The sequence below is a fragment of the Tachypleus tridentatus genome, chromosome 11 (assembly GCF_004210375.1).
Source record: "Tachypleus tridentatus isolate NWPU-2018 chromosome 11, ASM421037v1, whole genome shotgun sequence".
NCBI lineage: Eukaryota > Metazoa > Arthropoda > Merostomata > Xiphosura > Limulidae > Tachypleus > Tachypleus tridentatus.
Window position 1 is genome coordinate 95,873,429 of NC_134835.1, and position 72,089 is coordinate 95,945,517.

At 34.3% G+C, this 72,089-nt stretch overlaps 1 protein-coding gene across 1 annotated transcript; it reads left to right on the forward strand.

Annotated features, from left to right (window-relative positions):
• Nucleotides 1–20,521: 20,521 nt before the first annotated feature.
• On the forward strand, nucleotides 20,522–35,495 carry LOC143232834 (uncharacterized). Its single transcript, XM_076468754.1, has 3 exons — nucleotides 20,522–20,863; nucleotides 28,537–29,143; nucleotides 32,139–35,495. The coding sequence occupies exons 2-3, from the start codon at nucleotides 28,671–28,673 to the stop codon at nucleotides 32,230–32,232; spliced, it is 567 nt and encodes a 188-aa protein (XP_076324869.1). The 5' UTR covers nucleotides 20,522–20,863; nucleotides 28,537–28,670; the 3' UTR covers nucleotides 32,233–35,495.
• The last annotated feature ends 36,594 nt before the right edge of the window (nucleotides 35,496–72,089 follow it).

Genomic DNA, 72,089 nt, shown 5'->3' on the forward strand with positions numbered 1-72,089 from the left:
GTATCCCAAGAGTTGGCGGTAGCTGGTGATGACTAGCTGCCTTCCCTCTAGTCATACACTGGAAAATTAGGGACAGCTTGCGCAGATAGCCCTCGTGTCGCTTTGAGGGAATTTCAAAAACAAACAAACAATTATAAATGTAATAGGTTTAGCATTTATATCTGACAGCAAGTACATTAATTATATTCCCGTTTCGCCAGCTTTATCCGTAAATTAATTCACTCGTGTTTTATGATTGACGTTTATAGTCAACAAGAATATAATTAAACTATCATCACACCTAAAACCATCACTTACATTTTTATTATTTTCTCTAAATTTTTACTGTAGATTATCTTTTATACCAGACAATGCTTTATGTTAAAATTTATAGAGGACAATACAAAATTGCTTATTCGATCTTGTATGATGGAATTAATATTTTGGAAACATAACAAGATGATGATTCCATAATTGTGACTGTTAGCGGGAGAAAAGGTATTTGTGTTATAATTATCTGACTATATTAAAGGCAATATCCGGAAAAAAATCAACGTTATACCATCTTCACACACTCACACATTATACCTCAAGTCCTTCTTAGTCACTTTTCTGTGGTCTATAATTTGAGTTTATGTAAACACACAGATTAAAGAAAGAAAGAAAGAAAAAAGTAATGTAGATTACCGAGATACTAATCAACCAGTACTTGCTATTCCTGTTATTATGTGCTCATGTTTCTCTTATTGGTCAGAAGTGTACAGCTTAAAATGTACGGTTTTGATGTTAAGAGTTAAGGAGAAACTGTAATCAGTTCGTTATAACGAGAAACACACTTGAAGTAAAAATGTATCTCAGGACGGCTGGTATTAATTAGTGTTAACACTTTCACTGGGGTCATCTTCAGGTTAACAAAACTAAAAAGGTCGAAACGTTGTTCTCTGATTTATTGGTAAAAGTGCTAATACCCATATCAACTGTCCTGAGATACACTTTTGTAATCAATTCGAAAAAGGCTCAGGTATTTTGATTCTATTGGCCTGGAATACACCAGAAAGTCGCGAAAGTTTGTGTTAAAAACAGAATTCAGGAAACTAAATGTTTTGTCTTAATCGCCACACGATTACAGACACATTTTATAATTGTAAACGCAGTATAGCTATAACATTAAATAAATGACAAAAATCACACGTATAATTTATTTTTAATTCGTACGTTGCAATGTATGCTTTCTATACGATGTACCTGATGGACGGATGTCCACTAACACACTTTTCGGTATCAGTACGTCTGTGCATTTATACGCTTCTAACGGTAAACTAGCAGGTCACATGATTAGTCTTGTGTTTTTTATAAAGACAAAACTTTTGAATAGTCTGTCTATGCTTTGCCCACCATGTGCTTTAAAACAGGCTTTTAGTGCTATCAGCCTTCAGATTTTCGACTTAACCATTTCGACTGATACATGGTTTGTCTCATTCTAGAGAGTCATTTTAACTGTAAATTCGCCCCGGCATGGCCAAGCGTATTATGACGTTCGACTCGTAATCAGAGGGTCGCGGGTTCAAATCCCGGTCGCACCAAACATGCTCGCCCTTTCAGCCGTCGGGGCGTTATAAAGTTTGGTCAATCCCACTATTCGTTGGTAAAATAGTAGCCCAAGAGTTGGCGGTGGGTGGTGATGACTAGCTGCCTTACCTCTAGTCTTACACTGCTAAATTAGGGACGGCTAGCGCAGATAGCCCTCGAGTAGCTTTGCGCGAAATTTAAAATAACTAAAAAAAATAAATAACGAGATCCCATTGTTTAAGTTTCAATGCTCTTACCAAACAATTGTACAGTTTTTGTTTATTAAACACTCGAAACATTTTAGATTTCTTTGTCCTATATTTAATGTTTTACCGTCAAATAACCTTTGGATCAAAGCTGAGAAAGTAACAAGAACGATTTATCTCTGTCATCAAACAACCATCGTATGTTTTAACCAGCCCTCCTCTTCTCATCTGCAAAATGAACCGACACAACGGACGTAACGAGATACGTTGTGTATAAAAAGTAATAAGATACGTTTCTCAGAACTTACATGTTAATAATGATATTTCAAAAGAAATCGCTTATCACAGGAATAAATAAGATGATTTGATGATCATCTGCGTTTTAATTTCATCAATTATAACTGAAATAAGTTATGTTTCAAAGTAAGGACACTGCAATCAAAACACTTTACAAATACTTCTGTATAAAAAGTGTAATCTAGAAAACTCTTGGCAAATGCATCTATTTTTAACTCTACTATTACAGAATTTAAAGAGCCGTGCGCAAATTTCTACAGTGGCCTGGCATGGCCAGATGGTTAAGGCACTCGACTCATAATTCGAGGGTCGCGGGTTCGAATTCCCGTCTCACCAAACATGCTCGTCCTTTCAGCCATGGAGGCGTTATATGTAACGGTCAATCTTACTGTTCGGCGATGCGTGGTGATGACTAGTTGTTTTCTCTGTTGTCTTACGCTGCGAATTTAGGAACGAATAGCGCAGATAGCCTTCGGGTAGTTGTGCGCGAAATTCAAAACAAACAAATATTTTATATTGTAGTCAATCATGAATAAACGCAATGATATACCACCATTTGTTTTTGGTTCGACAAAATTATTTTTTTAAAATTAAAAAACACGTTCGCAAACTCTATGAACACCATTACACAGGAAATCTAAAACTAATTATCGTTTAAGATTGATTTAATGAAAACAGATTAGTAAAGGTACCTGTATGAAAGTTATCATTAGCTATGTCTGTTCTTAATCGATTTACGGTAATTCTCTACGGATATTAAATTTGAATTAAAAGAAACATTGATCGAAGGGTTAGTTCGATAATTTCAGAAAAAGACAAGGGTAAAATGTATCATCTCACTTCGTTTCTCCTATTGGATAGCAAACCTGGAGCTCTGCAGGTCGAGATTCGTCATCAAGAACCATCAAACTTCTGAGAGGAATACCTGAAAACAAAGACGTAATTTTTAAGTCAGTTATGAGAAATACATATATAGGTCTAGTAATAGTTCTAAAAGACTGAAGTAGATGTTGCCTTGACAACACTAGTACTCGGTTGATTCTAGCCCAAGTGGACCAGCCGATTAACCCTGGTCGCCGCCCCTGGGTCACCAATCTACAGGAATTCAATGTCAAAGTGGTGTGTTAGGGTCAGTTGTCATCGACCATGGCCAGCCTCCCTCCCCTTGATGAATCTCACAAACGACAAACAGTTGAGTGGATATTCAGATCCCGGAAGGGGTAAACTGAAAATACAGAACGTTTTCTGGAAGGTCCCCTCATCATGTACAGGAATCCATCTTTAGAGTTTTATCATTACAGGGTGCCACATCTGTCCGTCATCATCGTAGATGACGAGGCAATAGTACCAAGTTTAGCACAGGGAGCATGTTGTTAGAGGTGAGTTGCTATGCCGCCATGTCAGGTGACCATGTTGTCATAGTATCGAATTTTGTCACCACAGTGTGCTTTGCTAAGTTGCCAAGACAGGCTGCCATAATGAAGGTTACATAATGATACCACAAAGAAACAAATCTGTCTCTAGAAAGCCAAGCATCATACAATACATGTATCATCATGTCTATAATTAAGCACTAATAATTAAATACATTGTTCTATACAAGATGCTTAGTTCTAATTAATTAAATAACTTATTATTAATTTTTTGAATTAATGATTGTTAAATCATCATAAAAGGATGCTTATCATTAAATTAATTACATTTCCTTACCATATAAATTGACCTGAAAGGATAATATATTAGTTTAAATTTACTCATTCGAGCTGTTAAAATATTCAATACTAAATTATAGCATTTCCATTCCTAAGAGGATTTAATCTTACTTAGTGCGATGTGTACAATAAATAACATATATTCAATTACTATTATTTTAACGACTTACTATAATATCGTACACAAGTCATCAACATCTATATTTTTATGTTAATATACATTACCTGCAATCAATAGGTTTTCTTCTATTTATATTTAATAGGTTTGTTTTATTTACATCACCATATAAGTAAAAATTTAAATAGCAATTTACGTGATATTGTTATTAGAAGGTGTATTGTCTTCAAGTCCTGCTAGAGGACTAAGCACAATGACGCTGTCCATAAAACATCACATTCCACAAATAGCAACATTCGTTCTTATACTTCTGTTGTTCGTTCATTTTTACCCACAAACCCTTCCATTCCCTTATCTCCAAGACTATACCAAACCACTATTAATGTAAACGCCATATGTTCCACACTACAATCTTCACCATTCAATCAGTCTCTTGTAGAATTACCTTCATTAGAACAAAAACAAAACAAAACAAATTGACATTTACCTCAATCTCTCGCATTAAGAGCACTGATAACAGTAGGAACACATGATCAGAATTTCTGCAACAAATTCTTCAAAACACCTTCTTAGAACTCATGAATATCACTAAAATATTCTGTCGATATTCTGGATAAAGAAATTTCTCACTATCATTACCTGTACAATCCTGCATTGGAAGAAAAAGAACTACACAATTTATAAAAAAAACTTTTCTTTTCAAAATGAATAACAAACATCAGCAATTCAAAAGCGCTTCTAACAACACTTTTTTTCTGTCATGAAAAAACTACCATAACATTAAGAGGTGGTAGACCTTTATCTCACTATGAACAGTCTTTTAAAAAAAAAAGTTTGTGTGTGTTTTCCTTATAGCAAAGCCATATCGGACTATCTGCTCAGCCCACCGAGAGGAATCGAACCGCTGATTGGTGAGTTGTAAATCCGGAGACATACCGCTGTACTAGCGTGGGGCAAAAAAAAAAAGTTTAAAAACACTTTATACTCAAACTAACAAATCTGTTGAAGATAACAGAGACCTATAAAATGTAGAGATAATAATGACATATCTCTAACACTGTTAATCTGTCAGACAAAACTCTCTGAAGCAGAACTCAGTCTCCTGAGTAAAGGTCTCAACTTCTGTTCAAATAACAGCTATATTAATAACCCTGAATTTTTTCTGACTTTCATGAATTCTCTAGAAAACTAAGACTTCGCGATTTTTTCACAACAAACCACACCCAACTGAAAATCAACATATCATATTTAGAGAGTTTTATTAACACCGTAGAAAATGACATAATACAGACCTTGAAATCTTCCGATCAACGTCCTAATAATATTAACCAAAATAAAATAAACGTTTTAAACAATCTTAATTCGAACAACAATACCAAGCCAGCAGACAAGGGTAGCGCTATTGTTATTTTTTAACAAAGATAACTATATTATTGAAGCTAATCGGCAACTACAGAACATTAATTTCAATAAAAACTCAAATGATCTTATAACTCAGTTTATTAAGAACATAGCTGATAAGCGTAAAGAACTCCTCCAAAACAATAAAATTAATATTCTTTGATGATGGATGTTTCTTCTCTTTACACTAATATTCCACGTGATGAAGGACTAGAAACTTCCCAACCCATCAGAATCTCAAACAATGTCTGGTCTTGCCAGTCCGAGCATTACATTCAGGTTAACGGTATTGCAATGGCTATTATACCAACATTTTCATGGGTGATATTGAAAACCAGCTTTTACAACTAAGCCATGTGAAACCTCAAACATGGACAACATATTTTTCATTTGGACAGCCGGTCTTAATTCACTGAAAATAATTTATCTCACGCCCACATTCTCTTCACAAAACAATCAAGTTCACTTATGCTTGTTTGTTTGTTTTTGGAATTTCGCACAAAGCTACTCGAGGGCTATCTGTGCTAGCCGTCCCTAATTTAGCAGTGTAAGACTAGAGGGAAGGCAGCTAGTCATCACCACCCACCGCCAACTCTTGAGCTACTCTTTTACCAACGAAAAGTGGGATTGACCGTCACATTATACCGCCCCCACGGCTGAGAGGGCGAGCATGTTTGGCGCGACTCAGGCGCGAACCCGCGACCCTCAGATTATGAAGCACACGCCTTAACGCGCTAGGCCATGCCAGGCCCTGTTTACTTATGATTACTCGCCAATCCAAACATCGCAGTTTTTCTAAATGACGGAATTTTACACATTGACTTGTACAAAACCTAGTGACAGACTACAATACCTTCACCACACTTTATAATAATATTTTGAAAATTTGTTAAAAAAGAAATTTTTTATTTACTTTATAAAGAGACAAGTGTAATGGTTATTGAAATTATGTTTGTCAAGATACGATTAGATACGTGGTATATAGGTAGTTTTTATTAAAATTTTCAAAAGTTGTTAAAAGAGAATCTTTGATTTTCTTTCTTAAAGGTGAATTTTACAGAAAAAAAAGAAAACTTTGCAGTCAAAAGAACTACTCATACTGATTGATTTTGCAAGTTCATATTTTTATAAAAAATATATGCTAACAAATGAAACATAGAACTTGGTGCAGAAAGAGCCCTTTCCGAGGGGCAATCCCAACGTTTTAGTTTTTACGTTTGCCGCTAGGAAAAGTACTGTGACGTAATAGTTGCCAAACAAACTGCCAACGCCAGCGCGTTGAATGTAAATAAACATGACCAGTGCATACGGAGACACAGAGGCGGAGTCTGTTTTGACTTTGTGTTCTGAACAGTGTTGAGTAGCGCCATATCAATTCGAACCTACTCTGAACGAACCTAGAACAGTTACTTTTGACACAGATCTGACAAGTTTTAGTGCTGAGGACAGTTCCACGAGCGATAGTAGCGAAACTGTGAGTGATACTGATAGCGCCCAGGCCGGTTGCGAGTCGGTCATAACACCAATGGAAGAATGGTAAGCCTAAGTCATGACAACAAATATGGTCTGTATTATTTCACGTGCAATTTTAAGCATCTCGAAACTTGTCTGGTGTTTATAAATTATTGGTATCACAGACTGGGTTTTATTTGTTTATACATTGCCGACTATGGTAACAATCATTGTACCGGGTATTTATGACTCGTAACACAATGAATTTCAATTATACGTCATAATTCTTTCTATAAAATCAAACTAGATGTAGCAGTCTGAATAGTTAATTTATCTTGAAATGTTAAATTTGAAAAATGGAATTCTTCAAACTTTTCCATATTTAAAAAATGATACAAAATCATCTACAGAATGATCTACCAGCTTTTAAACTTAGAATATACTCTATTTGAGATAGATTTGCCCACTGTCTAGACTAGGAAATCAAGGTTTTACTGACTTTTAGGTGCCACAAATGCAAAACTCGCTCATGAATGTGAAATGTGTATGTCTAGTTACATTCTTCAAAAACTCGTACTTTTTAAATTATTATATTATACTAGTTACTGTTTATTGCTTTATACTGCACGCATACCTTTAAGTTTGTTCGTTTTGTGATGGCAAGGGATGGCTTCAGAGGAGTGGAACCTGTACGCTGCAGGCTGAGATCAATCTTCAGCTCTACACGAGGAAAGATGGTGGGGACGATCCTGTCTACTGCCGATGGTTTTTTCAGTCTCAACCTGCCTGGCTTTAATCCCACGGAATCCAAAACAGTGGGATCCGACACAAAACATGAGTGTTCAAAGTGATCTTGACTAAGCTTTGCATGGTGTGAAGGGGTTCAGTTCTTCCTATTTACCATCCGCACCCACTGTCGCCACCTTGCCGGTTCCTTCTCCTTGCACGGGAACGAAAAGAAGATTTTGCCTGATGCCGAACCGTTTTTACAACCATAAGCAACACAGTAAACCATGTTATCATAAAACAAACATAAAGTAGCAATATCAAGACAAAAAATAGTTTCACAAAGTATGTAATCTGAAAAAGCACATAAAATACCAGCACGAAAGGAACAAGTTGGTCGGCGCGCAACGAAGCGTTTTTGGCAACTATTGCGTCATAGTTGTAAAACGTAACGGAAACAGTCGAACGACCGAGAGGAACTTGATTTCGAGGACCCGCATATTTTGTTTCATTTTTTACTCAAAAACTAAAGTGTTTAAAAATATGGCGACCACACAGGAATTATACCTAACCAAAGTACAGTTTCTAAGGCAATTATTAAATTTGTTGAAAATTCACCTTTAAGAGAGAGGTGTAATTGTGGTTTTAATTGTACTTGTAAAGTTTTTATAAGAAACAGTGTTACGAGGGTATATCATAAAGAGAAAGCGATATGGTGGTATGTTATATTCTCATCAAGTTTTCTTTACAAAACTTGTCTTAGGTTATGTTTATCAAGTTTCATTAAGAGACAGGGATGTACCAAAGTATTTTAGTATCTTTGTTAAGTTTTCTTAAAAGACTGTGGTGTACTCAAGTTTTATATTTGTGTTAGAAGTATTGTAAAGAAATTCGCATAATGGTGTATTCAATTAACTTTGTAAGGTTTTGTTAATAAACACTTGTATATTTGCGTTTTAGAATTTGTAAAGAGGCAGTTAGTTTTAGATTTTCTTCCTTAAGATTTGTTAAAACACGTGGTGTATTGGTATTTTATATTAATATTTTCAAAATTTGTCAAAAGAGACGTGGTATATACACAACTGTTTCTTAAAAACACTTTAGAAAGTAAAATCAATACATTTGTATATTTGTTTGTTTTACAAAATATAAGGAACATAATCTAAACGATCAATACTCCACTGTTACTTAAAATAATTTGACAAAGATAATATAAAACCCCAGTATACCACTGTCTCTTAAAAAACAAAGATAATATAAAACACAAGTCTCTTACTAAAACCTGACAACGATGATCTAAAATAACAGCATAACATTGTTTCTTAACGAAACCTGACAAAGATAATTTCAAACACCAGTATACACTGCCTCTTTGCAATACTTGTAAAATATAATCTGAAACTTTACTATGACACTGTCAGTTAATAAAACTTAAGAAAAATAATAAAAAACATTAATACACCACTCTTTCATAACAAAACCTGAGGAACATAATCTAAAACATGAGAATATCACTGTCTTAATTTGACAAATGTAATCTAAAAGACCAGTGTACCACTGTTTTTAGCACACTTTGATAAAGAGAATTTAAAGCAAAGTTTTAACACTGTTTCTGTATTATACTTATAAAAAATACTTTAACACTCCAGTACACCACCATATTTTAATAAAACTAGTAAAAGATAATATGAAATTGCAGTATACCAATTTCTTTTAACAAACATGCAAAAGGTTATACAAAACACTGTACACCACTGTCTGTAAACATGTGTTTGAGGTTTCTTCTGCTGACTCCACCGAGGAAAATTGAACCCCTGATTTTATCGTGGTAAATCCATAGATTTACCAGTGGGGGATGGTCTCTAAACACACCTGAAAAAATATTCTAAACCACTATTTCTTCACAAAACCTGAAGAGCATAATCTAAACAAACTGTATACCAATGTTTCTTAAGAGAACCTGATAAAGATTGTCTTAAACAACAGTACACAATAGACTCTTAACAACACTATAGAAAGAAAAATCATTACACCTGTATTTCACTCTTTCTTTACAAAATCTGAGGAACATAATCTAAAAAATCAAAACCAGGGAAGATAATTTAAAACACCATTGTAACTGTTTCTTTACAAAGGAAATCTAAAACTTCAGTACACCACTGTTTTTTTAGCAAAACCTGAAAAGGTATACTGAAGCTCCAGTATATTACTGATTTTTCACAAGACCTGACAATGAATATCTCAAACATCAGTACACCACTGTTTCCCAACAAAACCTGACAAAGATAATTTAAAACACCAGTATACATGTTTTTTTACAATACTTGTACAATATAATCTAAAACTTCACCACACTACTGTTACTTAACAACACTTAAGAAAATAAATAAAAAACACCAATATACCACTGTTTCATAAAAAAACCTCACAAAGGTAATCTAAAACACCAATATACCACTGTTTTTTAACAAACCTTGATAAAGAGAATTTAAAACACTGTTTTAACACTGTTTCTGTATTATACTTGTAAAAAATATTTGAATAAACAAACTGTATACCAATGTTTCTTAAGATAACCTGATAAAGATAGTCTTAAACAACAGTACACAACTGTCTTTTAACAACACTATAGAAAGAAAAATCATTACACCAGTCTGTAAACAAAATCTGAAAACTTTGTCTTAAACTACCATCTCTTCACAAAATCTCAAAAGAATAATCTAAACAAATAATATACCACTGTTTCCTAAGACAACCTGACAAAAATAGTCTTGATAAAGACAACTTGGTAAAAATAGTCTTAAATAACAGTACACAACTGTCTTTAAACAACATTTTAGAAAGGAAAATCAATACACCAGTTTATCACTTTGTTTTACAAAATATGATGAACATAGTCTAAAAGATCAATACTCCACTGTTACTTAAAATAATTTGACAAAGATAATATAAAACATAAGTATAGCACCGTTTTTTACTAAAACCTGACAACGATAATCTAAAATAACAGCATAACATTGTTTCTTAACGAAACCTGTCAAAGATAACTTAAAACACTAGTATACGCTGTTTCTGTACAATACGTGTGGAAAATACTTTAACACTCCAGTATACTACTGTATTTTACTAGAACTAGTAAAAGATAATATAAAATTCCAGGATACCAGTTTCTTTTAAAAAACCTGGACAATGGTAATCCAAAACACCTTACACCGCTGTCTGCAAACAAGTGTATGTAGGTTTTTCTTATAGCAAAGCCACTTCATGCTATCTGTTGAGTCAACCGAGGAACTGAACCACTGAATTTATCATTGTAAATTTATAGACTTACCGCTGTACTGTCTGTAAACAAAACCATAAAAATAGTCTTAAGCCACTATCTCTTCACAAAACCTGATTCTTTACAAGATTTGACAATTATTATCTCAAAAATCAGTACACTACTGTTTCTGAACAAAACCTAACAAAGATAATTTAAAACACCAGTTAATAAAACTCAAGAAAAATAATAAAAAACACCAATATACCACTCTTTCATAACAAAACCTGAGGAACATAATCTAAAACGTCAAAATATCACTGTCTTACCTTAAGAAAGGTAATCTAAAACAGCAGCACACCACAGTTCCTTTATCAAACCTGTGAAAGTTAATATAAAATACCAGAATACAACTGTTTCTCAACAAAACCTGACAAAGGTAATCCAAAACACCACTATTATACTATTTCTTTACAAAACTTGATAATCTAAAATACAAGTTTACCACTTTTTTTACCAAAGCTGTGAAACGTAATATAAAATACCAGAATACAACTGTCTCTTAACGAAACTTGACAAAGGTAATTTAAAACACCACTATGTTTTAACAAAACTTGATAAAAAAAATTTAGAGCACAGGTTTAAAATTGTTTCTTAATATACAATACTTAAAAAACTAAGACACTAGTAATACCACTGTATTTTAATAAAACTAGTAAAAGACGATGTAAAACTTTAGTCTACTGCTGTCTGTTAACAAACCTTGACATACTTTGGATTACCTCACTCAAAACACCACTACACCATTGTCTGTAAACAAAACCTCAAAAATTAGTCTTAAACTCTACTATACCACTATCTCTCCACAAAACCTGACAAGGATACTCTAAACCAACCCTATTCTACTGTTTCTTAAGACAACCTGATGAAGATATTCTAAAAAGTATGCAACTGTCTTTTTACAACACTTTAGAAAGAAAGATCGATACACCTGTATACCACAGTTTCTTTACAAAATCTGAGGAACATAAACCAAGAAATCAGTACACCACTCTCTCTTCACAAAACGAGACAAAGACAATATAAAACACAATTATACACCACTGTCTCTTACTAAAACCTGATAAAGATACTATAAAATACCAGTATACCACTGGTTAGATTATTAACAATGAATTCTTCGTGTCGTATGTTGAAAATCTCATCAATATATACAAGATGTTCAAAGTTATTTCTCCTTAGAATATGTGTGTGTTCTTTTCTTTTATTTTACTGTTAATGTTGGAAAGATGACTCGAAAAAAAGGGACTTATTGTATTAAATTTCTAAGTTTTTTGGTCCAGTCTTTTAGAAGCTTGTGAATTGGTTCGAGAAAAATCTGATGTCATCACAAGCTAAAATGAAAACATGTTTATGACTGTAAGGCTGAAAACTATAAGTTCCTCCTGACGACATATTGTTACCCATTATAGACATTCACTCAAAATCAGGTATCATAGTCTCTATGAGACTGTTTGAAAAGTTAATGATAAGACCATGTTGTAAAAAACACCTAGTCGTCGAAAGGATTAGAAATATGAGCTTTTTTTTCTTTTCCTGAGTGTATTCCGTATGAAAAATCTTGTTTATTATAGAAATTAGACAACCTATGGCTCCTGTCTATCTGTTGATGTAATTCTTATAAACTTTTTCTTTAGCTGGTATATGTTAATACGATTTATGTGTAATGATCATTAATTGTGCCACAGTATACTTAAAACCTGTGTGATGTTAATATTCTATTTTCCTGCACAAAGAACAATTACTGAATTAAAAATACTTACGGAATTTTAATAATATTTTAAGCGAGGAAATATTTTCAGTTATTTTCATTATTTTAACAATTATTATCAAAATGAGAGTTATAATAATTTCCACTTAAATGTCCCAAAACATATTTTCAGTAAGAAGAGTATTTAATTCCACATACATTTAAAATGGAGTTTTCTTTAATAGCAGGGTTATCATTTTGACTATGTTACACTATTCATATTGTTTTTTTTCTTGAAATGTGCTAAACTTTATTTCGCTAGAAATGTATATTTTTCCTAAGATATCTAAAGGCTTAGCTTTGTGCAACATCGAAAGAACCACCTGCGATTTTGTTCTATTTTATCTGTTTTATTGCATTCATTTTCTTTTTTCTACGTTAGCATATATTTGTTCAAGTATAGTTGTTTTTTTTCATGTGACGTATATTGTTGGCTGATTACGCAAGTTTCACCTGATCTCTAAATTTGTATAAGATTCTTGAGAGTAAGAATCAACAATATTTTTCACGAAAACGTTAACTCGCGTAACTCGTATAAAAGCTGTTAGCCGAGAAACAGTAGAAGCATATTATTGAACAGCTTCAGTCAAATTGCTATCAGCTGACGAAACTATAATTGTTATTAACACCTATTAATCGGAAAACAACATAATTTCACCAGAAATGTTTATAGATTTCGAACATTACAAACCTTTGAGCTTCAGACGTTATTATTTCTACAAAGGTATTAAAATTTTTCACCGAAAATGTCAGCTTGTAACCGGTGTGAGACAAACCAAACTAGTCATCTTAAGCCTTGGATCGTCTATAAAATATCCAATTCTAGACCAGATATATAAGAATCAGTATTATCGGTAATTTTGTAAAACTCTTGTACATAAACCATCATTTCTAGCAACCATTAGTAATAACCGTTATTATAATGTTTAATTTTTGTTTGTATATTAAAATATATTTGTGTTAAAAAGAAAACTTTGTGTGTTAATCTTGCTAGCCAATATTCCAAATTTGATACATTAAATTCTAAATTAAATTTAAAATTTCCGATTATTTGAAATCTTAATACTTAACCATTTACGTGACATAATAAATCAGAGACTCTTCCAAGATATCATATTCCGTAACACATTAGACAGCCATATTTTTTGAAGGAGAAATTCATGAGATTTTGGTATAATCTGTTATGACATGATGGTTAGAGCGTTCGAGTTTTATACCTATGTATGTGAATGTTATTGTGTGAGGCCATTCCCACTTTTCGTTGGTGTTAGATGTTATTAACTAGATGTCTTCCTTCTAGTCTATTACTGCTAGAGCTTGATGCCCTTGTATAACGTTGTGTGAAATTATAAAAAGTTGTCTTATTATTCTGACAAAAAAAATTTCTCCAAAGGGTGGTCACCGAAGACTGCTTGTAGGGGTCATCTGTTTTGTCCATTCACACCATTACACAGTAATTTGTTGTCTGTCAGATAGTCAACAGACACATAATGAACGCTTAGCGTTGCAATTTTTACTTTCTTGACGTTAGTGAGATGTGTGCATGTCATGAATCACGAGTAGAATTGTTTACTCTCTAGTCTACAGCACAGCACATATAAAAATCGAAAGTAAGTAATAAAATATCTACTACTCTTAATTTTGGTTTTGTTTAATCTTGAAACACAACACTTTCGCTGACCATCCTATACACTTTTCCTTTAAGGTAGCTCCTGTAGTTATGCATGTTTGTATTTTATTGTGAAACTGATAAAACTTACGAAACGAAAGTATTTAAAACCGTATGATCACATTACCAAGTTTGTATGTAACAAGTCGATCCTCTTTCTACTCACTAATGCCTTTTAAGTTTATGTTATTTTGGAGTTCACGCTACACAATACATTTCTTAAGGAAGACTTCTGTGTGTCTAATGAAGGAGCAAGGAAGAGAAATGTAACTTCTCGAAGTGTAAAATTTTTCTCAAGTAGAATAAGTAGTATTATACTAACTCTGCTTACCTAAAGCTTGTATATTTTATCTTTAATGTTGTGGAGTAATAAGAAAACTAGTACACTCAATGTCCATAATTGTACAATGCCAGTTTGTTGTTTTCATTTTCTATTGGCTATATTGGCCAGATGAAGTCAAATTTTCACTTTTACCAGTTTATCATAAACTTTAGCTAAGCTTCTTCGTTTTTAACCTATGCTTAATGATAATTTTTAATGAATGTTAGATATATTATATGGACTCTCTTGGTCTGGTTTCCTGCCAACCTATTTTAGAAAGGGCGACGTGGTGCCAAATAAGGAAATTCGAACAATGCCACTTATGATTTAAATGTTTAGCAGTCTTATTGCAGTGTCTCATCACATTTTTCACTGAAAACAGTCCTGCTTCTTTCTTTCTTCAGGTTACACCCCAAATAACAACTGTTATTAAAGTTAAACCTTAAATTGATATTGTGACTGTAGACAACAGGTCCTACACTATAGTCTCTTTCTGCTTCGCTGGCTAAGATTAAACATTTTATTCGCTGTTTCATCGATTACCTAACTAGAATCAATAAAATCGTAATTTTCTTTTTATTAAACTACAAAATGTTATGAGATTTTCATCATAAGAACATTTTTACATATAATTTATCATCTGGTGCAACTTCTCATTGGATATTAAGTTCACTTTTACACGTTAAACTTTCGGTTTTAATCAACTGATGTGTTTGCAAGATACTGACAATCAAATCATATGCAGCTTTTGTCATTTACTCAAATTTAGCTTCATCTGTGGTTCTAGACGAAAAACTAAAATTAAAATGACTTTTAATTAGAATTTTACTCCAAAGTTTTTTGTTTTGTTTTTTTCAAACAAAATACATTCTTAACAATTGTTATGGTCTGAACACCTTTTACTGGGGAAACATGATTATGACCAAACCGGCATTATTTGACTTAAGACAGGTTTGATGTATTCTTAAACATTGAATTATTTGTTTGGTCCCTGTGAGTTGTTCTAAAAACATGCTTTATATTAGCATCTTACGACAAGTGTAATTGCTCCAATTACGTTTCGATAAGAAAAGGCGTTCACGCCATAACAATTATCATCCTAACATGTGGTTTATTTAAATTGCTATTCGGCTAATACTAACTTTGTTATATCTTACCGTCACACCAAACATGTTCGCCCTTTCAGCTGTGGGGGCATTATGATGTGATGGCCACTCCCACTATTCGTTGATAAAAGAGTAGCCCAAGAGTTGGCGGTGGGTGGTGATGACTAGCTGCCTTTCCTCTAGTTTTACATTGCAAAATTCGGAACGGCTATCGCAAATAGCCCTCGTGTAGCTTTGCGCGAAATTCAAAAAACAAACACAAACGTAGAGCTAGAGCTTGAAAAACCTAAGCGAGGATAAAAGAAATACTGTATAATTTGAATGAACTTTCAAATTCATTTGAAATAAAATATTATTATTATTTCGTAATACTTGTAAAATGAACGCCGAAGCCGGCCAGTTGGGATCAAAGTATCAAGAGTAAGAAAGGTTACCGACCTTTATAAAAGAATACTTAATGGATGAAGCAAGACATTTCTAGTCGACTTCTGATGTCCAAACTATTGTGGTTATTGTGATAAAAGCATTGATCCAACCAACCACTTCTAAAACCACGAAAATGTTGACTCTTTTTTTTTTTTTTTTTTGTAAAATAAGACCATACGGATAAATTTAACTCCACCTCCCAGGACTTTACAATACTCGAAGACTGCATAGTAAGTAATACATAGTCGCTTGCCATAATTGTGAATAAGAGGTATTGAATTCCATAGTGGTCTAATAATTAAATTAGAGTAGAGGACAACAGGAAAACACCACTTGGAGAGATGAATAGATGAATAACCTACTCATTGCGTACTTCAAATAAATAGTTCTGGAGTTGGAGGCAACATGAAGAATATTATAAAAATGACTATATCTTTTCACTGATAAAGAGTTATTGAAGTAACGTAATAATGTTGGTCTTTTAATAGGTAAAAAAAGATATAATTGCCTTTTTGTATTGTAATTTGATGAAATTATATATAGATAAGTTTATTTTTCATTTTAGTATGACGCATCATGTCTTAACGTACACATGTCCAACTGTAACATGAAACAAGTAATGTCGAGACTACCGATCTTTTTTAAATGCCACACGAGGAATAGAAAAGATAGTCATTTAAATCTCAAACAATCGAAGTTACTTTAAATGAGGAGGTACAGGTTTTTTTATTCTCTTCCGAACTTCCTCTAGTAAAAATGATGGATTAGACATAGCATAATCTTTGTTGTTCCGGGATGTGAATCAAAAGCTCTGTGGATCGAGCCACTGCTCTATAGTTTTAATAGAGCAGTGCCATAACTGTGACACATTCAACTTCATATTTGAGTAAAAACAGTCACGTAGCTGTGAGTTGTTACTGACTAATGTGTCTCTCTCTATTTAATAGTTTTAAATTTTAGACATCTATGCAAAAAACTAAGGCCTCTCTGACTAGGCCGTTTAAGCTGTGTGTTGCAGAATATATCATTCAGGCTAAGAATGCCAGCACCAAAGCAACGTAAGATAATATAACAAATTACTTTACTACAATCATTCTTTTATAAATACTATACTTGCTGTGAACATTTGGCCTGGCAAGGTCAAGTGACTCGCAAACGTAATTTGAGCCTCTGTACCATCAAACATATTCGCCCCTTTCAGCCGTATGTTATAATAGTAAATCCCACTATTCGTTTGTCCCTTTTAGCTCAAGAGTTGGCTGATGATGTTTATCCTGGGTGGTAGTGGGCATCCGTCAAAATTGACGTTATCATTACCTGATCGTAGTGGTTTTTCACCTGATCTTTATTGAGGCTACATCGGAGAGCATCCCGGCCATCCAATATCTCCTCAGCTAGGCGTTTACGTTCGAAATCGAACATTTTCTGGAACCTTTTAAAACATTCCACTGGCAGATTTGGAGTTTTAACCGTCTACTTCGAAGTTCTTTTATTGTTCCAAGACGCTTGTGAATGGGAAAACTCATTAATCTATTGTTTAGTCACAATTTCAACCTCCTGTCATTTTGCTTCATCGAGTCCCTTCTGATCTCAGTTGATTGAGGTATAGAATTTAGAACTTTGTTCAGAGAGAAGTATCCCTTTGTTCAGGGAGAAGTATCTCTTCCCAATTTAGTTCCACAAGCTGTAAGATATCAACAGGATCTCCACGATTCGTGGTATTATTTGAATCAACCTGGACAGGTGGTTGTACCTTATTGAGGTCGCGGCGCTTATCCGAGACTTGCTTAGGAGTCTTTCGAGGTAGATGTCCTGCACAGAGAACATTGATGTTCTTACGGCCCGAGTATACTACTTTCACATACCGGAGGGTTTTCTTCCTTGAATCCATGAGATAGTATTCGTACAGCATTTCTGATGGTAGGATGCCAATGTCTCTTATGTTGAGATAAGCCCGACCTAGTCTTAAATTTCATTTTGCAGATCTCGCAACCGAAGTTGTTAGAATCTGCTACGAACGTGAAAGTTCGCCAATAGGGACATTTTAGAACATGTCAAGCGATAGCGTGATGGTTGCTATCATCTTTTCCTCAGAACTTATATGTGCCAACAAGTTGCGTTTGTTTGCCAGCTGGGCTGCAAGTTGAGAAAAAATCCTAAACTCGTGTGGACACAAGTCACATGTCATTTTTCTTACGGGTAGGTTTATAAACACTGTTGTCCCTACCCGTCCTGTGATAATACCTGTTCCTTTTCTTAATTCATAATTGCCATCCATCGTAATGATATGACTGTCATTTTTCTCGAGATTATATAACTTGAGCCGTCCACCTGTATGGTTCGGCGACTGTCACTAGTTGGGTAGGTACTATCTGCCGTAGTGGTGTGGTCGACACTCTTCTTTCTAGGCGAGGTAATATAACTTATGTTGTCCACCTGAGTAGTTCGGCGACTGTCACTAGTTGGGTAGGTACTATCTGCCGTAGTGGTGTGTTCGACACTCTTCTTTCTAGGCGAGGTAATATAACTTATGTTGTCCACCTGAGTAGTTCGGCTAGTATCTCCAGTGGTAGCAATGTCAGTTGCACCGGTTTCACTTTAGGTATGTGAACTGGTGTCGGAATAGGTGTCTGTCAATGTCTGTATTCCTGATGTTACGCTATTCATTCCCTCGTCGGAAGCTACAATTCAGTTTCCGGTTGGTGCCAAGTAGCTCGGGTTTGGCTGCCGTCCTGGCACACATCGAACGCCAAACCATAGTTTTTATCTATTAAACAACTTTCCATATTTCTAAAATGACCTGCTCTAATATAGGGTCGGCCAGGTCCCTATAAAATGCTAATACAGAGTAGGGCTGCAACCCCCTACCGGGTACCCGAATAGCTGATGAGTTCGGTAAGTCCTCATCACGGTTTGAAAGGTTACCATTCCTCGTCTGGGGTTTACTTCCCCTGCCTTTGGACGAATTCACCATGTGGGTGTTGGTGTTCTCCTTCTCGTGAGGAGGTATCTTCTGAGGAGAGTACTTTGCAATGTTCTGTGAGCTTAAAAGAGTTTTAATACCCCCTTAAGAGAGTCATAGTTACTCCAGCCGTTTACCCGAGCGTGGTTGAAATTTTTTACTTTGACTTTCGAACGGATTTTTCATTTTCATTTTTCTAACTGCACAATGTGACTTAAAAATCAAAGTGCATATCTTTGCTAAACTTCCTTCTGTAGGGCGCTTGAAGTAGTCATTTCCTGCTATTGATACTTTAGTGGACGTCACGTGCCATAACAAAAGAGGCACAGGGTGGCAAATTGCATATTGAAATTTGTGGTGGCAAGTTAATGTCTTAAAAATAACGACGTTTCTCATCTATGTTGTATAGACTTGCTAACGTTTTCAAATATAACTTCGGGAGATAAATGTGTACATACATACACACACACGCATAAATGTTTAAATTTTCATAATTCATATACAGTATTTAAATATTGATGCCATGCAATAATATGAAAGAATAGGTTGATAACGAATTATGTATTTAGAGAAATCTACTTCCAAAATATTGACAAAAGTTTATTTTAAAATGTATAACAATTAAACACTAATTTCTTGTAAAAATATTTATTTAAATTTACATTTGTTTCGGCTGTATGTACTCGGATTAAAAATATATAAAGCTTATCTATTTAATACTTCACTTTTGCGATTGATTATCTATTTATTTCATGGGACATGAAATTGCTTATATATATATATAAATATAAAGAGAATCTGGTATATTTGACAAGTCTTCAGGGAACTGAGAGAATATATGTGATTCAGAGATACTACTGTTACATATGAATTATGGAAACGTCGCAACAAGTTTTAAATTATTTAAATGGTAGAAATACAAATTTCTGTTCTTTTAAGAAAGTTTGGTTTGTTTTGAATTTTGCACAAAGTTACACGAGAGCTATCTGCGCTAGCCGTCCCTAATTTTGCAGGGAAGGCAGTTAATCATCACCATCCACCGCCAACTCTTGGGCTAGGCTTTCACCAATGAATAGTGGGATTGACCGTAACATTATAACGCAACCAAGGCTGAAAGGGCGAGCATGTTTGGTGTGACGGGGATTCGAACCTGTGACCCTAAGATTACGAGACGAGTGCCTTAACCATCCGGCCATGCTGGGCCTCAGGAGTGAAAGGGTTAAGGTATAGTGATAGGAACTCCGTTTAGGCGAAATATTTTATTTGTTTGTTTGTTTGTAATTAAGTATAAAGCTACACAGTGGGTAATCTGTGCACTGCTCGCCACGAGTATTGAAACCAGGTTTATAGCGTTGTAACTCCACAGATATGCTGCTGTGCCACTGGCGAAAGCGAACTCACATAATTGCTTTTTGTGTAATAAATGAAACATAAACAATAATAAAATCATATATTTTATATACATATTTTACATTTTGTCAAATATGCATATGAACATTTTTAATTTAAGAGTTTGAATCCGAGGCCTTTGGCGCACGCTTTTTGCTCTAGTTATAAACGCGCTGTTGTGTCTGTCAGTAGAGAAATTCTGTTATTTTTTATATAGTCATAACGAGTCACAAATACACGAACTGAAACAGCTTAAGAATCTGTGAAATTCCGTTTGTAGTACATTTTCACGTCACTAGAGTATAGCACTTTCACGTGCAGTATCAACAGTGTACACGTCAAGCTTGTTCCGAATACTCCTATCAACTCCAGGTTTATTACATCGAGAAACACATAGCTAATACCTTCAGTGGTCCACGTAGCTTTCACCAAATGAAGTTCTTCAGCCTGGACTGATCTTGTAAGTCCTTTCCTTAGTCGTGTACTGTTTTAAATGCTTTCAAAGTGAGAGGTACAAGCGTTACTTTCCTATACATGATATACGAACAGTAGTGTTACGGTAAAGCACAGATAAAGCATCCAACAGACAGAAACAAAGATTTAATCAACGCAACAATATAAAGCTAATCAAATCTGTGTGCATGTGTTGTTGCTATGGGAGACGAGCGAAATGAGCAAAACATTTGTAGATAAACTCGTAGTTCACGTGAGATGTATTTATATATATTTAGGTATCCATAAATAGGAATTATTTATGTTTGTGACATAAAGACTCTATAGAGTCATAGTGAAAATCATTTTCACGTTCATATATATTTAAATGTGGCTCAATATATATGTATAGTACTAATAACTAGCATAAATTATTTATATTGAAATTACATAACATAAAACAGTTGTTACGATTCACTTAAACAGTGCTTTCTTTTAACAACAGAAATAAAATGGAAAGTGCAAGGAATGAAACTTATGTTAAAATTAAGTTAACTAATCGTCATATTCAATGATTAAACAAATCTTCTATTGGAGACCCCTTGTTATTGATTTAATGTCATATCTTTAATCTTCATTTTCCATCTGCTTAAGTTATATTTGTTATTAGTTGGTACTTAGCTAATACCATATGTATACGTAATGTTTGCATATAACTTCAAAGCGTTATTGTAGTTGCGCTTTCAGACTTGTCATCTTTGTGAACCGCATTAGCTGGACGTCGGAACATGATACATAAGATGGTGATTTGTCATATAGCCTGTACAATTTTGTTGCTGTTGTTTGTCTTATAATAAAATTTGGCTGAAACTAGACAGAAATAAGATCAACACTTTCATTACTGCTTCTGAAGATACTAAATTGCAGTTACTGTTAGACATTATATAGGTGTCGCTAGAATTTTATAAGAAGACACTTCTGAGATAAATGGCAAGTGTAGGCCTAAGTAAGTATAAGCCGTGAATCAATAGCAATCCAGCACATTATACATTGAAGAAACGTGTTAATAATCGAAAGAGGTTTTGAGTATGAAATTGTAACCCGACGTATGATAGTTTTTACAGTTATAAACTTAACTTTCCTGACCGTCACAATTAAGTTAAGGATCATAACTGGTACCGTTTACACTTGACAACTGCTTGGCGTCCATTTGTTTTATCAACCAGTTGCCATGGAAACGTGAGTTTTTGGCTCAGTGTAAGAAGCCATGTTCAATAAAGTATTATACCTATTATATACACTCTACCGCAGTGGAGTTAAATTAAGGAACCATTGTAAAACAACTAAAATATTATTTGAGAGGGAAACGAAATTAACCTGTAATAGTCATTAATGATTCTTTTTGAACGCTTGAGTTAACCACAAGATTACATTACGTCAGCGGTGAATTTACTGACTTCCAACTCAAAAATCTGAGGTTCGATTTCACGTGGGATACAGACTGCAGATAACCTATTGTGTAGCTTTGTGAAGCCAAAACAAACAACAAAATTGCACAAATAAGTTACGTTTTACACGTAACAACAATGTTATAATATGGAAGTACCATAATTTGATATAATATCGTGATTTTTTTTATCTTATTGTAAAATGTTCTTCTGCATTATTTTAGTTCAAACCTATATGGTTTTACCTTGGATCATATCTCATTAAACATACTATAAGAAATGAAATAAGAAACTAAAATGTTATAGCTTTTGAAGATAAAATTTAATGTTTTGTTTGATAAAATATAAAACCGCTAAGTTAATATTGTGAGATAAGGGTCAGTAAAAAATGCATTATATATTCTCTTCTACAACAGTTGTAGGAATCAAACTATAGCGTTCCTAATATTAAATTATAAATGTTAAAAAAATGTTTGTACTAAATACAAAATTTTACTTACAACTGTTTTAATGTTTTGTTAATCTAACTGAACTTCTAATTTGTATTAAATTAATAACATTTTTTTACAGATTTGTGTTTAGATAACCCTGTAAGCCCGGCATGGCCAAGTGTGTTAAGGCGTGCGACTCGTAATCTGAGGGTCGCGGGTTCGCATCCCCGTCGCGCCAAACATGCTCGCCTTTTCAGCCGTGGGGGCGTTATAATGTGACGGTCAATCCCACTATTCGTGTGTAAAAGAGTAGCCCAAGAGTTGGCTGTGGGTGGTCATGACTAGCTGCATTTCCTCTAGTCTTACACTGCTAAATTAGGGACGACTAGCACAGACAGCCCTCGAGTAGCTTTGTGCGAAATTCATAAACAAACAAAACACCTGTTTAACACTGTCTTACACCTATATCAAATCTTACTTTAGTTGTAAGGTATGACACTATCTTATCCTTATTGTATTACTTATAAATTTGTTTGAAATATAATTTTCATGATATTTAATATATATTTTTGTCCCGTATTTTCGTCTAGATAATAAAAATTATTTTCGTATCATTCGATCAGTTACTTTTATAGTCTCGTTCATTATCTAACTTCTTACTTTAGGTTAACTGAAATTTCAACGTTTGTTCTTGGGTCACTCTTGGCCATTATTCTCTTTTTACCTGTGTGTGTAGAATATGATTACATGTTGTCTTAGTCCCTCCCCCGATATTTTTGGCACTTAAATATTCTGTAAGCCTAACCCAGATTTACGATTTTGTATATGCTTGTTTAAATAGAGTACCATTTATCATAACTTGTTATTTCAATAAGACATTAAAGTGATTTGGCTACTCATTCATTTCCATAGTTTTAGATTCTTGTTTCTTTTGGAATTTAACATCTTGGTCAATATACCTACTAGCCTTGCATTTTCGTTGGAATTTTATTTGTCTGAAAGGCCTTCTTTCACTGTATAGAATAGTGTGCCACTTACTATTATGATACTGATATCCCCCAAGTGGCACAGTGGTATGTCTGCTGACTTAGAATGCAAGAAACAGAGTTTCGATATCTGTGATGGGCAGTTCACAGATAGCTTTGTGCTTAACTTCAAACAAACAAACAAAAAATGTTGCTAGTATAATACCCCTTCCTTAAAATAATGTTCCACCTATTTAATATCTTGTTACTAGTATTATATCACTTACTTAACAATAGTGTGCCAACTATTTTATGTCTTAATACTAGTGTTATATCACTTGCTTAACAATAGTTTGCCATCTATTTTGTCTTGTTACTGGTATTACACCACTTGAACACATTCGTGGCATTTGTTCTTTGAATAACGTAGCGTCATCTGCAATGGATTAACTGAAGTCTGATACGTTTGATGTTTTAATCACATAACTTCATCTACAGTAGATTAACTGGAGTTTGGTACATTTGGTTTTTAAATCACCAGTAGATTAGCTGTTTTTTTATTTTTGGTATGATTCCTCTCTGCGTCTTTAGCGTCAGTTGGAATTCACGAGAAGTGTTTAGAAACAAAAAATAGAGTATGAGTAAACGATTCTTTCGATTCATAATTGTCCATTTGTTGTTAAATTTTTCTGTAATATGATGATGATGACGACCTCTGGTCAAGTAATTACTGCGATTGATAAATTCGAATGGACACTCTTTTCCCAAAGAGTATAACTTAGCACCTTTTGACTCATAAGATCTGCTTGAACGATGATTACAATTATGCTCTTAATTTCTTGAAGCAGCTGTACGCAGTCGGTTTCGTTAAAATACACTTACATTTTACTGAAGTGCTGTGACAAAGTTTATAAAATTATGAAAGAAGTACATGATACCTAATGGCAAACAACATCTGATTTAACATATCTTCAACATTACTGTTGTACCTGTATTTAGTTCTAAGCATATAAAATTATTTTTTATATAAATATTGGTCATTTTTATATCATTTCATTATGTCATGTTCATCGTATGAAAGTAAATCAGTGGCATTAGTCACTCTCATCTATCAGATAGCTAAGAAATTATTTATGATATTTCACGTTTTTTTTAATACAAAGCTTTTTATATATAGAAAAACTGATATTTATTTTAGTGGCTCAGGAAAGTATTAAGAAATAAAGTTTAAAGCTTTATTGGATTTTACATTGTTGGAACAGTTCATAAATCGAAAAAACTAGAAGGCTTTCTACGTATAAAAAATAATAAAACAATATTTCAAAACAAGTATTAGTCCAGCCATGTCCATTTCAGCTTGACTGTCTAACGTGAATATGTGAAGCTAATGTGATATTTTACAATTGTAGCTCAGTAAATTAACTGACTAAATTGTTACCTATTCACGAGATTTACAAAAACTATTTAACAAATTAACTTTCTAACGAGTTATCCAACATTTCATTCCAATTATATTCAGTCGAAGCACCAAATTTTAAACCTTCTTGATAAACTTACTTATAACGTCTTAATGATAATATAAAATTCTTACTTTGAAAACTACAACATTTACACTTCGAATATTCTAGAAGCCTAGTCTTAACTAAGGTTTACACCATTCTTCAGACAGTGCTTACTATGAAACTCTTCACACGTTATTGCAATAATAAATTGGAAAACACTTATACTACATAGCAAGAAAATGCATTAAAAGTTGTCAGAGGAAACGATTTATCAAACAATATATAACATGCTTAACTATAAACCTACAGATGGAATATTATTCTGCAAATGCTATCACGTGGCTTAAGTTTAAAATGTGGTTCACTAGAACAAGGAGTATTAATCGTTGTTCCTGTCTTAAGCCTATATTCCAATAGACTTTTGCACAATAAGTTCTATTTTTAAACTTTATTGTCAAATTATTAAAGATGATTTCTTAATACCACTTTTACACGGTGTGTATACGTTTAGTCATAACAGAATGAATAAATCATTTGAATGAAAAAAATGTGACTCTCCAAACATAGTATAAGTTGAAACTATACATTGTTTACTTGTTTGAAAGTATTTGTTGTTTTTACGTAATTCATAAGTCATAAGACTTATTAGAAAGTTTAAATAATTTTGATACTTAATAATTAGCTCTAGTTAAGACGCTTGAAAACACAGGCACTAGTTTATGAATTTCCGGAACTTCAGGAAAGGTCGTGGTTTATTTGAAGAAAAAGAGAGATGTTGGCTTACAGAAATCAGACTTCAGGCAAATAGAACAATACGATAGTATGCGGATCGATTTGTAAATATCTAAAAGGCACAACATTTAGGGTTTGTTTCCCAGGGTCGATTTACGAATGAAAAATATGAACATGAGCTTTGATTGAACCTTGAGTTGGTAAACAAAGCAAGTCCGTTACACATACTGAGTTAGTTTGGTTTATTTTGAATTTTGCGCAAAGCTACATGAGGGCTATTTGCGCTAGCCGTCCCTAATTTAGCAGTGTAAGACTAGAGGGAAGGCAGCTAGTCATCACCACCCACTGCCAACTCTTGGGCTACTCTTTTACCAACGAATAGTGGGGTTGGCTGCAACTTTATGACGCCCTCACGTTTTATATCAGGTTTTATATTCAGTATCATATACTAAGCGAGTACTTAGAATGGACATTGTTTCTGGTATGAGTTAGTTCTGAACCAGTTTGATTTTATTATCTACAGCTTTCTGTTCTTTTTCTTCCCCATTCAGACTGCTACGTGTCTGTGAGTACCTTAGAAAGTACTGAATTTAAAGGCGTGATTTGAGGACAGACTCATATAAAGAATCAATTTTCGCATACGTTCTCTTAATACTCTTAGAACATAGACATGCAACAATTGCATCTCCAAAATCGTGCGCACATGATTAGATTACTCAAGATTATAAATTATTTTGTTGTACAAGATCAACTTTTTAATGTATTATAAAAGCTTCAAGAACACGTACCTGAATGTAACTTTAAAAGAGAAAAATGCAACTGAGTGGGAAGATGAAATTTAAAAGTATATATGCTATATATCCTATGGATACTTATCTAATTCTTTATAAAGTTTAGTCAACGTGTTACACCTTTGCTGATGTTAGTTAGACTCTAGAAGATTAACAGACTGTTCAGTCACATTCGAGTATAACGTTCTTATAAGACAAGATATTTCAATACATTGAAACATTATATTCCATAATTTTAACTAGAGAACCAAAATCCGTGAATAAACTGTCCCTCGATATCTCATGGGTAATCTTAAGAGATTTATAACGCTAAAATCCGAGGACGCAGCGCAGATGCCAATTATGCACTTCTGTATTAGCTGAGTTTTTAAGATGTATTGAAAGATAAGTTTTAACATTGTATTATTACACCTTCAAACGTGCCGCATACATTATGCCGTAGATTTATTCACCATAATAATAAAGTATTCGTAACTACTTGATTAAATATCAGTGCATTTAACAGTGTTCTTAATTATCACTAAACTTGGGGTATTGTTATAACTTAGCATATATATTTGTTTAGATATAGGGCTCGATTAACGTCAACGTATACTGGATCCAAATTTCTCAATTCTAAGAGTAAAGTATGAAAAATTACACACCATAATGTTTTCTGTCATCATTAAACGTAACAGTGCAAGTACTGTTTCCTAGTGTTATCAACAGAAGACTGAGGAAATCGCGATAGTGTGAAAGCATTGGCTACTTGTAAGTTAGTACGAAATACCTGGGTAACAACACACACTTTTGGCGTTCTTGCACATATACTGAATATTACGCGTTATGGGAAAATAAGTCAAAGGCTCATTTATTAAAGCTTTGTTGACGCACGTGCTCTGTTTGCAGTAAAATGTTGGAGAAGAGAGAGGACGAAAAGTATAGCCATACTCTGAGTGAAAGGACCAAGTGCACGTATATAGCGTTCAGGTTATTTAAAACAAAAATATTATGTCATAGATACCTAGAGCGTGATCGTCAGCCAACAACATATTTGCTGCGAAAGTTACGTTTACAAGATTAGATCAAAAGATAAATACAAAACTGACGTAAAACGGCACAATACATGGTTTTCTTGTCTTGATATTTTTACATGTCCTGATGGTCTGGTGTCAACCTATAAACCACGAAGATGACTCACGTAACAAAATAAAAATGAAAGTTCCTATTGAAACCTTCAAACTGTTATAAAACCTATTTTTTATGTACCTATACCTGCATCAGTTTCATCTGGTTTTGAATCTGATGTCAATTGAAAAGTCTCTTGAACTATAGTTTCTCACACAAAATACTCTACTCTGTAGAGCTCTGAAATAGTCACTTATACGTCTCTCTATAAAACACTACTTTATGTGTATTTCTCCATAACGCTGCTGTGGACACGCATGTGTTTCCTTCTAAAGTCTAGAGCACTGTCATGGACACACACGTCTTTCTCGAGAGTCTGAGAGCACTGCCGTGGACACATATATGTCTCCCTCTAGAGGCTAGAGTACTGCCACTGACATGTATATTGGACACGCAAAAATCTCGTTTTAACTCTTGAAAATTTTGATATTTCGAAAGTTTACAACTTTCACGTTGTAATAAAATATCAACGTATACTGCTTTTTGCGTCTTGTTATATATCTACCAATAAACCTGGCACTCGGAGAATTATCTATTTATAAACAAGAAAGAGTACAAAGTGTAGTCAAGACCTGTGTAATAATCAAATATGTTTTTTTTTATGTTAAGATATACATGTGTCAGGGAAATACTAACTGCCACTTTTTTGTTTGTTTGTTTTTTAGGAATATATAAATATACAGAAGAAAGATTAACAACATCATTAAAAAAATGAGCGAGACGTGATGAGTAAAGGATGAAAACACAACTGTCAAGCTACTTTGCATATTGATGCTATCACGATTTCCCAATAGTAGCTATGAAGGTCCATTCACCACGATCAACCCAACCCCAAAGATCACCACCTGTATATCAGGTTTCCAAAGAAAAACTCTCTAGAGCTGTAATATTAAAGATTTGGTTTGGACTTTTTACTTTTTTGTTTGTTGCAGGAGCTATCTTGGTCGTCTTGGGAGTTGTTTTCTGGCAAACAGGTTTAGGAATTTTTCTTGGAGGCGTTTTTTCTCTGATTCTGGCTGTGCCCACGCTAGTTTTATACTTGTACATTCGCTGGCGGAAAGTTGTGACAAACAATAAGGGCAGAAAAAACCACAACACTATATCTACTATTGGCAATCCAGATTTCTATACTCCAACACTCCTTCAACTCAAATCTGACTACCCCATGGGACCTCTTCTCATCCTGACACTTCCCAAAAACAAGCGCACTTCGCTGTCTCAGTCGCTAAGTGACAACATTGTGGAATCAACTCCTGAAATTAGTGGAAAGAAGTAAGTATGATCAAAAGTTGTATAATGTTACGAAAATTCTGTCAGATTCCTCGGCTTCATAAAAACCCACTCTGTTTTTTGTTTTTTTTCAATTCCAAATGTTTCATTATCTGTGGTTGGCACAGCCCTAATAGCCTATTTGTGTAGGTTTGAGCTGAACGACAAACAAATAAAACAAAGTACCTATATTTGCTTGGTTCAGTATAAATGCTTGTCACGTTTTATGTATGGGTGTCTGTGACTTGGCGATAAATTTCAACAATAAACAAACGTCATCAGTCCATTTGTTTTAAAATAATACGAGTTAAACAGACAAATGTTTGTTGCACTGTTGGTCACGAATTAAATAATCGTTTTTTTTTTCGTCATAGTCTGACGCAGAAGCTAAGTTACCTTAGAACACAATTTGACAAGACGAACTATTATTACCTACTCTGTTCTTACAATAAAATCTATTATAACACTATGTAACAAAATTTTTACTTTTTCTTGTTCTGAGGCAGAAAGTGTTATTTCCCAAATGTTTATGCCTAAAGTAAATGGAAAAGACCTATTTTTCTCTTCAAACCTTGCTTTTGAGACCTTGGTTATGAAATTTTCAAATTTACCCATTTTTCCAGAACATTCCAGGTAGATTCAGTGCTGAGCAGCTGATATAGAATTTTCAAGAACTTTCTAGAATATTGTAGAACTTACGAGAATTTTCAAGAACCTTTCAGAATTGTCTAGAACTTTCGATAGTAATGTATATATATACTGGGACTCACCACTCACCACTTCAGTTTAGTTCTAGCTGCCTAAATGAACACATAGACCTATCTGATTTTATCAGAGATGGCATCAAGAAGCTGCAAGCATTCTACAGATGCATTCTGCTATGTGTGTGGCCAGTTTGTCAAGATAAGAGTGAAAAAGTACTCTGTGGCAGTATCTGCTAAAATGTGTGAAGCCTACAAGCCTGGGGACCACATTGTACCTGCGAGCACTGCAAGAAAACTCTAGAAGGTAAGACTCACAATTTTTGTTTGCTTGAACAGTAAGATTTTACATTATACAAATTTTAGACCTTTTAAAATTCGGTGCACCTCAAAAAAGAATACAGCAACGTCAAGACCTTGCTAGAAGCCTTAATGTATGATAAATATGGCTGGTAGGTTATAGGAGACTTCGAAATGGTGGCATTCCTGATGGGTCTCCAAGGAGGCTTTATCGAGTTTTCCTGATATCTTTGCCTTTGGGACAGCAGGGACACCGCAGCGCACTACAACAAGAAGTACTGGCCACAACGGACCGAATTCTCTGTGGAGAGGCACAATGTCAAGTGTGAGCCACTAGTGGACCTCCAGAAGGTGTTGTTCCCACCATTGCCATAAAATTGGATCTTATGAAACAATTTGTCACAGCTCTTGATAAGGAGTCTGCAACCTTTGAGACTTCTTCCCTGAGCTGTCTGGAGTGCACATAATTCTTCAAAAAGCTTAGTAGGAAGGAAAAAAGTTTGAGGCAGCTTTGTCGCAGTGGTTCGGGGCTTCTTAGGCTTCACAAGGCCGAAGATTATGTGGAACTGGTTGATACTCTGGAGATAAATTAGGTAAAATGGGCTGCAGGATGTCCCTGAAAGTCCATATCCTTGACGCTCATCTTGATAAATTCAAGGAGAACATGGGAGTATACTCAGAAGAGCAAGGCGAGCTCTTCCACCAAGATATACCTGACTTTGAATGCCGCTCCTTGGGGAGCGTATAACAAAAACATGATTGCGAACTATATTTGGGGGCTGATACGTGAAAGTGATTTACATTACAGTTGCAAATCTCACAAACTACTCACTTCTAAACATTTTTGTATAACTTTAGCATAAATACATGTAAATCTTGATTCATATGTTGTTTTATTCAGACCTTATGTAAATGAAAATGTGCAAATTTGCCCATTTTTACATAGAGAATAGGTTAATTTCTAAATTTCATTATCCATGTCACAAAAGCAATGTTTGAAGGGAATAATGGTCATTTTCTGTACTTTTACAACATAAGCAATTAAGAAATAACACATGCTATCCAGGAACAAAATTTGTATAATATGGTGTAATTTCTCTTTAAAATTCGCCGCTATACACGTTATAGATAAACTGAATCGCTCAGTCTACGTTTATCTTACTATCGCGAACTACATTTTTGACGCGTATTTGTAGTGCGACTGAGACCTAAAACGATATTAAGATTCAATAACACTCAACTTAAACGAGAAAATTTTGAAGGTTTTTGTAACATGAAGCAATAATACAACAATAATACTATAGTGTGCTTGAAAATATTTTATTCAAGTTATATATAAGTCACAACGCTCGTATCAACAACATGCATGGTGAACGTTAAAATAAAGTAAAACATAGGGTAAAACAAGAACTTTAGAATATAAATTGCACACATACATAAATATAATAATAATAATATTTATTTCATGCTTATATCACAATAATGTCTCATTTTGTTGCTCCTTCCAATCCTGAACATATGCTGATACTGCTAACCAACAGAAACTTTGTATATTTATTTTTATTAAAATTGCATATAGACAATTTTTGTACTAGATGCTATTATTTCCCACGATTCCTAATGTTTTTAAGCTAAGTAGCTTTTGTTTTTACTCAGTGAAATAAATTAAAATAGTGCATTAATGAAAGCTGTACAAGCAATAGGTAAATGTGTGTTATTTCCTATGATCAGATAGACATTCGTATCAATTATTCATACAAGAAGCTCATGATCTGTCCACTGGGTAGAATTTAACTTGGATTTTAGTGTCATAAGTCGTCCGTAAATTCTCCTCTGACCTACCAGAGGACACAGACAGATGTACTAATCATTATTTATAGTATCTTAATGTTTCTTATTCATTTCTTACTTCGAATAAATATTCATTATATATATTGACACTACACAGACATTATATTTCTGATGCTAAATGAATAGTTTCTTTCTAACTTCTTCAGAAGTTCAATAAACCCACGCAAGAGTAACCTTCCACCGCTTGCAAGTACAGAAACTTTATCACCATCGGTTGTGAGCCTCAGTACTACCATCTAGAGGTTTGGTAAAAATTTTGTCTCTACACAACTTAAAGAAACCTCGGGAAAAAATGTAATGACTAGTTTGCATTCAAATAAAAATAACTATGAGAAGTTAATAAGTAATAACTTTTTTGTAGTAACTAATATGACTTATAAAAAATTAACATAAACTTTTGTTACATGATGTTATAACATGTCTGGTGACACACTGTAAAATACGCTGCATAATTCCAGATGTGTTAATTATTATATAATCTAACGATATGGCATATTAAATATTGTCGCTAAATTGTGTTACGTGTATACCGTTTTTTGTGTTTTACTTCTTATCAACAAATGTGTAACCAAACATAAATCACATGTATTTGTTTCTAAGTCATTCTAAGATATAAGTTCTTATTATAGAAATCGAACTACAGATTCTTTTTGTACTCCAGTGGTCGCGAAAAGGGTCGCTTGGCCAAACAATGACCACTTACGTTTAGACCTGGCCCGGAATGGTCAGGTGGTTAAGGCACTCGATTCGTAATCTGAGGGTCGTGGGTTCGAATCTCCGTTACACCAAACACGCTCACCCTATTGACGGTGGGTGGTAATGACTAGCTGCCTTCCCTCTAGTTTTACACTGCAAAATTAGGGACGACTAGTGCAGATAGCCCTAAAGTATTTTTGCGCGAAATTCAAAACAAATCAAACGTTTAGACTTATTCTGTGATATTTCAGTAATTATATCATGTTGTTGTTGTGTTGGTGTAGTAATGTTCATGTTAAAATGAATTTAAAAATTGGGTATTTGCAAGCCATATAAATAGTTCTGAATGTACAGTGGAAAAAGATAAACCAATAAGCTGTGTGAGGAGTGAAGATATTAAAACTTAGCGGAATCTGTAAAAGGAATGCTGCAAACAATGCAGTTCAATAAATGTTGGTAGTGTACTGCACAATGAAGAGAAATAGTCAGTGACCAATGAATATTCTTCAAGTCCTCAGTTTCACCTCAAGGCTTTATTAAAAAATAGACAATACTGAACATAAGCCCAGTCCAAACGGAACAAAACAGATGACATAATTCGAAATGATAACAATCGGGTCTTATGTACTGTTTGGCATTGTGAACAGTAAAGAGGGTAACAACAATAAATGCGTAACAATATAAACTAGATGAAGAAAATATCAATTTAAAAGCGAAAACAAAGGGGTGCAAAAGTAAAGATTCACGTTTAATAACTATATAGAAGTATATTCTGTTTATAAAAAACAAATAAAAGAAATGGTATTAAAACACCCATTTCCACGTTCAGAAATCTATAACATTTAAAGTAGCAACTCTCTATCCCTGCTATCTGAAGACGTCTTAAGTTTCATGATAAAGGATTTTACTTTTTTCCAAGAAATAATTGCATATTCTTTATACCCTAATACCAGAAAATTGATCGGAGTTAGACAATCCATGCACATCAATAAAACACAACACGCTGCAACCACGGAAGTGTTCTATGAAGGCTCTCTTATATCTCAGTTTCATTACAATTTACATAAAAGATTCTCTAAACTGCAGCTTTTTTCAACATTCTTAGATTCCATGCGATACAGTTATTTTTCTGGCAATGATTGTTTCTTATTGTTGCTTTTTTTATATCAAGTGTAATGTATGCGCTTTTAGCAAACATTCTATGTTTTATTAGACATATATGGAAACCAACATTCTTAATGATATAATCAAGTCTAGGACTAACAAAAAGTGTTTGTAACGCAACATTTTCTTCTTTAATCCCGTTTGTTTTTGTTTTTGGTGTGTGTGTTTTTTTTGTTATGAATGGGACCATTTTCGGAATAACCATTGAATTTCAAAATCTATAGATCTACTCTTGAATCCCCTAAATAACCGGTTCTGGTATATAGCTAATAATCATAAGTCACGGTTTATGAGATAGGTAATTTCAAAACAACAGCTTTTTTGATGGTATTTTATGCGCGTTACGAACTGCTTTACTACCCCATACAACCACAGAAACGTCTAAAAGTGTAAGCACTCACCAGAAAGAGTATATTTGGAAGAAATCTAGATATCATCGTGAATCTGCTTCAGGAAATGATGAAAGCGAATCAAGCTGTTTAAATCATCGTTCTAAGTCATAAATACAATCAGTAAAATGCAACCAGAGGATAAAAGGTTGTTCAACCCAAAATTCCCAGACTTTGGTTGCCTTAATTTCAATGGCCTGTATGAACACTATAATAAAGGTTACAACTATACGAAATTATCTTTAGTTACTCCTGTATGACGGTAAATTTGGTTGCTGAACCTGAAAATATTCCTCGAAACGTATTTCAGAAATCTGCACGTATCAGACAGAGATACCACATTAGTCTTATGTTCCAATTCCCTCCTCGAAAGCATGTATATCCAACGAAACAACAATGAATATAAGAGAAGCAAATATGTACAAGGCTGAGACTTTTGTATACATATAACTAGTTTGGAGTAAATATTTGAACAACAAAGCAGACAGGTAAGAATTTCAAATGTGAAGTTCCTTTTCATCATCTTATGAGGGTATTAATTAACACTAGCAATGTGTTAAGACATTGCAAGTTAACTCCATAAATAAAATTAAAATGCTTTGATAAGCCTGTACATAATCTACTTCATGTATTCCATGTATGATAAACAGACCACTTTATATACTGTCTAAACTTGTAAAAGATGTGAACTGGGACTGTCTTGGTTATAGCAAAGCCACATTGAACTATCTGCTGAGTCCACCTAAGGGAATCAAACTCCTGATTTTAGCATTGTAAATCCGTAAACTTACCGCTGTATCAGCAGGGGTCAGCTCTATACAAACTGGTTTGATTTGTTTTGAATTTTGCACAAAGTCACACAAGGGTTATCTGCACTAGCCATCCCTAATTTAGCAGTGTTAGACTAGACGGAAGGCAGCTAGTCATCACCATCCATCGCTAACTCTTTTACCAATGAATAGCAGGATTGACCGTCACATTATAACGCTGCCACAGCTGAAAGGGCAAACATGTTTGGTGTGATGAGGATTCTAATCCGTGACCCTTGGATTATGAGTTGAGTGCCTTAACCACCTGGCCATGCCGGGCCCTATACAAACTGTACCACAAGTTCAAGCACTTGTCATTCAGATATTAGACTTAAGATATATATAAAAAATATATACAAAAACAAAATTATAGAAAAGATGTATCAGTTTATATAATATGTATAAAAATATGCAGGTACAGAAAACATTTATGTAAAAGTAACAAAATACACACATTAGATGTAATAAGTAAAACGCTAATGAGAAGTGTATTACATTTAAAAAGAAATATACTGTAAATGCTAATAATATAAAAACATTTACAACTACTTCAAGGAAATATTAGTTTCCTGGGTTTTAAACAAGCAATTATGAAACTAACAAAATTAAACAATTTAGGTTGTTGTTTATCTTGGATATTGGAAATAGTTAAAATTGTTTTTATGTAATGTTTTGGAGGAATTGGGACATGCATATACCCAACCAATTAAAGATAAAAACATTTATGTATAATATAGCCAAAGTTATAATTATATTCATGCACTTTTGTAAACAAAAACATTACATCGCATGATGGAACCTAACAAGACATCATAATCCTACATACAGAAAGAATTAGGAACTTCTTCTGAAAAAGGATAGAACCAGATCATTTAAGAAAATTAAAGTAATCTTTCATTCAATATACATGAGACAAAACAAATAAATTAATTAATGCAATAGCTTTTATTTTATCAAAATGAAAATACAAGGGGAAAGTCATACAAATGAGCAAGAGAAATGCTATGTAATACAAACTGGATCAAAATTGACAACTTAAAGATGAGTCAACTCACAATTTGTCATATCAGTGTCAAAGGTTTATTTAATATATTGTAGAAATAACAGTTATTCAGTAATATATAAAACCATAAACATAATTTACTTTAAAATTCTAATGAGTTTCACCACAGATAAAATAATTTGCCACTACTCAATTTGAATCAAAATTTATCATTTATAATATTTTCTGACCCCTGAATAAGTAACATAAATGTTCTTGGAAACTAAGCACACTGTAAAATCCATTTTTTTGTTTACGATTTCTCACAAAATCTAAGAAAAGTCAGTTCTAATTTTTTGTTACTGTTTACAGTTGTGTGTGTGTTTTCGTATAACAAAACCACATCGGGCTATCTGTTGAGCCTACTGAGGGAAATTGAACCCCTGATTTTAGCGCTGTAGATCCATAGACTTACTGCTGTACTAGTGGGAGGAAATTACAATTGTATTGAGTTCTCAGGTATTCCAGTGGGAAGGTTTAATTAGTAAGTTAGCCACATTCATGACTTTTAATGTGAAAAAACAAACACCAAATTATTTTTATTTTACTATGATTTAAATCCAGCACATAACTTCATTCTATTTGCATCCTATTTCATGAAACATTTTATCTTCTTCAAAACGGAACAACTAAAAAGCCATTTATTATTTTACAGAGTTTAATAAATGATGAAAAAAATAATCGTCATAAATAAGATTTAAAAAAAAACAGATTATCAAACCAATAAAACAGTTTATTCATTTTCCACAACTTAAAATATTAGATTGTTATAAATAAATAAAAAGCCACTTCTAAATTGTGAATTATATTCAGTAACTCATGAATATACTGACACAACTATCTTTGCTGTAGTAAACCAGAAATATGTATATATTTTCTCATATCTTTTATTGGTAAATTACAGTTACCAATGATTAAAAGTGTAAAATTACATTTTAATTATTTCTTACAAAGGTCAAAAATTAGTTGTGAAGCTGACATAAAATGCATTGTGGTTACTAGTTTTCTATATTTACTTTTTTTACAGTTTTTTTTGTGATAAAAATAATTAGAATTGTTCCTTTTTTCTACTAAGGAATCCTTCCTCATCTACAAAATTTGTTTACTTGTCTGACAAAAAGATACCATTATTGCAAAATATACACACTCACATCTGCAGCAGCAGAAGAATGAGAATATCATCCACAAATCTCAACAGAGATTCATTTTTAGTTTCAAGACAAATGTCCACTTGCACTATTAATTAACAAATTTAACTTAAAATGTCACTCAATTATGCATCAGAGGTGTGTTCAAAGTTTGTGCCATGATACTGTATTTAAAATGTTTAAAACCAATAAAGTATTGAAAATTCAGTATGTTACCATGTTTTTAAGTAAGTTGCAGTGCAAAGGTGTAGTTACTGTGTATTATAGTCGTCTTTGCTATCAAAGTAAGGATAACTGGAGCATTTAAAGTATATTACAACCTCAAAGTAAGAAGTAAAATAAGTTGTGTATTTTATTTATAATAAGGTGTAATAACAGTGGTGTGTTTAATGTATATTTTAACGCTATTGTTGCTTTTAAAGTAAGGTTCAATATTGTTGTTCACTGAATAACTCCAAAGTAAGTTTTAATGTCATTGGTATGTTGAAGTAAAGATTCACAATCAATATGTCAAGATAAAGATTCATTATCACTATTGAGTTGAAAATGTTCAAAAGTATACATGTGGTTGAATAAACTGCAACATAAGGAAGGTGACCATAGATAGTTGCATGTCACTGGTGTGTTTTGTTAACATGTACAATAACTTTAACACCTCCTTGCTGCAACTCACTTTTTAAACTTTTAATTGTCAAAAACTGTAATATTTATTATCACAAGATCAGTTTTTGTCACCCTGTACAACTGAATATCAACAAATTAAACTAAGGAGATAGTTTTCAAAAATATTTTATTATAAACAAGAAACAACAAACTTAAACACACAGACAAACTTATATCATCATTCAGTTTAATTACATTAATTTTAAATTATTTTTTGCACTAAAATTGAGGAATAAAACATATGGTTTACATGTCAACAGATAATTCATCTAAGCTGTTGCTTCAAAAAGGAGCATTAATGAAATTAATGAAATATTTATGAACATGGATGCATTGTTTTTCAAAAACAGGATTCTTCAGATTATATAAAGTATGCATTTTTTTAATTATAAGAATTATTGTATACTTTGTATTTTTATGCACAGACACAAAATGTAAAAAGAGGTTATACGTTTATAAAATAGTTACTGTATTACAATGTAAGGTATAACATTTTCTGACAATACAGTTACGAAAAGTACTTTCCAACAATATATGTAGTCACATAAAAGCCAGTAACAGCATCCCAATTTACAGGTTGCCCAAAACTATATGAAAAAAACAACACACACACATTACAAGAGCAACTGCACTAGATTACACATACACTGTATGTGATTATTTTTTATAATTACTGAAAAAAATACGTGATTTATAGATTTTCACAAAAATATATATACTCTTCCTGAGATACAAAAATTATATACTAGACTCATATAATATGAACTGTGGTACCATCTGGTGGCAGTCTTCTTGAGGATAGAAGATCATTATAAGTTGGAAGACCAGATGAAGTACAAGAAACAGGCATATATTCACTTCTGAAAAAAAAAGAAAAATGCTGAACATGAAAGTTTCAAGTTCAATTAGCTAAGTTGAGAGTAAAGCTCTTTCCTGACTGCTTAATCTATGCTTCATTTGAAGGATTAGAAACAATTTTGCCTATAACATAGTCTCATTTCAAACTTTTCCAGTTATTTTGAAAATACTGGAGGTATGAATAATGTTGGTCCAAGGGTAAAAGCGCTTAAGTCGGATTCGCAATTAACAGATTATAAAATTGCTTAAAGGGATTCTCTAAACCTAAGTTTAAGATTAGCTATTCCCATTTGGTGCTGCCCTTAATATGCAAATTTTATTTACGCATGATACAAGCCTTCCACCCTCTCTATTGGAACTGCAAACTTTGACACCAGATGTTAGCACTGGAAAAAAGTGGCGATGAAGGGTGGGAAGTTTGAAAAGAGGTAGGTATTTATCAGAAATATATTAGTATATGAAAATTATAACTTCTGATACATACTTACCATCTCTCATAAGATTAGCTAGAATTCCATACTGAGAAGGAGGAGGGACTGATGTGTGGGAAAAACAGAAGTATTTCTGAAAGCATCCAAATTATACCCCTGAAAATGAGAGATTCAGATCCATAGATCAGAAGAGGAGAACAGCACCAAACCTGAGACAGCTACACTTTCCCCTTTGGTGAAATATATAGGATATAAGGGTGGAAAATGAGAGGAGTGCATCTTAATTGGAGAGAATGTAGCAAGAAGGTTATCATAACCAGCAAAAAATACTGTAACTCAATTCCACAGTAAGAAAGGTGGGTAAACAGGGATGCACTCCTTGGACAGGATGAGGTTCCTACCATCTTCACCTCAAATCCAAGAACTGGGGATTACAAACCCCTCGGATTCCTTGTGCAACAGATTAACTTATATACATTTATTTTAATACCTATTTTTGTTTTAATATAACATGTATTTAGAAATGCATGTAACGTATATTGTTAAATGTGTATTGTAAAAGTCCTGTCTGTTCTTTAAATTTGTAAGAGATTTTCAAGCATAAGAATCAACAGTGTGTGTATGTAAAATACTAGTGATTGCCAGTAATACTGCCAGCTAAATTTTTGAAAATAACATTTATGAATCAGAAAACTACAGATATTTGACCAGGAATGTTTACAGATTTTTAACATCATAAATCATTTGACTTCAGTGAATTATCTTTGAAAATTAGAATCTCTATCTAGACATTGTATAACTTTGGCAGTGTGAAACTTGTGTGTGGATGAGAAGCAGCTAGCTAGCTTCTCTGTTAAGTGAATTGTACGTGTGTATCAACATAGGATTAATTAGCTCTCCATGAAGAGTTGATAAAAGATTAGTTCCAGACCAGATAGAAGACTGAATAGTTTGTTAATTTGTAAAACTCTTGTATATAATATTTGTAATAACAGTTACTATAACTTGTTTTGCTATTTGTATATTAAATATATTTATGTTAAGAAAGAAAACTGTTTGAATCAATCTTGTCAGATATTATCATAAACTTAATACATAATGACATTTAATTAATTTTTAAATTCAAATTTCTGGCTATTTGAAACCGTATGACAAAACTATGTAACATAATAAATCGAGACTCATCTGAGATAAATTATAATACATAACATAATAAACTGGGGGCTCATCCTGGATCTGAATCTGACACAAAATCAGATCTAAATTAAAATTCAAAACATAACTCAAATTTATATTTATCAGTACCCATAAGATTTGATCATGTCTCATTATGAAGATTTTTTTGAATTACCATATCTTGAGCAACTAGAAAGTTATAAAAAAGTAAATTGCTAGACTGCAAACATTTTAGAATAAGAGGTTAAAAATCAATGAAAAAATTATCTAAAAACTTATTGTTAAAATATAAGTCGATGATTATTTGTTGTTTGAAAAATAGGGAAATACTCTAGCGTCTCAACCACTCTACCAGAATGTTGCACAGCCTGGGACCATCAAAATGGCAATAACATCTCCATGAGAGATAAGGAATAGTCAAACACAAAAAAGTGGAACAATCTCACATACCACTGTTGTGAAATTCATGAAGGAAAATGCATAACCTGAAACCATGTGCAGACTTATGCACTCTAGTCCAAAACTTCCTTTCAGGGTACTAATATCCACAGGAGAATATTACATCACCTACATCCATAGAACACCAACACTCTACTCTGCAACTGAGTGGTTACTGTGTAGAAGACATTGAGCACAGTGCCTCTATGGTCAACCATACGAAAGTGACAAGGACTTCTATACTCCACTCAAAGAAAGTAATGTGACAATGGAGTGGATAGTCCATAGGAACATCGTCACTGGAGACAGTGCAATGGGTAATCACAAAATCTTACTTTGAAAATCAGCAATCTCCTTCTACCTTACCCATTCATTCTGGGATGGGCAGGTTTATGAAGCAAAATATCCTGAGGTTGGGCATCATTAAGCAATCTGAAATACCACATCTCCATGGTAAGCATGCTGGACAGTGTGGATTTAGAGTGGGATCCACATGATAAAAAGTAAATAAAGACCCCCAATTGAAAGAAAGTATGAATAAACATTTACCAGTAAGAGTTGCATCAAAGTCTGAGGGAGACAGTGGGGGATGTACATACTAGGAATAGTCCACAAGTCAGATTGCAGAATCTCCTCCACTGAATGCAAAGATGGATAGCAAAGGAAAAGTGAGATGTTGGTTTTGATGGAATGACACTTCAAACAAGTCCAGATGGAACAGGTAGGGAAGAATAAGCCAATTAAACCAAAAGGTGAACCCAACTGGTAGGATTAGAAGGTGAAAGATCATGAAGGGAAAAGAATTGCTAGATGATAAAGAGTCAAAAAAGCAGCAGTATGGGCTACAGGACAATGATGAGCCCTGACTGAGCACAGGAGCCTATTTGGATCTGGTCAAGTGTAAACATGCAAAACAGAATGAAGGGAAATAAGGAAAAGGAAGAATCACTTTCACAAGCTGCTGAGGTCTTCAGGTGAAATAAACAATTTGGATAAAGGATACATGAAACATCAATGGCAAACAAATCCAACCATTGACATCCACAGGCTAAACGAAGAAGAAAATATGTTTTGAGAGAAGGATGAAACAGGGAATATGAGAAAAGTGTTTCAAACAAAGGTAAAAGAAGGGAATGTAGACAGTAGTAATGTTCCAATCTCGAAGGGCAATATGCCTAGAAGAGCAAACTGTTTCTGACAAATGCTGGCTGGTTGTGGAATCTTGAAAAAGAGGGAAGGAAATTGGGAAAGGAGAAACTGAAGGGGAGGAAAGAAATTTGATAACAAACTTTACTGGCAGCACCCAAAGCACACAGTGACTGTAAAAAAAATTCAATGAAAAAAACTCAAAGAACTGAGCCCCTATCAGACCCAAACCCACTGGATAGTAATCAGTACTGTTGGTGATAGGGAAGTGGGATGAGAAAAAGTATTCCAAATAGAAGGAACAGGTAAGGGCTGGGATGAAGATTGTTAACAATAATGAGATAAGTGTGGCCACCTGTAGTTAGGAATAACTCAAGGAGAACATTATTCATGACAGGAACAGGAAGTATTGTGATGTCACACTTTGTATTTTTTTTTGTACATGTGTATTCAGAGAATAAACACATATCAACAGGTTATGGGCCCAGGAATGCTCTAATAGTGCTTAAACAGATAAAACTGCTTTAAAATTGTTAGTACAAGTAATCCAGGAGATTCTGAGCATTACTGTAGAACAGTTTTGGATGACAATTTTTGTTGGATGGCACAGGATTTACATGGATAATTTATCACAAGTGCTGGGTGATTTGTTTCCTTTGTCTGGAAGCCATTGTGAATTACCAAGATAAACTGTAAGTAAAATATTGATTGACACTCTATTTTCTCAAGTCATATAAAGGGAGAAATAGATCTAAATCAAAGAAAGGAATATTACAATTGTGGTTAAAATAGTTTGACAATGGAAGATAAAATATCAATTGATAAGTTGGAAGAAAATAATTGGGCCACATGGAAATTTCAAATGGAACATTTATTGAGAGAAAAAGGCCTATTGGACCATGTGACTGAAACAGAGGTATTGGCAGAGACAGTCAATGATCAAACAAGGGCAGATTTCAACAGAAAAAGGGAAAGAACATTTTCAACAATTGTTCTGAATATTCAAGGTGCACAACTCTATCTTGTCACCTCATGCACAACTCCTAAGGAAGCATGGAATGTACTGCACACTCACTTTGATAGGAACACACTAGCCAATAAACTATTCCTGAAAAAGAAGTATTTTCGATGTGAAATGAAAGAAAGCATGACAGTCCAGGAACATATGAAACAAATGGAATTAACAGATCAGCTTGCTACAGTTGGGGCAGAAATAGCAGAAGAAGATCAGATTGTTACCTTACTTGGTAGTCTGTCAACTAGCTATGATACAATTGTAACAGCCCTAGAAACCAAAATTGGTGATATCTCATTAGAATTTGTGCAACAGACACTGATTAATGAAGAACAAAAGAAGAAAATGACCACATCGAATGAAACATTATCAACTGCATTAGCCACTTGCAGCAACTTCAAACCTCATGGAACACAAGAAACAAAGAAAAGGGGTAACAGCTTTTCGTCATCATCGTCATGATGATATGGATTAAAACTGTATGGATTAAAACAGTCACCACGCTGTTGGAACAAATCATTTCATGAACAGATGATGGAACTAAAATTTGTTCAGAGTTCAGCAGATCCATGTGTTTACATACGGAAGGGTGAAAATCTAGCAATAATTGCAGTATATGTGGATGATATTATTTTGGTTGCTAATAGTGATGATGAAATAATCACTATAAAGGAGGCACTGAAGGAAAAATTCCACATGAAAGACCTTGGAAAGCTCCATTACATCCTTGGACTCAGTGTTGTTCAGGATGAAAAGAATGGCTGTGTATGGTTAAATCAAAGACAGTATATCCAAACTATGCTGGTGAAATTTAGAATGACAGTAAGGCAGTTGCAACTCCATCAGATGTAAACGTGAAACTGCAAAAGGATGATGGTGTTAGCACTCACGTTGACTGGAGTTTGTACCAGTCATTGGTAGGCAGCCTTCTGTATGTTGCAATGGGAACAAGATCAGATATTGTATATGCAGTGGGAGCAATATCGAAATATTGTGCTCAGCCCAACACAGCACATTTGACAGCAGCAAAGAGAATCCTACGTTACTTGAAAGGAGCAGCTGATCTTAGTCTTACGTTTGAAAAAGTACCAGGAGACGTCATTACTGGTTACTCAGATGCAGATTTTGCTGGAGACCTGGAAGATAGAAAGTCCACATCAGGAAGTATCTTCATTCAAGCAGGAGCAGCTTAAGTTGGATTAGCAAAAAGCAATCCACGGTGGCCCTGTCCACCTCAGAGGCAGAGTATATAGCCTTGAGTCTTGCAGCACAGGAAACAGTATGGTTGAGAAGACTACTGCAAGAAATAGGTTCCGAAGTTGATGACCCTGTTTGTATCATGGAAGATAACCAAGGAATAATCGCAATGGCACATAATCCAGTGGGTCATGCAAAAACAAAACACATTGATATTCATTACCACTTCATTCGCCAATGTGTGCAGAACGGATCAGTAAAACTGGAATATTGTCCCACAAACAGTATGATTGCTGACATTCCTACAAAGCCACTTGCTAGAAGTGCATTTGAAAGGTTCAGAGATAATGTTGGACTGGTACCAATGGATAAATGAACCAGATAAAGTGACGATTATCATAACAGATTGAAAGTAATTGTAAAACATTTAGATTATTGTCAGTAATTGCAAGTTTGTGTAAAACTTAAAATTAAGTGGGAGTGTTAAAAATATTGAGATAAGTGCTGCCACCTGTAGTTAGGAATAACTCAAAGAGAACATTATTCATGACAGGAACAGGAAGTATTGTGATGTCGCACTTTGTATTTTTCTTTTGTACATGTGTACTCAATGAATAAACACATATCAACAACGATGACTGTCAATTGAGAACTGGAGGCATAAGAGATTCTGGCTATGATATTTGTAAGAGTGGATAGTTTCCAGGACTACATGAAAGATATAATGTCTCAGAAATGAGGCCATATGTCAATCCCTGAGATATGTTGAGGATAAATGAAGTCAAGCCAATATGACGTCATCAACAATAAAGAAACCAGATATGTAACAACAGAGCTGAAGATATGCAAGTTAAAGTGGAGGAGAGAAGAGTAAGTGTATAGAAAGATACCATACGAGGTTTTTAAGAATAAGAGGCTGGCAACAATATTGGGCAGAGGTAAGATTGAAATTTGATTTAAGAACCACCCCTCAAATGGATAACAAAGAACCTAACAACTGCTGATCTAAAAAACAGATAGTCTGCATGATGGTGAGAAAGGACAAATTGATCAGAAGTTCTTGGAGGCATAGCATGCTAATCTCTTTACTTGTGGCAAACTGATCAGCATAAACCTGAATGTCAGGATAGAGGAGGAAAACAAAAATGGTTGGGAAGATTGTTCATGCAGTAAAGAAGGATGAGATAAATAAGAAATATATGAAAGGGATAAAACCTCACAAACCTGAGAAACAAAATCCAAAAAGGCTTAATTAGGTCTAGGAGACTCCTCAGGCTGGATAGGAAAAGGAACAGCATATTGTGGAGGTGGAAAGAGAAGAACAGTCTTTGTCAGTCAGAACAGACTCATCAAGCTCAGGAGGAACCTGGATGATGATGTTCCATGTAATATTCGATCTCTAGATATATACAAGAAGATAAATCCACCATCAGGTTGCCCACACCTAAGGCTTGATAAAAGTCACTAGTTGCCGATGTAACCCTCAAAGTGATAAAATTAACTTTGAAATTCACTGTGCAAAAAAGGTTCATGAAAATCAAGTACAGAAGTAAAGTGACAAGAATTAACTAATAAATAATAATATAGGAATTGGATTGAATGAAACCAAATGAAATTGATAAATAACCAGAGTTGAACATGATGCATCAAGCATGAAAAAGAGCACATCTATACTCAAACATTACCAAAAAAGAAGTAGAAGGAGTCACAAGCATCATGTAAGCATGTATAAACATATAGGTAAGGATGTAACAAATGATGATTTACATAAGAGACATGTTGGAATCTTACAATTCCAAGAGTGAAAGGCTTGTAGCATGCATAAAGAAAACGTATGCAAATAGGGAACAGCACTGAATAGAAATAGCTAATCTCTTGAGGGGGGGGTAAGTACTTTATCTGAATAAACAAATCTGACATGACTTAAATTAATTCTGAAAATCTGTTGTTTATAAATATCAAATTTGACTGAAATAGCTCTCATTCTGACATTAACAGAAAAAAAGACAGTCAATGATAATGCTGATCTGTTATGCATTTAAAAGGCAAAAATATTAAAGAATATCTTAATATTGACCAATATTTCTTGAGTTTCTCTTTATGTTAACAAGTTATAGTTAATCTAGATAAAGTTTAAGAACATAAACCTCTCAAACATGTCAATATTAATCTTACACACACAAAAAAAAGAAAAGAAAAGAGATCTATCAATGTACAATTTTCAAGAAGGCTTTTGATACCAAAACAATTCCTCAATTTTTATGAGGAGACAACTATCAATATTATCTTTGTTCTACAAAACTGTAGGCTCAATAATCTGGTTTTTGTTATATGTAAAGTTCTGGAAATAATAACAGCATGTAAAAAGAATGCCAGTAGTATTGCAAAGTGGGAAAAATAACACAATCAAATTGATACCATTTCATACCCATAAGAAATATGCATTGCATTTAACATTATTACTGTTGGAATCTGATGGTACACATACTTAAAAAATAATTTTTTCAAAGGATACTTAAAAGTACATTACAACATTTAGAAACGTTATTTTGAGCAAGGCTTTTAAGCATGATTTTCTTGCCTTATAAAATTTTAGGATTGTTTTGATAGTGCTTCTTTATATCCTGACTTTTATAAAACCTTGGGTAATGCTCTACATAAGAAACAAAAATATTTGATGTTTAAGGAATTAACATGAAAGTTTAGAAATAGGTAGAAAACATATTAATAAAAAGGAATTGGGAGTCATTGTTGATAAAATCCTTAAGAATTAACTATTACAGATATACTCATTATGCTGAAAAGAGTACAGAGATAGATTAATAGAATGATACAATGTACAAGTCATTAACTATATATATCAAAAAAGGCTTATTTTGTTCAGTGATTTTTCCCTAGAGAATAAAAGCATTGAAGCAGTCTTTACTTGGATGTTAGAAATGGTTAAAGGGTGGACAATTTTTTAATGAATAGTACAATGAGTAGCGCATGGGAAAGACAAAATGTTCAAATTTGAACATGGAAAAATTCCTGTAGATTTCAGATTTGAAAAACTACCTACCAAAAATTTTACACAATCATCTATTAGTTAGTTTTACATAACTTTTTCTTTTATTGTGATATGTGCAGTTAGTATGAATTCTCCTGAACTACTGTTACTGCTATGTACTTATATCAACTTGAGGCTATATTTAATTTGGTTTAGATGTTCAGGTTGGTTGTTTTGGTAGAATATGGGTAAACACAATACAATAAATGATCTTCTTTCATGTTGTTTCTTATATTTTTAAAAACATCATCAATCATAACTTTCATCAAATTTCAAGTAGTTAAAATTTTCCAAAGCATCTTCTCATGGATATAAGCCTAACACCAAAAATGACTAATATTGGATACCCTCCAACACAAGATTCTTTACTAGCCCTAAAAATATTTGAGTGCAAACATTAGAACTTTCCACACACAAAAAAAAAACCAACATATCTTGCATTTTCTTAATCAATTTTCACTTTAAGTTTAAATTCTAGATCATGAAATAACTTACCATGGTGTTGCAAGTTGAGAATTCTGTGGTGTTACTGTTGGTTGATGAGAAGGATGCAGATTCGAAGGTGAAGAATTAGTGTAATTCTCCTTTGGATAACGTGTAGCTACACGAGGACTATCTGCGCTAGCCGCCCCTAATTTAGCAGTGTAAGACTAGAGGGAAGGCAGCTAGTCATCACCACCCACCGCCAAATCTTGGGCTACTCTTTTACCAACGAATAGTGGGAGTGAGCGTCACATTATAACGCCCTCACGGCTGAAAGGGTGAGCATGTTTGGTGAGACCGGGATTCGAACCCGCGACCCTCGGATTACGAGTCGAGTGCCTTAACCACGTAATCATGCCAGGCCAGATAGGAGTGACATTTTAGTATTAGAGATAAAACGTTAAGGTTTTAAGATAAGTCACTATCAGAATCAATATTTAGAGACGAGCGAACACTTGAACGTGTTGTGATGAATGAAACTGTTGCAATGCATAAGATTATACAAACTAAATTTAGAGCAGCTTGTACAGTATAAAATGCAACAAGTGGCACATGGATGGGCATGCTTTTGTTAGGGGTTGATGTCAAGATATACACAACTCTCGCATGTAACGTTTAGCATTTAACAGCAATTCAAGATGATGTATAATAAGCTCCACGAAGAATAAGAAGGGAGGAAGAGATCTCACCCCATATTCTGATCCAGACATTCAGATAGGCCATCTGAAGTTTTGGTGTATTACTACATAACATGCCTGAATCAGAAAATTATCAATTAAAATTTGTATTTACAACTGTCTCAAATAATGTTTAGGAACCTAAATAAGATGTACTTATTATATTATAATGATGTAATATCATGGAAATGTTTAAAGTTGAGAAATATGTGTTTGATGATCTGTATTGGTTTTAACATTGTTAAATATTATGATTTATCTCGGACGAGTCTCTGAGTTATTATGTTACGTACGTTAGGTATTGCGTTTTCAAATAGCTGGAAATTTTAGTTTTAATTTAGAAGTTAACTGAATGTTGATGTGTATCAAATTTATGACATTTGCCAATAAAATAGATACACACAACTTTCTTTCGTTACACAAATATATTCTAATAGATAAACAACAATTCAATATAAAATAATGGCTATTACAAGTAATTGGTTATATACAAGACTTTTATAAACTTACAAAGAATACTGAGTGTTCTATCTGGTCTGGAACTGAATCTTTTATCCACGTTAACGGAGAGCGAATTAATTCTGTGTTGATACCAGATACACTTCACTTGATGGAAATGCTAGCTAGTTCTATTCTTAACACGTGGGTTTTTTTTTCGTGACAAAAGTGTCTAATATCCTCGTAGAAGTACTAACGTCTGAAGTTAATTCATTGAAGTTTGTAATGTTCGAAAGCTATAAACGTTCATAGTCAAATACATGTAGTGTTCCGATTAATAAGCGTTTATCACATTTATAGCTTCCGATGTTTGTAATATACTGACTGTAGCATTGTTTGTTTGTTTGTTTTGGAATTTCGCACAAAGCTACTCGAGGGCTATCTGTGCTAGCCGTCCCTAATTTTGCAGTGTAAGACTAGAGGGAAGGCAGCTAGTCATCACCACCCACCGCCAACTCTTGGGCTACTCTTTTAACAACGAATAGTGGGATTGACCGTCACATTATAACGCCCCCACGGCTGGGAGGGCGAGCATGTTTGGCGCGACCCTCAGATTACGAGTCGCACGCCTTAACGCGCTTGGCCATGCCGGGCTCTGACTGTAGCAACCAACAACAATAATAAACTGTCTATCCATGTGTTGATTTATAAACTTTTAGGCGATATTCTCGAAAGTTCACTTAATAATACTGGCAATCATTAGTATTACACACACACTTATTAAACTGGTGATTTCTAGGCTTGAAAATGTTCTGCCGATTTAGGTAAAAGGCGGGACTTTTGAAATGCACATATGCATTTCTAAATATATATATTATTGTTTAGTGCATTATGAACAAACCACAAACAAAAAAATCCAAGAACTATCAAAACCAACTACTACTCAAATACCACAAAACACAAACACACAAACAAACTCATATGCTGCAGTAGTTAAGAAAACATCAATCATGCAGGAAAAACCATCAACAAGTAATGAAGATTTACTTAAAACAACTGAAAACACACACAAAACCACACCTACGAACATTGAAAACATACGAACCAATGCCATTACTTCCACCTTCTCTGAAATATTGACAGAATACACAAATCCAAATAATGAAAACAGTCTAACAGACATAATCATTAAAATAATTATGAAAAACATCCAAAAATACCTACCACAAATGTTAACATACATCATGAACTCTGTTAAACATGGATGAATTCACAGTATTACACATCAATATCCAGAGTGCTATTGCTTCCAACACCTCTCCCCGTTAAACTTGTACATCTGATCTTTAAGATAAAATCAAATTTAAAATAATAATAATAAAATAGTGCTAAAATAAAACAGCCACCTACGTTCTAGACTTTAAAAAAATGAAAGAAAAATATAAATGGGCATTGGCCTGAAAAGGACCAAGTTTAAGTTATGTTATTACTTCAGTATTAATCAGTCCATTCCAACCAAGTAATGGAAGGAGGAAGAGGTCTAGTGTACCTGACCCTCCTGGGTATCAGGGGCGTAGATTTTTTACACCCGATGGGGGGGGGTGATTTTTGCAACCACTTATGTGGACTGTTCAATTTGCAAATTGGTAATCTCTGATTACGTGAACCTGAAAGCTGTAAACATACAGTCACAGAGTAATCTTGTTGCCACGATACTTCAAGGTTTCCATGTAGATTTGTATAAGTGAGGTGTTGTGAACAGTTTTCAAAATGTTAATAGAATAAAGACAAATGTGTCACAAATTAACTGCCACATGAATTTATTCCTGCACACTGCACAGTATAAAAGATGGCCATTATACTTGACAAGGTTACTAATAACTTTCATTGCATGAATTACGTTTTCAAATATTAATAAAATTAGTAATTACCCTTGATAAGTTTATATCTACTGAAAAACTGTTCATGTTGTTTGATAAAAATAATTAAAATGTCTTTGCGAACTCTTGAAAATTACACATCAATACAATATAGCACATAATTATTCATACTTTTCATTGAAGTAAGATTCATTTAGTTTTCTAGTCTACATGTTCCCAAACGTAGACCTCCTTTGTGATGATCTGTTTATGAATTCTTTCACAAGCTCTTCTATATTTATCTTGTCGACCTTATTTTTGTGAGTGTAACAAATTGCCACATGGTTGAGGCGGCACTGAGATATAGTTGACCCTAATCACGTCTTCAACCGTCTTAATGCAGAAAAGCTGCGTTCACATTCGCAGCTGGATACTGGACATACAAGCAAAATTTTCATGAGTAGAAACATTTCACAAAACATTTGCTGGCTTGTTTCATGCATTTTACAATAAGCATCCTTCGCACCTTTCAGAGATACTGCTTTTGTTGTTTCTTTGAACATGGGCAACTGAAACTCGAGCCGTTGTGCAGAGATTTCTGGATAGAAGTTTACAACCGAGTTGTCAATTTTGCTAGATGTGATCATGTTCTCAAGTGCCAGATATTGCCTCAAGTCATTGTTGTCTGAATTGAATCTAGTGGTCAGATGTTCTATGGCTGTGTCCACAAATTCAAAATATTGGCTTTTGTAGTTATCTCTAGTTGTTGCAGAATGGTGTGTTGAGCCATCATCTGTGATCCTTCTGGGGTGTCTGCGAATGCGTGGTAGTTCATTAGGCATCAGATCTAGGGAAGTTATCTTTTTCTCAGCTTCATCAAATATCTTGTTGTAATTTTTCTCTGTTCGCAATACCCGCAATTGCTCAACTGTCATTGCAGATGCTTCAATCATGCCAAATACTGTCGCTGATTTTGCTTGGAATGCACAGTTTAGTTCCTCTAATGCAGCTAATGGATGCTGAGCCATCAACAATCCTAAAACTGTCTTTTTTTTTTGTCAAATCTGTCCAGCAGACCTCGTGCTTTCACTGCTACATCTGATTTTTCATTTGCTAATTCAGACAAAGAATCAACAATGTCACTGCAGTAATCATTAGCACATGTAATTGCAGATAGGCGGCACAACCAGCGTGTTGGACACAGTAGGCTGATGTATTTAACTGGACCATTGTGGCTGTTTGACGATACAATATTTTCAAAGATTGTCTTGTATTTGCCTGACCTCTGAAGCAAAACACCAAGTTCATGTACCCACTGGATAGAATATCGAAGACATTTACAAGCTTCAACTGCATGTTGCATTATTAAATTAACCTTGTGTGCTCTGCAGTGAAAAATTAAAGCTGACGGTTGCTTTTCTTTTATTTTTGACTGGCATCCACTGTACGCACTACTCATGTTAGCGGCTCCATCATAAGTTTGTGCTCTTAATCCTGGCAGTGGTAAATTGAGTCTAGTCAGTACATCAAGTATAGTCGAGGATATTGTTTCACCAGTTGTATTGGAAACACTGTACAAACCAAGAAATGTCTCATGGACGTCAAACTTCTTATCTACGTATCGTATACATATTGCTTCCTGTTCGGCACCTGTAACATCTTGAGTGCCATCAACCATTAATGCAAATATTTTACTTTGCTGCACTTTGTGTGCTATGTTCCTGAGTATTTGATGGCTGAACATCTCCATTATTTCATTCTGAGCCTGGGGTGATGTGAATGTGGTTTTCTTTGACAAGTAGCCCGTCAACTCAGGATCTTCCTCTTCCAGGAGCTTAATTAACTGCAGGAAGTTCCTCTCCGTATCAGTATTTCCACGTAATGCTAAACCTTGATGCAGTAAGAAACGTAAACTTCTGAATATTTTGGCTAGACTTCTTTTGCATTCTTCCTGCTGTTTCTTTTTTCCATCATGTAGCTGGACAGTCACTGGAGTTACATCAAGTGAACCTTCTGGAGATATAGCGAATTTGTGCTGAGAGGAGGACTGGAGTTCGTTGAATTTCTGTTTTGCCTTTTTTCAGTTGCAAAAACCGGTGTATATAAAGGTATCTCTGGCCTCTCCAATTTCCCTGTAAAAAGGCCTCTCTTTTCCGCCTTGGCACAATGAAAACATATGACTTTTTGAGTCTGATTGTCGAAGTGCAGCCATGGGAATTCATCACACCACTTGCCCTGGAAGTTGATATTTTGAGATTTTGCTTTCTGTCGTGGTATTAGTTGTGCGTCTAGATGATATGGCTTTCTCCACTGTATCAGTGTAGTGTCAGGTTTTTCATTATTGCACAAACGTGTTTGACAACTATCTTGTGGTTCATGATGTGCAATAGTTGCACAAGCATTTTCAGACTCGTCCTCTGACGAACATGGTATTTCCTCTATATGGCAAGTTTCTATTCTTTTGCTTCAAGTTGTTGGATTATCTTCATCTACATTGTAACTTGTAGTACTAGTAACTGGCTTGCAGAACTGTCTAATATCGGATAGTTTCAGACGCTTGCTTGTCATAATTGGAATCTGTTTCCCGGATGAATCAACAGGCTAAAATACAGTCTTTATTGAAAAACTCTAACGTACAACGAACGAAGATAGAACAGAATGGAAGTAGGACTGAACTGCACAATGTATTTAAGTCGAACGCGAGAACCTCACTGATAATGAACTTATCGTTTGCCAAATACACACTACATCTACCCCCATTACATTAGTTGCTATGTATGTCTCCTCTCGAACTAAACCTGATTTAAACACTTTACAACAGATATGTAATTCATTTTCGAACTCGATTACCATAGGTGACCTTAATAGTAAACACACTGACGTTAAATGCAGAACTAACCGTAATGGATTCATATTAAACAAATTCATAGATTATAATAATCTTGTCACTTTAAACAATAATCAAGCTACCCACACGCAGAGTAATGGCAACGAAGATATCCTTGACTTAGTAATAGCCCCTATCAGACAGTCTCAACATCTAACTAACTTCCATGTTCTTGATGACATCGGTAATGTTCATTACCCTATTTCCGTTCAAATTTTCCCTAATCTCTTACCTAAATCAATCACACGACCGCCACTGCCTGATTACTCTCACGTTGACTGATCTCAATTTAATAACCATACTGAAAACCTATTACCTCTAATTAAGTCAGTAGTCTCTTGCGAATCTGATATAGATAATTATGCAACCCAAATCATCAGTGCCATTAATCTAGCTATTCTAAAAACTATACCTAGTACACAATACAATACTAACCCCAGTTCATGGAGTATTAACCCCTAATTACATCAAGCAATCATTCATAGACGCCGACTACGGCAACAGTTCATATCCTCTCGTAACCCAACCATAAAAACTCAGATTAATAATACTAACAATAGGATCAAATCCCTGATTAAAACTCTCCAAACTCATAAATGGAACCAATTTTGTGATACCATCGAAAAATCCTATCCAAACCCAACTCTTTTCTGGAGAAAAGTTAGGTCCATTACAAATACACAATCTCGCAACAACTACCCTGACATCAAATACAACAATATTTCAGCAACCTCTGACCTCGACAAAGCTAATTTATTTGCCCAATAATTCATGAACACCTTTGTCACCCTTAATGTCTCATCCTTTGACCAATCTCACTGCTACCGAATCATTCAAACCGTGAAGTCGAACTCTATTATGTTCTCCCCTCTATTCCCCATTAATCTTAATCTAAATAAACAACCTTCCTCTTATTTCACCCGACCTATAACTAGGTTTCAGATCAAACTTATCCTTAAGAACATTAGGAACAAAGCCCCGGGACCTGACAATATTAGTAATCTAGTTCTCAAGAACCTGTCCCATACGAACCTTAATCACCTGGTCTCAATCTTTAATCTATCTCTGTTCTCAGGATACTACCCAAACTTATGGAAATCCGCCTTAATTAAAGTCATACCCAAAAAAAGACAAGAATCTATGTAACCCAAATAACTACAGACCAATCAGTCTTCTAAATACTCTTGGCAAACTTATGGAGAAATCCATCATTAATAGAATTACTTGTTTCCTCGAGATTAACAACCTAATTAACGAAAACCAAAATGGTGGTAGAAATAATAGACAAACTACCGACCATCTTGCCCTCCTCACTGAATCAGTGTTTAAAGGATTTAACCGGAAACAAACAATCATCGCTACCTTTCTAGACGTCCAAATATCATAAAATTTTAGCCCTTGACATCCCACATATTTTCGTCCGTTGGATATCCAGCTTCCTTACTAACCGTAAGGCAAGTGTTAAAATAAATACTTCTGTCACACACCCATTCAGCTTAAACGCAGGTGTGCCCCAAAGTTCTGTACTCAGCCCAATACTTTATAATATATATGTTAATGACATACCTTTTCCCTCACTGAACTCAACCCTTATCTCCCAGTACGCTGATGATATCGCTATTTGGAGCACCTCGTGCAACCCCCATACTGCAGTTTCACGAGTCCAAGCAACACTTGACGCAGTATCTAAATGGTGTGATAAATGGCGTGTCGTCTTAAACCCCTCGAAGTCACAAGCCATCGCATTCCACAGAAAAGTTAACAAGTTCAGGAAAAAATTCAAAAACATCAAACTTAACCTCAATCAAACTGATATCATCCTCACAAAGTCTATCACTTTTCTAGGCCTTACCATGACTCATAACCTGTCCTGGACACCACCCTTTCAGAAAATCGCCACCCAAGCAAGCAGTAGAATATTCTTTCTAAAACGTATTAGTTGCCCAACAAAGGCTGTTCTCCCAAAATCATTCTTGCAATATACAAAGCATTCATTAGACCCGTTTTCGAATATGGTAATGCAGCTACATGTAACATAACTGAAAGACAATACTCAATATTACAAAACCTGCAAAACCGCGCCATTAAAATCGCTTACCGCCTCCCTAACTACACTCCCGCAGCATACCTTAGTTCTTTAACTCAACTACCCAAAATATATATTTCTACCACGCTCTTATGTTCAAACACAACACATAAATTGCTGTTAGTTTTAGTCACGAGACTATCAATATAAGCTAGCTTTAAGTAAATTGTGGGACGTCTTGTTTCTACGATATGGGTCAATAAACGTCTCTAAGGAGATAGCAACCAAACAGAACCATAAGGATTTGACAATACCAACATTTCTTGTTGTGTACTTTTAAGGAACAACATAACACGCGTTCCATCAAACTTATTTTAGTACTACATGTACAGTACACGCTCATCCATACAAAGTGTTTAAATTTAAATAATTATAACTAGTAACGTTTTTTGTTGTTGTCGTTGTTGTTTTTTATTTGGATGGGAAGGTTCTTTAAATAAATTCTCTGTAATATTTAACAAGCCCCAACATTTCACGCGTAGAAGATTTCAAGGTAAAGATTTAATTGTTACTATCATTAATGTAAGTTTTATTACTAATACGAATTACTGAATTGGTCGTGTAACTCACGAACTCGAAAATATTATTTTTTCTTACGTTAGTAGTATTCATTGAAAATATCACAAAATTACATTAGATTGTTTGTTTTTGAATTTCGCACAAAGCTACTCGAAGGCTATCTGTACTAGCCGTACCTAATTTAGCAGTGTAAGGCTAGAGGGAAGGCAGCTAGTCATCACCACCCACCGCCAATTCTTGGGCTACTCTTTTACCAACGAATAGTGGGATTGACCGTCACATTATAACGCCCCCACGGCTGAAAGGGTAAGCATGTTTGGCGGGACGGGGATGCGAACCCGCGACCCTCAGATGAGGAGTTGCACACCTTAACACGCTTGGCCATGCCGGGCCTGTTACATTAGATAATTAAACATTTACTTTGGCCTTTTATAATTGTTTTGTTATCCATCTAGATTTAGGTAGAATAGAACTATATACTAATTGTGTTAAAGGTATTTGTAATGAAAGTTTGTCAAAATGAGTTGTAGTTGGATAGTTAGACTGAGAAGGAACATTCATTTGTATAATACCCATAATGGTACTTCGTTCGAATTTGATTAGACTGACAGAATATTTTATATTGTTAAGGGGTGGAAATGGGCTGGTGGTTAGCCTACCCAGACACTGAAACTAGGGTTTTAAGCTCACGTCCCCTTGCCATAAAAGCAATTTTCGTACTTTGAGGTACAGAATGCTGTGTAATAGTGCCAATCAAACCCTATTATTTGGTCAGACTTGGGTTTTAACTAATTTATTTAAAGATAATGAATTCGGTATTACTTTCTGTTGTTTGTTAAGTATTAAATAATACCTAAACTTTTTTAGCCTAGATTTTATTTTTATCTTTTAATGTCTGTGCACTTTACTGTTTATTAGCTCCCGGTAACTCAACAGTAAGCTTAAGGGCTTATAACGCTAAAGACTGGTTTTTGATGCACGCAGTGGGAAGAGGTCAGATAGTTCATTGTGTAGTTTTGTGATTAACAACGACCACACAACTACTTCATTAATGTGAATCATACACTATTTAAATGACTCACACAGAGCAGGCTTTTTACCTTGGTTATACCCATTTTTAGCTGCATATCTTACATCTTTCATTGAAATGAACTGGTTTTGTTTTCTGAATTCAAATAAACAGTTTAATTATAAACTTCTATATTTCTTTTTACTTTAGTCTCTTTATCTTTCGACTTTATAGTATCACCTTAATTCATTTTGAAATATTTACCTGTCTATTGCTAGAAATTATTTTGGATCAATATATAAAGCAAGTTGGGGAAAAATCGTAAACCTATCGAAACTTACGAGAGGGAAGTAAACTGAGTGGTGATCTTCTCTGTATCAGAGATGAGGGTTCGGACCTGAACTTCCGGCTATCTCCTGTTCCGACGCCAAAGTCAGTAAGTTGAATGCTTATCAGTGTGTAAGTTTTTGGCAACAATGCTAGAAGTTGCGACCTTATTTAGTTATAGCCTTACACTTTTGCATTTTAGTATGTCATCATGAAGAGGTATGCTGTATAAAATAAATATTTTGATCATGTCCTTTACAAAATGTCCCTGAAAAGAGAGTAGTTTCGATTTTCTGAACGATCCAAAATTCCATGCCCTGCAAAATGTCTAGACATAAAACATTCATTCATGTTTTATATTTTATTTCCTAGAAAAGTCTTTTCCTTTTTTTAAGCTCAGAGCAGGCGTTGAGTCTAGAAGACTGTCAGCTTGCAGATCTCAGGATTTTGACAATCTAGATAAATGAGCATGACGTAAAGGGTGTCGGGAAGAAGGGAGGCTGGTCTATAGATTGACTAAAGAAGAATTCAAGTCACAACGAGATTTTATAAAAGACTGAATGGATTTTCATATCTAATGAGTCTCTTGAATGCCTTTTAACGCATCACTGATCGAATTGCTTTATTGTTGTTACTACTGAAGCACGAACATAATAGATACCTCAGGTCTTTACAGCATAGATGCTTCGATTATAAGTATCCAAATACTGGAGTATTTCTTAAAATACGAGTATTGAAGTGTACTGTATATCACAAGAAATATGGAACTATATTAATAATTAGTCAGTAAAAGTAAAAGTTCACGTCCATGTATTGTTTTTCATTTAAACCGTTATTGCTATTTACGATTAGTTTAACACCTTTATTTGGAAAGAAGAGCAACGCAAGCAAATTAAAACGATATCTTTGGTTTCAAACAGTGAACAAATTTAGAATTTTATAAAACTGACAACACTGAACTGAAAAAAAAAGTTTGTGTTAATAGCTTCAACTTTCTTTAAAAATGTAAACCTACCTTGCGTTAGAAATAACCAAATAAACTTTACAACGCTTATACTTACAAAGTTTTGATAATAAGGAGTGTGTGTGTTTTCTTATAGCAAAGCCACATCGGGCTATCTGCTGAGCCCAACCGAGGGGAATGGAACCCCTGATTTTAGCGTTGTAAATCCGTAGACATACCGCTGTACTAGTGGGGGGATGATACTAATGAATTTAACTGCAGAAATAACCGGAACGTAAACTTTACAAGACCTATACTAACAACCCGATTACAATACATTCATGTGTATGAAGTGACAGAAAACAAATGAATCCGTCATTGTGTAGTATTTGCATAAAATTATTACACGAGTTCTTCAACGTCTTGAGAAATTTTGGATAAGTTCTACCTTCTTACTTTGCTTTAGAAACTTTATTATTGTGTAATACACTAAATTTATTTGACAAGTCACTCATTAATTCCTAGTAGTTGTTGTTGCTCTTTGTTTCAGTTTTTTTTAATGTTGTCAAATCACATTCATCTTTATAAATAAACATTGAAGTGAATAGTCTACATCGCAACTTTTTAAACTCATTCAAACTGCATCTTATACGTCTCCAATGGCACCTTTTATTATAGTCATTTGCATTTTCAACTGAGTGACATTGTTGAACTGGTCTGCTTTCTACGTAACTTGATAAGTATGCATGTGTGTTTTCTTATCACAAAGTTACATCGGACTATCTGCTGTTTCGACCGAGGGAAATCTAACCCTTGATTTTAGCGTTGTAAATCCAAAGACGTCCCGCTATCCCAGTATGGTGTATCTGGAGTGTTCCAGAAAGGTTCAACAGTTAAGGAAGTTTTACAACAGTAGTGGTAAAAGATGTAGAATGAATGACATTTTAGATTGAAATTATTGCGTGGATGCGCATAAAAAAGTGTAAGTCATTTGTTTCTTTTATTTCTAGATATTATATCCTAAGTCATTTGTATTGCCAGAAAACACAAAATACCTGTTGTTTATATTGCTGCAATATAAACTGTGTTATATATCATATAAATGTGTATTTAGGAAACACAATTTGATTAGTAAATTAACACAGTACTTATGTGTTCATGTAACAAAATTATTTTACAGTGTATACTTTCAGAGCACCGTCTGCTGCATAATTAGAACATATCTGGTTTTGCTGAGATCTGAAAAAATATGTATCTAAATATATCCTTAGCTGGATATAATTGTTGGTAGAGTCCTTGATCATTATTCTTAGTAAAAGATTTAGCTTTTATGTTTCGTGTAGTAGGATAACAACTTTTTCTTTCGTTTGTTTGAATTTCGCGCAAAGCTATACGAGGGCTATCTGCGCTAGCCGTCCCTAATTTAGCAGTGTAAGGCCTGAGGGAAGGCAACTAGTCATCACCACCCACCGCCAACTCTGGGGCTACTCTTTTACCCACGAATAGTGGGATTGATCGTCACATTATAACGCCCCCATGGCTGAAAGGGCGGGCATGTTTGATGTGACGGGATTCGAACCAACCACCTTCAGATTACGAGTCGAGTGCCTTAACCACCTGGCTAAGCCGGGCCAGAAACCAATATTGAAAATAAGTGAACAGATATGGGTAACATGAGGAAATCAAAATACGACAAAAATAGGAGCTATCACAATGAAGATATTTGAAGTCCTCATAGAAATACTAATGTCCGAAGTTAAATAACTGAAGTTGAGCGGTTTGAAATGTTCGAAATCTATAAATGTTCCTGGTCAATTCGGTAGTTTTCCAATTAATAGGCGTTAATCACAATTATACCTTCTGAGGCCTGTAGCACACTGACTAAATCTGACTAATAATATTCTTCTGTCTCTTGACACGTTGGTTTATATAGTTTAAAGCGAATTTCAAGCCCGTTGAACAATATTCGAACAGTCTAGTGTTGATTCTTACGCTCAAGAATCTTCTACAAATTTTGAGAACAGGCGAAACTTGCGCAATACACGTATCAAATCGAAACAATCGTAGAACGGTAAACTCGTTACATGTGTATTCTGCAGTTTACTAATCTGATTTGACATAGTAGCTGAATGAGAAAAGAGAAAATATGACATTTGTAGTTCCCATAATTTTTGCATGACTACTGCTTCTGAATATTCAGACAAAATTAAATATTACATTACATATCGTGATAATGTATCTGCAGTGAAACCTGTACATCATAAGGATGGTCTTCCAGAATCGCATCCACCAGCATATCATGAAACAGAAAAGATATTCTAAGGAACAAAATGAATATTCTTCATGTAGTAATTCTATTCCTGTGGTATCTCAACATAAATTGCTCTATCTGATTACACAAGAAGAGCTAAATGATCTAATTCTCGTTTTGTATTTATCAAAACAACATGGAGAATCTTGACTCTCGTTTACAGCTTCTCACTGGAGCATTCAAGGTACTTTATATTTCTGTACAAATGTTGACGTACTAATAGAATAATTAGGAACTTGTCATCATCCTCAAGAATGGAGATGCTTTTAGAAAGACATCTAAAGCTATTCTGAATGCTGTACTTATGTATACTGGGAACATTAAGCCATTAATTCCTGTCGCTTATGCTGTGAAACTGAAAAAAAACTTTCAAAGTATGAAGATTTTACACTCTTAAATAGAATTTTCAATGAATAAACAGTTATTTAAATAAAAGGTTGTTATTTTCACGATACATACAAATATTTTTAATAATCCATCATAACTCAAAAATTTTGACACGATTTTTAAAATTAACATAGTCATACTAAGAAACAAGTGCATTTTTTTTTCTAGTAGCAGATAATTTTTGTCCAGGGTTATGAATCTAATTATTAATTAGTAACTTTAAAATTATCGTTGTAAAGCAGGTTCAGAGAGCTTTTCTCTGGCGATAAAAACTTCATTTTATATAAAGAGTTACGGATTAAAGGTATAATTTCAATCCTTATCAGTAAACTTTGTTTTAGTTGTCTTTATCTCACTATATTAAGCTTGTATTCATATGGAATTTTAAGAATTAATATGTTACTTACATATTCTTCTGAATTAAAATGCATTGAAAATAGAGCCAAATCTATCATACCTTTCTATATTTGTCTTGGACCATCAGTTATAATGTAAGTAAAATTTACTTGGCTAAAATTACTAATTATTAAGGTTAAACTTTACAGCAGTCCGAAGCATGCTAGAATAACACGTACACTTTTTCTCAGCCAATGGTCAAATCCAAGGATCAAAATGTGGAAAAATTCCTGTTCATCTCTCTGTTCTTTCTGTGTCCGAAGCATAGTCAGCGTTATGCAATTAAACGATATATATATTAGCTCATTTTAACACTACAGCTTTAACGCTTTGTTTGTTTTTCGTCACTAACCATACGAAAGTCGTGGTGGATTCTTTCAAAAATTTACTCACTCTCTATTACATTCAAGATGCAAATAAATAGATATTTGAATGAACGCAAAGTATCTAGGCTTCAGCTTAACATCACAACCTCAAAAAAACACAAAAATATGGTTATATAAAGTAAGCTATACATTTATTGAAGTTTTTGTGCTTCGACTAAAACAACTAAACATAGGATCATTAAGCCATTTTTGTTTCTGTTCGTAACTAGGCTTACTTTCTTGCATGGACTTTCTACTAAATCACTATGCTTATCGCTCCTTTTCCCAGTCATCCATTATGATCTGTGAGTTAGGTTAAATGTAAATTAAATACAATTATAAAAATTAAGCAAAGCACAAATTTAAAATTAAACAATGCATTACACTGTAAACGAATATTGACATTTACGAGTCACAACTCACGAAATCATAGTAATAGCTACAGTATACGAAAACAAGACTAACTAAGCCACCGGTGGATCATCATTGTTTGAAATTATTTTGTGCCTGCACAATGAGCCCTTATAAAACATATTCAAACATTTAGACATAAAACTCGCCTTTGTAAAGCTTTATCACAAGGTCAAATTTCACGTAAAGGAAACAATAAATTTGAAAATATTTTATTGGCCATGCAGCAGGTAAATTAGCAAAATTTACCACATCTCATGAAAGTTTTACTAAATTTACCAAACCTGGTAAAAAATTACCAAATTCGGCAACCTTGATTACAATTAAGCAATGACATCATGCATTTCCAACAAACACATAGAGTTGAATTTAAAGTGGCATTAGTGAAAATTAACTGCAGAGTTATCTCGACTTAAACAAGGAGAAAGAGGGACATTTTGTTGATTTGGTATTTTAGCGACGGATTTTTGCCTTAGTTTGGGCTTGTTGTGCTAGAAACAAATGAAATTGAGTGGTCGTCGTATTTTAAAGTAAAACTCTCTGTCATTGCTGATTCTTTAGCGTGCACGTTTGTGTTATGCCTATGGAGTACCTTGGCTAACTCAACATATATAGTTTACCTACTCTATGATACAAGTAATAGAACTGCAACATTATAAAAAAATAAAGTTTAAAACAATTTGTCAATAGTTGTAAAATTTTCAAAATCTGAAATATCTTAGGTAGGAAAAATAATATTTAAAATCGTTTACCATTTATTTTATTCTTACTCCTTCTTACAAACACTTTTGTACAATGCCAGGACCAATAGAATTGATAGTTATGGTTAAAAGCTTCGCCCCGGAGTTATTTAAATTTGCTTAAATTTCTAAGAAAATCTAATATATTGAAAGATTCATATGAATAGTTTTATGAGCTCTTATCAAATGAGGAATACAAACTGTTTTCATTGTTAATTGAAGTAATGGTAATAAATAATTCAAATAATTGTTTTCTCTGTATGGATAATTTCATGATAGAACAATAATTTTTCATACAACATTATTATTTGTAATTTATTCACTTTATTGAATGAAAACAATTGCTTTATACATTATCAAATTCTAATATACCACACTGTAACCAGTGTAAAACTACACTGAAATTATATGAACTCTTAACTAAACATTTTAGCTACATTTTCTGTAATAAAATGCTTAATCTACATTTACTTTTTCCTCATCATACTATAAAAACTACATATTTTACTTAATAACTAATTCAGTAAGATCATCATCTCCAGACAGAGATCGCTGGTTTATATCACATCAAATAAGCTGCTATCACCAACTATTAGTCTTATTGGTCTTGACATAATGTAAAAGCATTTTATGTCACGTAAATTATACCAATATTACAGTAAGGAGAATATCTATAAAGTTAATTTAGTTTCCTTCCAAAAATATTTCTCTGTGGGCAGGCAAAATCGTCTCGCAGTCATTAGTGATGACGAGATGTAACACCAGCCGGCTCCTTTTTAAAAGACTATTTTAACTTTAAATCTATCTTAATCAGCTAAATTATAAAGCCTTAATGGGCAGTTTTGAAGTCCCAACCACTAAAGTTTGCAAGATAGCTTTAGAACTTTATATCTAAGACCCCAACCCATCGATACACATCCCCAGCAACCAATTAGCAACCTTTATGGAATTCACTACCACCAAAACTGACTTTATGCTCAATGACCAAAACTACCTACAAATAAATGGTCTAAGTATGGGGAATCCCATATTTTTTACGACACAGAGTGAATCTCAAGTGATCAATTCAACCTTACATCCACCACTATACTGGTACAGATATGTTGACGATACAACTGCTGGATTCACATCTACAGAACACACAGTTTGGTTTTTCAACCACGTTAACTCTATATACCTAAACATTAAGTTCGCCTGTAAACAGGAAAAAACTAATTAAATAGCATTTCTGAACCTCAGGATCACAACAACCGATACACAATTCAAAACAGAAATCCACAGAAAAATCACTTATGATGGATTATACATTCCCTGGAACTCAGTACATGGAACAAAAAAACTAAACATATTAAGAAACTAAATAAACATAGCCACAAAACTATGCTCGCCCGATAAAATTAACGATGAAATCAACAAAATAATACAACACTTCATCAACATCAACAAATTTCCTTCAAAACTGCACGCACAATTAACAACAAACAAAGAATAATAAATCCCAAAAACAACAAAGTACAAAACCTTACGTTTCTGCATACCATATGTTCTCGACGTCAGCGAAAAAATAACTAACATTTGGAAAAAAAACAACGTAAAACACAACACTCCGGCAAACACCAAATTTATTTAAAAACCAGGTACAGAACTAAAGTTCATACTATCTAAAAACAATGCAAACACGACTTCCATATTGAGGAAACAAACAGAAAAATGAAAACCAGATTTAAAGAACTCAAGAAACATCTTCACACGTTTTTGAACACTGCAAATCAAATAAACACAACATAGCCATAGAAAACACCCAGATGCTAAGTGGGGAAAGAAATATAAATAAACGTAATATCGAAGAAGCCCTACTTGTACAACAACTAAAACCAATATAAAGGAATACCTTTATACCTATACCCTAACATTTAACTGCAATGCCACCAACGATCCCGTACATGTTTACACTCTCGTCCAAAAGACGGCAACGGTCAATTGCAAACTCTCTTTGTTAACCTGAAGATGACCTAAGAGATCGAAACGTTGCTCTTCACTTTATTTTAATAAAAGTTTTAATATCCATACCAGCCGTCTTGAGATACGTTTTTACGTCTCGTAGTCAGCAGTTCAAAATCCAATCAGTTTTAGAAACGTTTATCGGTGTGAACAAAGTGATAAAAAATTTAACAGTAAAAGTATTGAAAAATCCTATATATATGTATACCTTGTACGTAAAAACACTTGAATCCAAAGTGTTATGGAGGAAAACTGATCATTGTAATGTTTGTCCGTTTGTTCTATACAAGTGCGTCTTGGCAGAATGTCACACCAAATCACTTGAAATAAAAGTAATAAAAGGAAGCCCCATTTAGTGTTTGTTTTTAAAGATTGTTACAGCTCCATCTGCATTTCGATTTATTGTCAGCAAGCAAATAGAATTACCACGAAGCCTTTGAATTTCATTATTCAGTAATTCCTCTCTTTTGTGTTTTATCTGGAGTTGATTTGTATAGCCTTCCTCTTTTAACGAGCATGTCGCGTAAGCTCGAACATGCCTAACTTTACTATTTGAAATAACTTCTTTGAATATCAGTATATTACTTTCGTACTGCATAAAGTTATTACAATTTTCGTGGTGATTATGCATGATATCAGTTAAGATCCTATTATACTCAATTTCACATTTTTCAAACTCAAATGACAATATATAGACAATAAAATATCTATACTATTCTTCACTGCGTTAAGGATCCTTTGTTAAGTAAACAATCAATAATAATTCATTTATTATGTGTCTCTACAAATAACTGATTATATGCTTAAGAAAGAGATTTTGTTTGAAAATTTAATTTTAGTCTCTAAAACACCCGAAATTAATCGATAGATTTAGAACTCTCTTTGCCTTCTTTAATTACAAATATCTTATCTTGCTAAGCGACTGGTCTTTTCTTGAACACACACACACACAGATCTATCAGAAGCTCCTTTTATTCTACTGGAAGCTAGAATTGTCCTTATTTTTTCTTACATTTTGTTAGAAGACTTATTTTTGGTTCGTTAGGCTTTCTATGGAAAACCAGCTAAATCGTACTGTGATTTGTTGAACGTATTTAAAATGTTTATATTTCTGCGTTTAGTTTGGTCTAATGAATAACTATAATTTGACAAACGTGTTAACCTGACCAGGAGCGGGTTTCGATATCAGTTGCGGGCAGAGCACAGATAGTCCATTGCGTAGCTTTGTGCTTAATTCCAAACAGAATAAAAAACTGACACTACAGATATAAGAAAAAAGTAAAAAAAATAGATTATTATTATTGCACACAATCAACGTTGACTATCTACGTATTATTTCTATTGGCATTACATGGACAGTAGACATAAAATTCCAACATCCACCAGGAAATGAGCGTAATGTCATATATACTTAACTGTATTATTTTTTGGTATATCTATCCTTAAATGGAGATAAAATTTGTGGTTATTTTCAGTTCTTGAAAATTTAAATTGTATTGCGCTTTTAAAAACAACCTAAACAACAACTGATATAAGGTCTCTATATTTATTTTAAAAAAAGAAGTGTCAATCTGTCTGTCTGATATCAGAAACCGTTGTGAGAAACTAACTGAACAAATGTCAGTTGAATTAGCTAGAGGAACTGAGGAGGACCCCAACCGCAGTTACGACAGAAAGTGTTCGTACGCCTGCGTCGTGAGTAGTTTTTTCCCCATAACTTATAAAGTTATTACGATTAGGATAATGAAATTATGGTATATTATAAATATTATACTAACACACATCTACTTAAATATTTATGTAAATTGAATGACAAATAAACTGTTTATAAACAAATAACCAAACATAGGAGGGGCATAACATGTTCGTGCGTCTACTTTAATGGTCATTTGTGTAGCCTTTTAGGTGAATTACTTGGCACAATCTCTCTTCATAACCCTCCATGATCATTTGACAGTACTCGACTGGTATTTTCTTCCATTATTCTTTATAGAAGGTCTCCAACTCTTGCAAGTTTTTCGGATGACGTTGATGAACCCTGGTCTTCAACTCATGCCAAACGTTTTCAATTGGGTTGAGATCGGGTGACTGCGATGGCCACCCCAGAACGCTTATATGGTTGCTATGCAACCAGGATTGCACATATTTCGATGTGTACTTAGGATCATTGTCGTGCTGGAAGATCCAACAACGCCCAAGCCGCAAATTCCAAGCACCATTCTTGATATAAGTGTCTAATATATCAACGTACTCTTCTTTTTTCATGATTCCGTTGACGCGGTGAAGGCTGCCTACACCAGAAGAGCTGAAGAAACCCCATAGCATGATTGAGCCACCTCCGTGTTTAACTGTAGGGACGGTGTTCTTTGGAAGATTTCGTTCCCCCTTCTTACGGAAAATATAGCGAACATCATCGTGGCCGAAAAGCTTGATTTTAGTCTCGTCTGACCAAAGAATACTCTTCCAATAGGTAAAGGGTTTATCAACATGCTTTCTTGCATACCTCAATCGTGCTTCTAAATGAAGAGGTTTTAAATATGGAGTTCTACGAGGACGGCATGCTTTGAACCCAGAAGAGCGTAACATGTTCGTAACTGTACTTCAACCCCAGTTTTCCTTACCAGTTTCTGTATGTCATTACGTGTTAAAGGAGGGTTCCAACTAACTTCTTTGAGAACCTTCCTCTTGGAATTATTATCTCAATACAGGAAGAATAAGATAACTTATTTTTAGATGTTGAATACTAATATTATTTTTCATCTTCACTGTTTTTTTTTTCTTTATTGAAATTTTCTCCCAGTGGCACAGCGGTGTGTCTGTGGACTCACACTACTAGAAATCGGGTTTCGATACCAGTGATGGGCAGAGCAGGTTTAGTCTATTGTGTAGCTTTGTGCTTAATTCCACGCAACCAGACTTTACTGAAATACTTAAATTATAAGCTCTGGTTATCTATGAGACGATCTGTTATCATTAAAAATGTCAAAATTAGATTATAGAAATTACACTACTATTTTTACCATTACTTTTTGAAATATTTTCATATCATAATGTTTAATTGATCTTTCCAGTACGTCTTGAGTTGAATCACATATCCGGTCAAGGTATTTTACTTTATGTATTGATCTTTACACCATTTGTATTTGAGTGTTCTGCGAATTCCCACTCAAAAAAAGGACAGAAATAATTTGTTAAAGATAAATGAGGATTCTAATTAGATTTAGAAGCTCTAAAACCCAACAGTAGTTTATAATAGTTGTTAAAACAGTCATTATTTATTATTTTGCGGAATCAGGGAGAAGTAAATGTAAGTATTATTGAACTAAAACCAATGAAATCCATTACCAAGTCTCTCTCGGAACGAAATGCATTTGTTCGGTTTTTAGCTTTACTGATACACTTCGATAACGACTGAAAATAACAAGTCACGCGAATTTCATAATTCCAGCATCAGATTTTTATCTATTTGTCTGCTGAACATTTGAAAAAAAACGTCCTCGGGTATTTAACTCAAACATTCATCCGAAGTAATAGGAACAAAGACGTTCCTGATACTGCAACAAAACTATGCTGGAACTTCGTAAATAATCCAACATAGAAATATTTGAAAACATCAGCCAAAAGCTGCTATTCTCTACAACAGATATAATCTTGTTGTATATTGCAGTTTGAAATTTACTCAGAAGAACAAACACGAGTCCAGTTACTGATTAACCCACGACTTTTTTTCGAGAAAGAAAACGGTCAGTTCAATTTTGGTCTTATCTCAATATCCCTTCTGGGGCTTGCGAGGTAACCAGGGGCGCTCAGAAAAGTTTATTTCTCTTCACTCCCTCTTGCAGACGTTTGGTCATAAAGGATTACAGGTTGATATCTCAATTTCACACTGTGATGACATTGTGCGGGAAGTGTAAACCATCGAGTAAAGCTGAGTTGTCGAAGACAGGCAGGCCAGGTTGGGCGAAGAGGGCGAAAAGAGTAAGTTGAGCAGGGAACTGCAGTCAACAGTGTGCCTGTTAATAATATAAATAATAAATAAATAAATATATGAAATACAACAACTTTGCTAAGATAGCAATCGGCTGAGGTATCTATAAATATTATGGCGAAGAATTTGTTTATGGGGGAAACCGGAATATGAGGAGAAAAACCACTTGTACTAGCCAGGCACCGAATAATCAAAGGTGAAAATGAAAGAGCTTGATTAATCGCAATACTATGTAATCGAATTAAGATTTCCATGGTGTTACCAATCGTATTAAAAGGGGAGATATATTTGTCCAGGAGGTAGGAGTTTTAGCCATATACGTGGCTTCTTGAATTTGTGAATTCCTTACATGACACGTTTGTAATATCTTGATGCAGTTTGATGAACCGTTCCTGTAAATGAGGCATTTCGGTTAATGATCCAAGGTAACCTGGTGGAGAGTAATTTGGTAGTGCTATGTTGATAACCTTGTTTTGAAGGTTTTGTAATCTTGAATATTGTTTGGTCGTTGTGTTACATGTCGCCATAGTTGAACAAAGATCTAATGTATGTTTCGTAAGTTGTTAGCATGGTACTAGCTGCGCATTTTTTGTTAAGTCTGCTAATGCGTTTCAGAAAATTTATTATTGTACTGGTTTTGCTGATAATATTATTAAGATAGATTTCTCCATGATAAATTCAGCATAAAGGTTTAGCCCAGAAATATAATGACGTTCGTAAAATCGATATTTGTTTTGTTTAACATTAATTTGAGGTTATTGATTTTTTCCCTGAATTTATTAACGTTTTATGGAATGTAGTCGCTTGAGTCTTAGTAGGTTTTAGGGCAACGCACCATTTGCTGCACCACTGTGATAGTGTCAGGTGTTGTCTGGATTCTAGAAATAGTGGTATTTTGGGTGCTTGAAGTGCTCCATATAGCTATGTCGTCGACATATTGAGATGTTAAAGTGTAATTTGACGTTAACGAAAATATTGTAGAGCACTGGACTAAATACAGATCCTTGGGGTATTCCAACTATTAAAGTGAAAAGGTTGGAAACTGTTTCTTGAATTTTAACCTTAGCTTTACGATTTGTGATGAAACAAGATATCCAGCGAATTCAATGGGTCGGAAGACCAATGGTGTGTGTTTTAAAGCTAAGACCGTTGTGCCACACAAAATTGAATGCTTTTTGCACATCAAGAAAGGTGCAATGGTAGTTTGTTTATGATTAAAGTCTCAATATACAGAATCTGTAAGCCTGACTAGGTGATCTATTGTTTGCCTGTCTCTCCGGCCTGCATTTTGGTTGTTACTCAGAAGTGCTTCAATTTCCAGATATGAATTGATCTTATTGTTTTTCACTTTTTTCCATTAGTTTACCTAAGGTGTTAAGTAGACTAATAGGTCTATAGTCAATGGGGCTACTACTGTCATTATCCTTCTTAGGTATTACTTTTACGACAGCTGATTTCCGTGTTTTCGGGTAACATCATGATAAAAAGGATAGATTTAATATTGTGCTGTCTTCACCTGGCGTTTTTAGTTTGATCTTTTTTAAATTGATTTTAATTTCTGTCAGTGATATTAGTCGTATGTATAAGTTACAGAAAAATAAAAAGAAAGCCCTTTAGCAAAATAAATCACTCCAATGATTGAAACATTCGTTAGACTGGAAGGAGAAAAGTTAGAATTAAAAACTCAGTAAATAAGACACGATAACAATGGGCAAAAAATATTACACATGAAATAGCGACTTTTCCTAAGTGAAATACACCACAACAAATTAATGTATATATATATATACTCTTCAAAACAAGAAACGCAAAAGGGATATTTTTGTTATTTTAAAGAGAAATATATGTAATAACGTTACAAGCTCAGAGTATGTGATGTTACACGTGTTAAGGCACTGATTGTCAGACCAAAATGACAATAAAAGTTGTGCACTTTGAAAACGGAGGAAAACATCGGATTTTTCGCCAAAACGCATGCGTGTCCAATAAATTTGTTTGAGAGATCTGCATGTTCTGCAAGTGCAACATGTGCAAAATCCCTATAAAAGTGACGGATTCTCGGTTTCCATAGCTCAGTGTTAAGCTACCGACACGCAATACAATTATGCCAAGACTGACTGAAGCACAACGCAACAACCCCATTGATCGCTTGGAAGCAGGCGAATCACAGATGTTGCCATAGCTGTGAATGTCCACTCAAGCACCATCACAAGGCAATGGAATAGTCACCAACAACATGGATCAACTCGTGACCATCCACGATCTGGCAGACCTCGTATGACCACGCCCGCACAAGATCGCAACATCCGGTTACGTCACCTTCGAGATAGAACCACCACTTCGACGTATACCGCCTCAACCATACCAGGGCTGCGTAGGATTTCCGATCAGACCGTACGCAACCGTCTACGAGATGCAGGAATCCGACCTCGATGTCTAGTCAGAGGCGTCATCCTCACCCAGCAACATCGTCAAGCACGGCTGCAGTGGACTCGGGCACATCGGGTATGGCCTCATCGACGATGGAGGCATGTTTGGTTCAGCGATGAACCACGTTTTATGCTTCGTAGGCAGGATGGAAGGACCTGTGTTTACCGTCGCCGAGGTGAACGTTTTGCAGCAAACTGTGTGCAGGATGTTGACAGATTTGGTGGTGGCAGCGTCATGATGTGGACTGCCATCGCCTACAATGCCAGAACAAACCTTTAAACCTTTTGCACATTCGAGGGAATCTTACGGCTCAACGATATGTCGACGAGATTTTTAGGCCCCATGTGCAACCCATCATGGTGAACGTCAACGACGTTTTTCAACATGACAACGCCCGTCCTCACACAGCCCGACTCACCACTGTCTTTTTGAGACACCACAACATCAACGTTCTTCCCTGGCCCTCCAGATCACCAGATTTAAACCCCATCGAACATCTTTGGGACGAGTTGGACCGACGTCTGCAACGGCGACAACCTCAACCACAGACGCTACCTCAGCTTGCAGCAGCTTTGCAGGCTGAATGGACAGCCATTCCACAGGATGTGATTCGTCATCT

What these genes read in the sequence shown, in the direction of transcription:
- LOC143232834 (XM_076468754.1), top strand. Translation starts at nt 28,671, where the DNA reads ATGAAGGTCCATTCACCACGATCAACCCAACCCCAAAGATCACCACCT. An exon ending in CCTGAAATTAGTGGAAAGAA is followed by an intron (nt 29,144 to 32,138) that starts GTAAGTATGATC and finishes TAACTTCTTCAG; the next exon opens with AAGTTCAATAAACCCACGCA.